Source organism: Brachionichthys hirsutus, chromosome 13 (assembly GCF_040956055.1).
Source record: "Brachionichthys hirsutus isolate HB-005 chromosome 13, CSIRO-AGI_Bhir_v1, whole genome shotgun sequence".
Lineage (NCBI taxonomy): Eukaryota > Metazoa > Chordata > Actinopteri > Lophiiformes > Brachionichthyidae > Brachionichthys > Brachionichthys hirsutus.
In genome coordinates this window covers 8,431,327-8,494,123 of record NC_090909.1, presented here as the reverse complement: position 1 = coordinate 8,494,123, position 62,797 = coordinate 8,431,327, and the positions used below count along the sequence as shown (strand labels likewise).

Sequence of the window (62,797 nt, the reverse complement as noted above, 5' to 3'; positions counted from 1 at the left end):
ATGCGATGGCGCATGTCTGTGGAATTGGGATTTTGCAGGCTGTTTCTCAAGCCTGCGTTAAAGAGGTGACCCTGATGTTATAGGTCTAGATACCTGTAGGGCCGGCGCAGCAAGCGTCATAACGCATATTGAGTCGAGTCAGCGCTGTGGAGACACACAGAGGAAGGTGCTGCTGCAGTCAGTGGCAGTCCAAGACTCCGGGAGCCCCACACAAAAATGTCATGTAAGTCATCGGAGTTAGAGATAAACCTTCAGAGTCACCTGTAAATCATTGTTGAGGGGGGGGGGACAACAGCTTCTGGGTGCGAACTATCAACTATAGTAAGTTTGGTGAGGCTGGTTAATTTTTTAATTTTTAATTTTTTGTTTTTTTGTTTGTTAGATCCATCAAGTAAAAAGGCAAAATGGTGGTTAAAAAGGGTTAGGGTAAAGTTGACATTGTTTCCTCCACTGCGTCATGTCAGTGGACTGCTGGTGTTCTTGAATCCTTTTGAGGAACTTTGTATCGCCATCGGCTAACATTCTGCAGACCACAGCAACATCAGCTGCCCCAGTTTAAAGATGCAACCCTTGTTTAACGCCACAGTGTGATTTTATGATTGTGTGTTTGCTTGTTTTGACACTGGCTGGCGCTGGATTTACACTGCAGTAAAGTGTGGTGATTACTCATTTTACACTCAACCCATTTGATTACTCGGCAATGGGATTAAATCTTCATATTTAATTTGTAATATACATAGCTTTAGTGCTCATAATAGAGCATTTTTTCCCAACATCATCGTGTAGCTGCTTTTACTCGAGTACAGGGATTACTCTTTTCACCACCACTGCAATGAGTATTTTAGCTTTTTCCTGTGATCTAAAATTAAAACAATTAAAATGCACATAAAACCGCTAAATCAAGCTAAAGGAATTAAAGTCCAGAGCAGAACTTTCTCCGTAGCTCTCCTGACTCTAACATGTTGAGATCACAGTCAAGAATTCCCTGAGGGCGACTAAATTGGATCAAACGTAGCTAAACATGCATGCAAGCTATGCCTCCGACCTGCATACAAGCTAACATTACATTTTCCACCAGCCTTCAAACAACCAGCCTGTAATTAGACACTATCATTATATTGTAGCTGAGTTTAGATCGGCAAGTGAGTCGAGAGCAACGCTCAAATGTCTTCAGATGTTTCCCCTTAGATTAAAAAATATGATGGCACTGAGCGTTGGTGATTATTGATTTATTATTTATTATTACATCTTTATGCAAATCTGCATAGAAAACAATGTATAAGGGGAGAAAAATGGCACCTACTGAACAAGGAAACCAATTGAGCTGCTGCCCACTGGGTGCTCTGGACTCACCAAAGAAACGGCGGACGTGTGCAGCTTCCACCAGGTGGTATTCATCAATGTATGTGGAGGAGAGGTAAGATGTGACTCAGCTGAATTGCAGAGCCTGCAAGTTTAATTGTATGCTGTCATTATTCTGCTTGAGTCATGTTTAGTGGTTCTGTTTAACTGAGTTACCAGAACTGCTGTCAGTTTACCACAAAGTATAAATCACAATTTTGCAAAAGCAAAGACAGAGATTAATCTCTGCAAGTGTAAATAGGGGGAGAAGAACACTGAATGCAAAGGTTCCAAAAGGTATTCATTTAAGATTCCACTTCACGAGTGTTGCGCCTCATCTTATTCAATTCCAGCCTGAATCCTTGAGACACGCACACCGCGACAGGATAAAGGGCCAGTCTTTGAATCACTTTTCCATCAAATAAAACCAAACCTCATGAGCTTGTTTCCGCTGACTGGCAGCTTTTATTCCCTCCTGGATGCAAAGGAGAGACTCATGGCGGACAAATCTGGGAAAGCTTCTGCACTCGCCAGCCAAAACCAGAAGCTTCCCATGCTTTCTGCATGAGGCTGCGGCAAAGACCAGAAATTAGGGTTTAGAAAGGCGTTTCGAAATATTGACGCAATTCCATTATCTGTGACAAATCGTCTTTGTTGTCTGGCACCAGAGTTAGCTTCATCCTGGCAACACGTAAACTTTGTGTTACTGTAAATCAGTGCTTTTGGTTAACCAAGGAGGAAAATGAGACTTCAAATAGCTCATAAGCTGCTACTCTCATAAATCCTGGATAAATGCATGACTAAGGGCGATCATAGAGAGCTTCCATTAGAACATACTCTTAAAACTGGATATTCAGAACAGCATTAAGATTTTTATTTTTGATGGATTGCCTATCAGATGGGAGGTCCGGAGAACAAATCCTCCACCAAACAAGACAGACAATATATACAGCTTCTGGCTAAATATTGTTTTAAAATCCTCTGCATGTCACCAGGATTCAGGCTGAAAAATTCTGAATCTGTTATTTTTCAATAAAAAAACATATATATTTTATTATTAGGCCCGAGCGCCTATCCTAGGCGTAAGGGGCTATTGCTTTTGCAACGCAGAAGACGACAAGTTGACGAGCGCAGCGAGTCAACCCCCGACAAAGTTGACGAGCACAGCTCGTCAACCCTTGGCATCCAACGTTGCCATGCTGTTGAGGACGACCATCACACCCACGCACACACACACCGACACTCAACAGCACACACACACACCCCGACACTAAACAACACACACGCACACACACAGAGATCCTCAAACACGAGTTGACGAGTGCAGCAAGTCAACCGTGTTTGTAACTGTCTTGACCAACACACCCACGCCCACACACACAACACTCAACAGCACACACACACACACCCTAACACTAAACAACACACACATACAGACACACACAAACACGAGTTGACGAGCGCAGCGAGTTAACACGTGTTTGTGTGTGTCTGTGTGCCCCCACAGACGCGTAGCCCTCGTCGAGACCATTCCGAAAATGTATTTTGTGTAATAATCGCATACTCAGAAAAAAGGTTATATTGTTTTTGCAAAAATTCCTTATTAGGCCCGAGCGCCTATCCTATCCCAAAAGCAATTGATTTATGCCATCACTTTTTATTTAACTATGGGGGCTGGATTCAGGGATAGATGCACAAATTACAAGTATGCCTTTCACATGCTTTGTAACTGCTATTGTGTGTTTTGGTTGCTAATAAGACAACCAAAGCGAAGATTGGGGGGGGGGGGGGGGGGGAGAAATAAAGACAATTTTGATCACAATTCTGAAGATAAAAACTTGGATCTAAAAATTAAATATTTTAATCTTATTCACAAAATAGCATGCAGTGCCACTCCATAAAAAGTGAAATGAGGTCAATGTGTGTGGTCTCCTCCCAAGCCATTTCCTTCTCCACAGGCTCCCAGACATATCGGAAAGAGAGACTCATTTGTCCAAAAGAGAGCAGCATGTCTGGGCTTCTGTAACATAATGACTATTTTCAGCTTGAAGAATAACCCAAGCCAGCCATAATGATTATTAACCATTAGTAACCCAGCAATGATTTCCAAGCAAAGAGCACTGTTGAGTATGTTTGAAGAATTCTGATAATATTACTGCAGATAAAATACATGATGACATGTAAATACATGACATCGTTTTCTAAGGCAGGACCCGCTGAAATTTAGTTCTTCAACATTGTTGGAACTCTGAGGGTGCGTGCCTCTTTGACAACACGGAGGTATGAGCTCCCTGAGTGCTTTCTAGCTGTATCTGCACTGCGAGATCTAGGAATAATCGTATTTCTTAGATGTCAGTTCAGATTTAATCCTTTCCCAGTGCAAGAGGCGCCTTTGGTGATGTACCGGTAAGTGTTTGTAGATCAGCTGCTAGAATGCAAACTGAAAAAAGGCATTTAGTTCCTCAAGAGCTCAGTATTCCATGCAAATTTTATTATGAAACGTATGTTACATATGTGCTACACATGTTACATTGTGTGTCATAGAAAATACATCAACACAGGTCTTTATTGTAGTTTCCTGCAGCTGCTGCTAGATGTCACTACTTTACAAAGAATGCAGACGGTTTTCCACGGGTTGGCAAACCAGTATCATTCAAGAAACCTTTCCACACAGATCAATAAAACAAATGTTTCCCTTTCCCTGACTGGATCAAATTTGTTTTAAATTATAACTAGAAAAGCACTCTGAGAGCTGAAACCTTATTCAAGTCATTGGGTTTACACCGTCCACATGGTGATCCAGATCATCATCAAAAGGTTCTACATTGTTCTTGGTATCTTTATACACCAACCCTGAAAAGTAAAGGTGAATCAGAGTTGAGTAACAGGTTTTTCAGATTCATAAATGGGGTTTTCAATGTACTTTTTAATTTTAATTTATCTCCTGCCCTCATTCTGGATCAGATCCAGAAGATAGTGCGTATCGGACCCTTTTATGACTGTGATTTTTGGTGAGTGACTTGAATGTATATTTTACAAGATGCGATTTTGTCTAAAAAGCCTCCATTATAAGTAAGTGGAAAAATTCTTATTTTTCTATATCCGGACGGACATTCGGATCGCTCTCATAATTTAATGAGATCTAAATTAGACGTCTTCAAGATCCATCCAGCAGTTTTTCTATAATCCTGCTAGCAAACAAAGAGACAAACAAACACTGTAAAAAAACATAACTTCCTTGGCAGAGGTAATGAAGAAAGACTGGAATGAGCCACAAGACATGAAACAACAAACTACAGACTAAAGAGGATAAATAAACATGCTAAATACAGTGGAAGATGAGACAATGGTAAACAGGTGGCAAAAAGGAAAAGAGTCCATGAGGACAGGGGAGAGAGAAGGATCTGAGCAGTGAAAACAGACTATTCCTGCATGGGGAACTACGGTAAGCAGAAAATAACACAGGAAATGGAAAGCTCAGAATAAAACAGGAAATAGTCAGCCTCAAAGCCCAGGTCCATGACACTTTAAGCGTAGTCAGCATTTTCTCACTGCAGCATTGTGTGTATCCGATTAAAAAAATCTATTGGTGGATTCCTGTGTGTACTAGTAAAAATGAAACAAGTGGGAGGAGACAAACATGGCAATGGTTACCATTAATCTTCACAGGATGGTGACCGTGGAAACACAAATCCTTTTCTGGACAGACTTGTTTCACCTCCATTGTCAGACTGCACGAAGGAGACACTAGAGGGTAGTACAGAGGAGGAAGTGTTGACAGGCTTCACACAATTCAGGAATATCACCCTTTTTTAGATTTCCCATAGAATCCTTAAAGCCATTTTGGCCTATGTTGAGGGAACCGTTCTCCCAGGGAGATCACAAGAACCCGAAGCCAGATTGCTGTTTTACCTAAACTGTGCAAAGACCCATATCTTTGTCGGTCACACAGGACAAAAAAGCCAGGACACTTTTCGCTGAGCAGCACAACCTCGAGCTTTGTGGATAAGGCAAGAAAAGAAAACCGCCTCACCTACGTTGGAAACAAATTGAACAACATCAGCTAAAACGCATTTAAATTGGGGGTTTTACCATTTAGCATGATGCATTCAGAATGAAAAGATGATGTCAAATCTGATGGAGAAACATGAAGACGTCAATAGCGTGATGGTGGATGAGGCATTTAGATTTTTTTGTACGGTGTCCAACTTTTTTTTGAGGGGGGACAATATAATTTAATAATAAATAATAATAATAAATGAGAAATTAATAAATATCAATCACTATGGGTCAACTCTGTGCAGTAAAAATATATCTGTGTGCACAACTGATTTGTGAGAAAATGTGTTGAAAATGAATTTTCAACAGAAAACTTCAAACAGGCAGCTCTTCCTGCCAGAGAGAGGAACTGGACCTCAGCACAACCACACCAGCTGGCAGCGAATTTGAGTATTATTAGTTTTTTTGTGAAAACTGTGTGCAAATTTTGAATCAAAAGCCATGGAATGAAATGTCACTTAATTTATTGCATTTTGTGTTGACTTTTTTTATTTTCACTTTCTAACTCTACAACAACTACGTTTTTAAAAACGTTTTTTTCAACAAAATACTAATAGACCAATTTTTAAAAGGGCAACTCATAGTGCGCCACTGTTCTGTGCAATTAAATCCAGATCCAGATCATAGCCTGGATCCGGACCAACGTGCAGCTGAGCTGTAGGGTTAAGTTGACATTAGGAGGCTCCCACTGTGTTTTTATCTAGATCCAAATAACAACTGTAAATGTATGCATGTTAGAAAACATAGAATCAAGAAGGCTCTTCTCTTCTTATTTTTTCCCCCTATATATTTGCATGTTTGTGTTTATTGTGTAAATAAGTCCCCCCCCCCCACCCCTTACTTCACTGAGGTCCTCACTCGGTAACATGTGTTTGTGATTCACAAGTATTAGCACGGGGCATCAACACAAGCTTGGAGACATACATTGTTCTCTCCTCCCCTGTCTGCTCCAGCCATCCGACACAGTGATACTGCAGCGGCGGTGATTGAGAGCAGGTTGCATGACTCACTCTCTCTAGCCACAAATGGCTCAACATCGCCCACTACGTAATGCAATCTGGCTGGAAAGTAACACTCGCGTTGGCGTGTGTGAGTAATGAGGCATGAATGTACAATATGTTCCTCATCGCTGAACAGCAAATCTTTGTTTCATTTCCTGTCACTTCAGGAAACTGTCTGGAAGGAATTGAACAAGGTGAAACTTTAATCAACCAACAGGATTTATAAAGTTAAACTACAAGATGAAGCTTCTACTGTCTGGCCTGCAGGCCATTCTTGTCTTTTTGTATTTTTTTCAGTCCAGAATTGTGACTTACAGCAAACGAGACTCTGGTTATCCCTGGCTAATGCGCTGGAGTGTTGCAGATATTTCATATGTCAGCGTCTGGCTCTCTGGGGAAGCTCCCTGATTGTAATAAATGAAACCCAACATGTGTCCCACTACGAAAACTCAGCAGCTCAGTGGTGAATAATTACTCCCTCAAAGAGAGTTTAGCATCACACACAGCTTTAACCCTGTTGACCTTTTTCCTAGAAATGGATGGCCTGTATCTGCTGTGTTGTTATTGCTTGTCGCATTGATAACAAAGGAAAGTGAGCACATGATGAAAACGTTGAACTTATAGCTTCTTAATAGCTAGTTTCAGATTCAGCTAAGATATCCTTCTTCTCCTTCTTCCTCCTCCTGCTGAGTAAGGTCTAAGCCGGTCTCAGGTCTGAGGAACACATGATAAAGATGAAGTCGTGGAAGTTTTTGAGGAGGAAAATGTAGAACTCATTCCTGGCAGATCAACATATCTGAACCTTTTTGGATTTAGTGAAATCATGTTTGTATGTAAAGTACCTTTAGACAGTTACGGTAGCGCCACCATCAGGACCATAAGCCCACAGTGTCAGTTTAGCAGCAGCCTGTCTGGAACCAGGCATGTTATGTGATGGATGTGTGGTAATTTAAGTGAATTGACTTTACAAAAGTTTTCATCATTCAAAGGTTACTGTAGGATAAAACCCACCAAGTCCAGAATGGCAAACTCTCAAATGTGAAATCCTGCAACATGTATATGAACATCCAAGGATCTTAGGCCACTTGCAATGCAAATGCTGCAGGAGACATAGCCCCCTCCCTTCTCCTGTGGGCCATCACATGGTCAGCAAGTTATTTTAACAGCCTCCACCAGTGGGAGGCTGCTCAGCCTCGGATGTCATGAAATCTTAAATATTCACTGATCTTTGACCCCATCCCGCCTCCTCACCCCCCTCGTCCTCCTGAGGCCAAACAAGACTATTCTCCTCCTTCCCAACAAACAAGGTCAAAAATAATTCAGGAAGAGTCATGGGAAAAGCTCAAACAAATGGCCGCGCCACAAGGGCCTCTCGGTTTTCTTTGGGTCTGGAGTTGATCTTGTGATCAGATTGTAAAGAAAAAGAGCAGACCTGTTGCAACAAATTGCAAAATCAATAACTAAGGATAAAAAACAGAAAGGGGTCATTTCTCAAAAGCCATACTTTTAGTGCGTGAGAAGAGGGTTGTTTTTTTTTTTTACATTATCACCTGTCAGGATCAAATCAAATCTCTACATTCACTTTTAATAACTGTTAAATAATAGTAACCCCTACTAACATTAATTCCATCAGTAATCCTCCTCCCCATGGACTGACGCAACCTCAGGATGATGTCATCTCCTGGGTTGAAGGTCCAGACGACAGTCAGAGCAGCTGGGAGCTGCTGTCTGTGGACGGTGTTCGCGTCCTATTGGGGTTTAGATCGTGACTCATCACTGGCTATTCCGGAACTCGTGACCTGCCTCCAGTCCGGCCAAGAGGATCGATGCCAGACATGTTGCTAACATCAAGTTCTCTCCCAGGTCCTGCTGGGTTAGTTTAACAAGACGGAAAAGTCCTGTTTTCAACCTCAAGACTTTTCACAGAAATCAGTGTGAGCAAACAGCTCATGTTGAGAATTATCATAAAACCTGGCTGAAAAAAAATCTTTGAAGATTTCTAAAAAAAATGTCCATGTCTTTTTTCTCATATTTTAGAATGAAAGATTAACACTAACATTGATTCATTCAATTAATCCTGATTGTTCTACTCTGTGCACACACACACACACACAAATTGGTCCATGTGGTTCAGAATCCCTCCCTCCTCCAGCTGTTCCTCCTCCTGACATGGAGCCCAGCCTGGCACAGCCTCCACATACACAATCAGAACAGATCAGCAAAAGGGATTCAACTGTAAATATTTATGTAGATTATGGAGCTCATAATAAAGGAACGTTTTTTTCTGGGACTACCCGCAGAACCATCGTTGGGAAAATGAGTTTTCCAAAGGAATAAATTGATGTTTGTTTTTTAAATCAGAAATTTGACTTTAAACATTCTTGTTCAAAGACAGCATTTTAAATACACAGCATTGGACAGAAGTGTACTTTTTGAACATTTATTTTCATATCTGAGTGTACAGTTTATGACCACTACTATCCAATGTAAGTATGTTTTTTTGCCTCTCTAAGAGTGTTTCTCTCCAGGATGGCAATTAAATGGTCGTCTGCAGTTTGGTGAAGCCTAAAATATCTCAATAAATGTTGCCTGCAGCCTATTGCTGTAAAAGAAGCTTTAAGTCAACATGTTTCCAGATGTGCTATCCTCTTGAGACTGTGACGACCTCCTGACCTTTCCACAAACACCACAGTGAGCTTCACATTCCAGTTCTCATCTCAACAACCATTGGATGGATGATCATGAGATTGGACACAGGCATATCCACATTCCGGAGGAATTCTAATAATTCTGTTTAAATGAAAAATGTAAACTCCAGATTATATCAAATTCTAGAATATTAACGTGACAAACTGCTAACATTAACAGGGGTTCTCACATATGGATCTGGTTCTCACATATGCATGTTTTTGGTGGTGGGAGGAAGCTGGAGAACCCAGAGGGAACCCATACAGACACGGGGAGAACATGCAAACTCCTCACAGAAAGGCCCCAATTTGGATTTGAACCTGTGACCATCTTGCTGTGAGGCAACAGCGCTTAACACTGCGCCACCGTGCTGCCCATGGCATTGATATAGACCAATTTATGGACCTTTTTTTTTATCTGACCACAAATTCATCACTTTTTACATTTTTTAACATCTTTATTGCGTGTACATGTGTAAAGATCACTTTAAGCTTTAAAGAAAACAAAATGTATTTTCAGCAAATAGTTTTGTGCAGCAAGCAGTGGGGAAAAAAAGCTTTATGAGTTAGAAAGGCTTAAATGTGCCTGTAAAGCATAGCTGATAACATTCAAATTCGATTTTATCAAGCAGTCATGCAGAAATGGTACAGAATGGTGCATTACCACCTTTATGAACGAACAGTTTGAACATTTTAAGTATTTGATTTGCAAAATGTTGAAAAATAAGGAGTCATAGAGATGCATAACAGCATATTTATTCAGATTTTTTAATTTGCTCATTTCAAAAGCTGACAAGAGTTTTGAGTTGTCAATACTGAGCCTTGCATCAGCTTTGCACCGTGAGGGAATCGTGATATTGCAGAAGATATTGCTGGGTGCCAGCAGCGTTTCATAGTTTGCTGCACCTGGTGCAGGATATTGCAGGTGTGTGGCGGTCAGTCGTCATTATTGCAGTCCGTGCACAGAATCTGGCCACGGTCGGGAAAGAAGCCGGATCCCACCAGTGACACAGAACAGCGTGAGCACTTGAAGCACGGCTGGTGCCACTGCCGGTCCTCGAAAGAAACGTACTTCCCATCTCCAAACCCTGGGAGACACAAATGCAGCATGCCAGCAGCTAATGAAGGAGTGTTTCACATATGGTGGAAAACACGGGGAAAATAACAAGTTTGAAACAAAATTAAAATTGCATAAATGAGTTCAAACGTCTGACGTTCATGATGACCGTGAGAAAACTATTGCTGCTTTAGTTTATAGCTGTGGTCAAACTAGGAGAAACATTCCTCGTCTGTGAACCCTCACTGACAATGGCAATAAACTACTTCTGATTCTGATTCTGAAAAAAGTATCTAGCTTTAGTGTATCTCTGGGATATAAAGCTTATTTACCTGCACAAGTCTCCAAATATATTTTTCAACCAGTTCAGAGGTGAGCTAATCCTGAGTCACCTATAACCAAGTGTTGGTCATTGTATGAATTAAAGCTTTCCGGGTCACTGACCTGTGATGGCCGAGTTGCAGCCGGCACACTTTTTGGCATACATGGTGCTGAAACACTTGACACAGTACGGACTTTCTCCATGCGAGGTGAAGGGCTGGCCGGCCAGAGGAGCTTTGCAGCCGATGCAGAGGAAACATTCTTTGTGCCATACCTCATCCTTGTAGGTCACCCCTCCTTTAGTCAGAGCCTGGATGGATGGGCAAACAAAAACATTTAAAAACTAGAAAACGACAATCAGAGATTGCAGACCCTCGCCTCCAATAGACTATTCGATCTTGTGAGACAGTAAACAGGGCTTCCGGATCAGAGGGGCCAAACCTGCTCTAGCTTGCTGCGCCGGAACGTACTACAAGCCATCTTCTGGACTCTTTTTCCCATCATGCCATTTGTTTCCCCCCCTCTTAAAGTGACACTTTACAGCACAGGCACAATTCCAGATGTAAAAATAATTCTAGAATCTGGATCCAGATCCGGATCAACGCCATTCTCGGGGAGGACCGAGCCACGGACAGAAGTTTTTGTAGTAGTTTTTGAGTTATGCGATCGGACAGACAAACAGACAGACAGACAGACAAACAGACAAACATACAAACGCACCCAATTGCAATACCCTCGCCTCCTCTTCGGCGAGGGTAATCATTGTTTCCTGATTTGCTGATCATGTTTGCCATTTTAAAGGGCTGCAAGTTTGAAATCTGACTAATCTTTCTTTAGCAAGAAATCAGATGTATATTGTCGTGGCTTCAAAAATGAAAGAACTTGCTGAATTTTACTATTTTAATGTTAAATTTAATAGATTTGGGCGTGAGACTGACAGTTGAATAAAGATTGTCTATAGGCAATTGTGAATGTTTTCAGTATTTTGAATCATCATCTAATATATTAATGAATCCACAGATTCATCAGTGAGAAAATATGTTAAACCTAGTTTATCAATGTCACCATTGCCCGTAAAGCCGTATCGGAGGCCTTGTTCACCTTTTTGCAGTGGCTGCACTGAGGAGCAAACCTTCCCTCGTAGCATGGCACGCAGTAATAGTTGCTTTTGTCTGGGATGAAGGCTTCTGCACCGATCTGCTTCCCACAGCCGTGGCACATAAAACAATCCTCGTGCCACGTGGAGCCGTCGTACTCCAACATCTTCGATCCTGAGACACAGTGTGGGTGAAAGCGAGCAGACGAGCATGGAAACAGAGATGATTGTGGCCTGACAATTAGTCTGAGTGACAATCTGACAGTTCACATGAACACAAAGACCAGCTGTGATGCTAAACCTGAACAGCCCTCCTCCTTACATCAGATTATAATCGAAACAACCTGACAAACTATAACAAAGCAAGCACATGCTTCCCTTCATGGGCTAATAAAAGCGAAGGAGCCAGTTATGTTCACGAAATTGGATGTAAGATCCTCGAATCACTCTCCTTACTTTCTGATGTTTGGGACCTGAAATGCAGCCTGGAGGCCTAGCAGTGTTTTGAACTCGCCTCCACTTTAAAGATTATACTCTTTTTCCACAAGGTATCGCAGTTCCCAGATACTTATATGAAATATATGTAAAGGTTTTTGTCAAAACAGCAAACAGATGCTGCAGGATAGTGTCCCTCTTTTCGTTTCTGCATTCGCGCAGCTGCGTGCACGCAATGAATGTGCATGCATGTGCATTCGCCCAGAGCTGAAAGCCCTGCTGGGAGATATTTTTCACCAAAGCAAGGAAACTCTGTCACATCTAATCCATCACACCCCAGAAAACTAAAACTCATTCGCCACTTTACCCTCGCAAAGTCAGCGTGTGAATTCTCCAACCATATCTATCAGAATCAGAATCAGAATCAGAAGTAGTTTATTGACATTGTCAATGAGGGTTCACTGACTAGGAATGTTTCTCGGTGAAGGCGTGCTACATGTAACAGTAATGACTAATTCAGAAAACATACAAGTACAGACACATCACAAAACAGCAAGCCTGCTATAGAGAATATGTATAATATATATAAAGAGGAGAAAGTAATCACCTGGCATGACTATCTTGTCACAAGCTGAACATTTGGAGGAAAACTCGTTGCAGTAGCAGTCGCTGCAGACCAGCGCATCTCCCTGACTAGTGAAGGGTTCGTCTGCCAGAGAGCGGTCACAGCGGAAACAGCGAAAGCAGTGAGCGTGGTAATATCTGTTGTCATAGAAGAGCTCCTGAGGAGAAATGTTAGAGTTATTGTTGTATTTTCATTGTTTCGTTGTAGAGTTTTTTAAGATGGAGGTGACCACGAGTGTTTCTCTAGGTAGAGATCCCTTTGTCTCTAGGGGGCAGGGATCTATGTAAATACCTGGGACAACCTACTTTCACCGTGTGAATAAAAAGGCCGCGAGGTCTCGGGGGAGAGGTCTTTTGGTCGCAGCCGCTGGGCGAGCAGGGTCCCTCCTTACCGGTAAAGTATCGAAGTTTGTCTGCCTGATTCATTTTGTGTGCGTTTAATTATTTCTTACACAGTGTGTCGGGGAATAACCCCTACATAAGGAGACGGGAGCGTTGGAATCGGCGGGCAATGATTTAAAAACACTTTAAATGAAGGTGATGCTAGATTAAAAAAAAAAAAAAACATCACCTTAACACTACAGTTTATTTTGAGTCAAACATACATTGTAGAAAACAGTCTCCCAAAAAGAACAATTTGTACTTCCTTTAGCAAAGTCTTCTTCACTGCTTTGTAAATGTGTTCACATGAAAATGAAAGTATTTCTTAGTAAGCCGTTTTTAAATATTTATATCCCAAATAGGATCCACATGGCTTCAGGTGAATGCTACACACAGAGAGCAATTATCAAATGATGGATTGTTGGCTGTGGACTTACATGATCTGTTGGTAAGAAGAAATATGGATGTGTTATTAGTCCTCACAGGGATGTCCTGTCTTTTCTGTCTCACCCTCTGCTAGGAGGTCAGATGTCATGATCAACCATATGATTCAGTTTCCTGCTCAAGAAATAACTGGCTGTCTTGGGAGTTGAGGTTTCCCACTTCCTCTGACACCCTGCTGTCCTCCGAACAGAGAGCCAACAGAGGCACGAGAAAAGTGTTTTTGCAGTCTTTGTTATTATTTTCGTAACAAAAATCAGAATAACTCTTTCTGATTTAAGTTCCCGTTCATGGGCAGCGGGTGATAACGTAGGTTTGACACTGAAACAGAAGGAGGGAGTAGGATGAAGGATGAATGTTGTCTCATGTGGAGGAGGGATGGGCCAAAGCAACCAGGAGAATAATTTACAGCATGACTCCACACCGAGAGTCCAAGATTCATGGGATACTGATGGCCTCATGGCATCTAAGCGTGTCTCCATCAGCACGATATCACTTTCACAAAGTGCAGCTTTTTGGGGAACTTAAAATATGTGCTGTTGTGTAAGTACTGTAGGGTGACATTTTTCATGAGCAACAGCTGGTTTGTAAAAGCAGATGGAAAACTCGTCATCATGCCTTCATGGCATTCTGCAATGGGGAATTCTGTTGCCTAACAAAATTGTTAAAACTAATTTATGAATAGCATTACTATATTTTTTTATGTATTAAGCAGTGGTTTAGTATTCACATTCATAATGTGCAATGTTTAAAAGTTGTAGCTGGTTGAGTTAATTTATTGAATTTAACCAAAATGTTTGGATTCTGAGTCATATTTCACCCCATTGCTTTTGCCTGCGCCAGGTATTTTTCAAATCATCCTAATAACTGAGAAGAAAATAATAGTTTAAATTATTTTTAAATCTCCACATACATATAAATCATTAATCAGTATAAACCTGTAAAGAAATCATTGCTTTAAAAGAAATGAAAGGGGCTGCAAAGTACAATAAAATTAATGCAAAATAAATGTTGACATCTAAGACGATACAAGCGATTGGGAATTTTAACTCACCTTGGCATTAGGATCAATGATTTCTTTACATTGCTGGCAGGTGTTGGCATGCAGGCGGTTGTAGCAAGGGATGCAGTGAGGGTTGTTCTCCACCTGGATGTATTTGCATCCACAGAGGGACTCGTTGCAGTTTTTGCAGTTGAACTGGTCACTCATGATGTTTTCCTCTGGCTGTCCTCCTGTAAAACAGAGAATTTCTTAGCTACAGTTTAGCTTGCACTATCACCGGGAGGAGGAGGAGGAGGAGGAGGAGGAGGAGAGAGAGAGAGAGATTAGTAAAACAGCAAGAGAAAGCAGGATGGAGGGAGGCAGTTTTTAAACATGTTGAGGAATGAAGACCAGAGACAAAATTGTCAACGATGTGTTAAACAACATTAAAAACCATTAATGGTGCAGGATTATAAAATATATCAGATTCAAATTAAAAACAGTTTTAAAGATGTGACTTTTAAATTTTTCACAGAACACAGATTTCTGCAATCGAGGATCTGTTTTGACGCAAACATTCAGATGAAGGAGGTTGCCTTGGAAAAGGGCCAAGCCTCACAGGATCAGTGCATCAGAGAAGGCTGATCATTAAATAAATAAATGATGATGACGGCGCTAATTACAAGAGTGATTATGTGACAAACATAACCTTGGTAGCATTCACATAATTTGTGCATTTATGGCGTATGATGGAGGGTTGTGGTGTGGAGGGCCTGTGAGATAGAACAGGGTCGGGATAAGAAGGGTTTAAGTCAAATCTTTTGTGAGACAGAGCCAGATGAGTTGGGGTGAGAAGATAGCTAACAGAGGTAAAGCTGTGTTTATTCATCTCAGGAATAAGAAAGGTAGAAGACCAAGCACTGTACCCTGGGGAATGCCTTGGGAAAGAGGAGTGGTGGAGATGAACTGTGGTCTGAATGTGATTTTAGTCAGGAGATGGCAGTAAGAAGAATAAAGAGAGAGAGGAGAACCAGAATCTGAGAGGAGTTTGTTGATTTTTAAAAAGCGGTGAAACAGCCTTAGCGTAATTTACATTCGTATTTAGATTTATCTTCAGCATGCAAGAAATAGATAGTTTAACTCCATACAGCATACTGTAGTATATAGTATAATATTCTAAATGTTTCATATCCAGAGTCAAGCGTTCTGGTTAACTTATAGTATATAGTTCCAATCATGATATAACTGCTTCTCCTCTTTCATCATAACTCAAAAAATGCTAGTGAGAGCTTATAATGTTTGCTGCTCCCTCCCCCCTCATTCCAGCATGAAACCCCCTGTGGCAGTTCAGCCCAGAGAAGGAACAATAAAACAATATTAATTGTTTGGATCTGAACTGAAACAGCGATCTCTATTTCTGTGGCTCTCTTGAGGGGTTTTTCATCCGTGCTTGGCTTGAGTTTCCAGGGCAATACTACTCATTTGTCTAACTGTTTTTTTTTTAGTCCTTGAGTTCCTCCAAAATGCATAACTTTCCCGGTGCTTAAACTTAACTTAATATGCCACTAAGATTTTTTTTTATTGCTGCAAATGTTGTGTTCCCAAAATAATTATTGTGTTCTGGCATATTCTATGACCGCTGTGAACATTTGAGATGGATGATTACATCTGGCTTCATCTTTGCTTTTTAGCGTAAATCACTTTAAACAGAGTATTTGGCAGATTTGGCTACTTACTTTTCACTGAAAGTGTAGCTAAACATTTCTAAGAACATCTGGATCATCCTCAAAAAGGTGAATACTCTAAACTGAAAATTCATGCCATGGCTTTTTTTTTTTTTATCTCATCTCAGCATCATTCCCTCAAAAGAAGACACAATTTTATCAACTGGGCCATAGCAATTTATAAAAATCTTTCTTAAATCTCAGTTTCTTCCTTTTGAGGGAGCTCTTTATGTCAAAAATGAAAGGGACATTTTGTTTGTGGTATTATAGCAGCAAAAGAACAAACTTTAACCCTTTAAAATCCTGGACCATGAAGTAATTTCTGGAAAATAAGGTCGGAACCTTCTGACAAATTTGTAAAAAAAATAAAAAATAATAATTTTATGTAAGTGTTCCACTTTATATAACTTTTGCAAAATCAGGAATTTGTTTTTTTCAATGAAAATGCAGGTGCATGTGTTGACTTTTATCTATCAGCTTTTTCGGGGGTTTGGGGGATCAAACTTCAGAAATAGAACTCTAAAAATCCTGAAAGTGTATCAAATATGATACTTTTGACGATAAATGGTTAAAACCTCAACAGCCTTGTTCCAGGAATTATGAGCATGTTGTCAGTGCTTCCATTTGGGACAATCGGCACACACCACAGGACCGGATGCCGACATTATACTGTGAGCTCTACCGTTAGCTCGCCTCTGCTCTTTATGTTAGTTCTATTTGTAGAGTGATGCACAGTTTCGACATAAACCTGTGAACAAATACGTCTGTGGATTTTCTTCAATCATTAATTTTTTTGGAGGACACATTGCTGTTGTGTGCTTTTTTTTAATCTCTCTCTCTCTCTTTGAGCAAGTGCAGAAATCACAACAACTCATATCTCCAAAACATTCTAAATTGATAAATGGTACCGCGAAGTCCTGGGAAAACTGTGAAATAGATTTGGGCAAGAAAAGTACTTAAAAACCACAAGGCAAGCAAATAAATACAAATAAAAATACTCAGTTGGTCTGGTTTGGTCAAATGTAATCTCAAAAATCGAATCTACAACTGAGGAAATGTGTAGTTGTGAAAGTTCCGTGATGGATCAAGGAATGAGAAAAAGCTCCGATAGGCCCTCCTCTTCTCTGCGGTGGAAGACGTCACCAGCTTGATGAGACAACCCTGCCCTTGATGCAAGGCGCCCATACGGTCACCTGTCTTCTTGGTTTGTGATGGAGCTGGAATTAAACAAAAGCTTTCTGCTCCACAAAGCTGAGGCATACAGATATTGGGCTTCATGGTCTGGAGCCCTCCAAGCGCTTGCATCTGGTCTGCGAAGGAGTCATCTTGAAAGTCTAGTTTACATTCCCCATGTCTGTCTAAGATCAAACATTTTGCTTCTAACAACCAATGATGCAGCAATTTCAGATAAACATACAAAAGATAAACACAGTCTGTTCTCAGTCCTAAAAGCAGATACCAGCAGCAGAAACTCCCCGTCCTTCACGGCATGTTTGGAGACATTTTCTCTTTTCTATGCCATTTTCTGAGGGTGTCCCTCATGCTGTACATCCCTCCCTACAGATAGCAGAGCTGCTTCCTCTTCAAGGGCACCGAGAGGGGTCAGCGAAAACAAGGAGGAAAACAAAACGGAGATTAAACATGACATCCTATGTCTGTTTTCTCTCCGATTCGGAATCGGGGCAAATCAGCAGCGCTTCCCTCCAAAGAGTTTCAGGTTTCTATTCTCGTTCATCCATGTCTCCGGTGAATGCACGGATGTAAGAGCGGTTTTCCTTCCAGACGTAGTCTGTAGGTTGGAAGCTTAATGTTTGTCTTCCTGCAGTCGCAACATCTGTAAACACATTCTGTGGTCAACCAGCTGTTGTCTGTCTATTAGTCCAGCATTGTTCCCGTAGGTCAGGACAAGGCCGTCACAAGTATGACTACAACTTCAGAAAAACTACGAGCCACTAGCTTTATCTTAGCATAAATAAAAGCTTCTAGCATGGTTAAAGTGCAGAAGGGTGCTGACTTTATATTTTATATCTGCACAGTATTGTGACTCTCCGAAACGTAACAATATAAATTATGTTGTTACCTACGGATAACAAATATTCTATCATTTTAAAATACTAATTTATGCAATTAAAGAAAATAGATAAAAACTTAACCCCAGAGTGCAGTCAGAGAATCAAACTCTGACTATTAAAGCCATGGCATGCCGTGCTGTGCCTGTGATTGGCCTGGATGCTGATGACAATTCTCATTGAAAGTGCATCGACCACATGAGAAATGTCATTGTCATAAAAAGCGAAACAGAGGCAAAGCAGGGCAGACCGAAAACATTTAAGTGTGATCGATTCAATAATAATACCAGCAAAGGAAATTTAAGGAAAGTCAAAGAAATTCAATTCTGTCCCCGCCCATTTGACTGGATTACCCATGATGCATTTTAATGCCTCTAAAACCTCTGTTTGACTCACAGATAATCAACAACTCCTTCAGGAGGCGTTCACTGTCAGATGAAGGTGACCACACCTCGGAATACTTGTCACCCATGTTATCCTCCTTACCACAAGACAAGTCACCCATCCTAAGTCTCTCGCTCTCTCTCTCTCTCTCTCTCTCTCGCTCAGTAGCCCTTGATGAGTAGACGCATCCTTCTTCACCGCTACACCGTCTGTCACACAAGGAGATTTAGTCCCTTGGCTCTGAGAGCTTTGTAGCGGCAGCCAAATGGCAACAGTCTCGGGGATCAGCCACCGGCCTCCCGTCTCATGTCCCTTCATGGTTCGTTGCCGTTGCTTTACTCCTCAACAACCTGACAGTTTCTTACCACGGAGCCAGGAAACTACGCAAGCCGTGAGAGTCGCCGCTGGGTTTTCGTGTTTATTTTCCCAGTGCAGGAATTTAGACTGGTGTCTGAGGTTTACAAACCAGATTATTCCATGATGAAACGGCTGTCACATTTAATAACATCTAGTGGGACAAATATGTATGTAAGTGTTAAATCTGTGCTGGGCCTCAAAGCCTTAATTCAAGCTTTGGAAAACAACCTCGGCGCCTTTTTTTTTTGTGGTGACATTATTTAATTCGCTCTCAGATCAGTTGTGCATCCTCCTGAGATTTATTTTTATATTCTGTCAAATGCTTTAATTTACAATTAGTCATTTCTTGCTTTATACTATGAAAAATATTGAATGTTTGACCAGATAAATCCAGTTGAAAGCTGCCATCGTAGTCACATTATTTAACATTTAAAGTGTCATGCATTTGAGGTAGTTCATCATGAAGAGAGGGGAGAGGGAATTAAGTATAAATACTTTGTTACTGTACTTTTTCAGGTATCTATACTTTCATGGAGTATTGCTTTCAATGACAACGTTTTACTTTTACTCCCAACATTTTACATACGTAAATATTTGCACTTTCAACTCCTTATATTTCCAAGCAGGCTTCTTACTCTGCTCGATCATTTCTGTTTTGCATCATCACATGTTTGTCTGACATCCAAATTGATTTCAATCTCAACTGAAAATGACAAGATGACTTTCAGGCGCGTCCATCAGTTCATAGCACCGATGAAACAAGATGTTCGGTGCAATAAAACATGCAACAAGACACATGTGCAGGAAACCTGAAAGAAAAGGCCTGATGTCAATGAGGATTTCTTTAATTCATTAAACACCGAATAAAAGTTCTAAGCCTTTAAATGGTATGTAGTTTAGTCCACAAGGACTTGGCTTGGTGACTGGAGGGTGGCCGGTTCAAGTCCAGAGTGGATCAAAGTATAGAATGTGAACTGGTAGCTGGAGAGGTGTCAGTTTGCCTCCTGAGCACTGCTGAGGTACCCTTGAGCAAGGCACCTAACCCCACACGCTGCTCCTAGGGTGTGACTGGCCATCACTCCACCATCTATCCATTCGTTACATGTCTACAGGCAATTAATTGTGTGTGTTCTCTGGCCTGTATGTGTGTTTAATATACCAAGTGAAAGAGTAATTTCCTTGCCTTACTTTCATTTGGGTAAAGACAGTGTTAGTTAGGAAATGATAAACGGACCTGTATAGAAGGTGTGCTTTCGCCACCCTTATTCAAAAGTGAAATCGGACAGGAAGCGGAATTAATTATCCACTGTGCCACCGTGCTGCCCTTTTTTTTTTGTTAGAAATACTCAATTAGTTGCGACTGATTTGTGGTTACAAATACATGCAAACTTAATTCTGACCCATCCTCCTAACGTGATAAGGAAATGGTGTTAATCAGCCTAAGAGGAAGAATGCTGAAAGACTTGTCCCTCGCATACCTCGCAGCCACGCCAACACGTCTCTGCGAGTCGAGTCGAGTCACTTACTTACATCAAATGAAAGCTTTTCTATTGGTGCCTTATCTTACAATAAATGCTTTCTCTATTAACTCCTCCTCAAAGCCAAACACTGCGCATTCACATAAAGCAGGAAAGCTTGTCACAACTTTAGTTTATAATTGCCACCACACTTTACTGTTTATGCACCCTGAAATGGGTTCGGGTGGTTTCATGGCCTCAGACGTTCAGAACAGTCCAGATACTGTCTGACTCTTAGGCTGCATAACCTGAATTTAGGGAGGTGATTAAAACTTTGGCAATGGTGCAATACTCTTTTGAACTTGCTAACAACAGAGGAACCATGCCCTGATGGAAAAGTGTCACCTTGGTGGTTGCAGCTGCAAAGAGTTTCTAAAAGGACCAATGAGACCGATCACCCGAGGCTGTCAGACGACCAGGCTCCCTTTCATCGCTTCTGCAACGCCCCTGAATGAGGTGTGGCTTCCTGCAGATCACAAGGACCGGTTCAGCTGCACACACACACATAAATCCAAATGAAAACTTTCTGCTGTCGCTGATTAAAGAGATCGGATGGATTGTTGTTCTAAACAATGTTAATATATCCTTATGTGGCGTTTTGTCATTTTGGGTGCTTGATCATGCAAAATAGCTACGGAAATGATTTTGCTCTAAATTTATTTCAATGAGTTTTTTTGTATGTATCTTGAAATGTATTCTATTTTTTTTATTCACACTGAATTCAACGAAACAACAACAACTAGCATCAGCATCAGATACCATTTAGACTGCAGCATTATGGAATGAAGCCCCTTTTAAACAGAGCACTTCTGCTTTTGTTTTATGCGTCTCCAGCTGGTTGTTGTTTATCCAGTGGAACAATGTGGGCTGCAGCTATATTTTTAGGTCTGAGGCCGGCAACTAAACCAACAGTCAGACAACAAGTATACAAGTCGTCTTGTGACGACTTGATGCAATAGGTCCCATCATGAGATTAGATATTACTTTCACTATTGTTCTCCTATTTTTGTTGCTATATTTACTTATTGTTATAAGTGTAACTAGGAAGCAACAATGATGGATTATATTGCGCAAATTTCATTGCTGCATTTTTGATTATTGCTCTGACTATTGATTTCAACTCTATATAGTGAATTGTTGTATATTCAATGTGTGAGGTGCTGATTTAATTTAGTTTATTTTTTATTCAAGATTGCAGTCATTACTGCAGATATACAGTATAGTGAAACTATAAAGGCTGGTAAAATACACAAGCTGCTGAACAGTAACCTGTATTACTTCTGTTAGCATTGCTAATTAGCACTAATGGAAGTGTCATCCTTGCTGTAATGTCCAGAATAGTTAGTTCAATGTAATGCATCCAGCAGTTGTGGAGAATTTTCTATGTTTGTTACTTCAACGTTTGAGTGATAATAACATATTACCATCCAGGGCGAGGCACTAAAAGATACATTTAACATGGATTCACATTTTTTTTAATGTATAAAAAGAAATGAAACCAAGATTGTAATTGTGCGGTCATGAAGTCCCTCTAGTAAAGTTACTTTTGGCAGAGTTGTTGTTGTATTTGGAGGTGAACATGAACTGATTCAAATAAACAGTCAGCATGTTCTTCAAGACCAAAACAGATACACAAATAAACATTTTTTTCCCCCATCAGTCGCCAGCTTCCATCAGAGCAGTCAGGGCCTGATGTTTAACACTAGGTTTGTGATTTCTAAGCAACGGCTGTGCTTGTTGTTTCTGTTTACACATTTTCCCTTGGATTTAACCGATTCGGAATCAATAGAAAAGCCAAAGTTTTAGTTTAAATTGCTTAGTGACTATTTCTTGAAAGATTGAACAATTAAAAAAAAGGGTAACAATAAAAGCTAATGCACAAAATCTGACTTTTACACCTGCTTAAAGTGCAGATTTATTGCCATTTTAAATCATTTACAGCCGTAAACTAGTCCAAACAATTAGGGATTGTTTTCTCTGGGTCCTAAAGGAGTAGTTCAATATTTAAAATGTGCTTACTCGGTTTCTTACTTGGAGTTAAATGACAAAATTGTCATTAGTTTTATGTCTGTAAGGTGAAAACAAACCAAGAAAATGCTATAATTAGAAACTGGTTAGCTTAGCATAGCATAAAGGCAATACAAGACAAGAGACAGTGTCCAAACATGCCAAAATCCACAGATCACCGAATATCAATTATCATCTTAGATATTTGTTGAATTTGAGCCATTTATTTATTAAAACTATCGTCTGCGCCCAAAAATGTGAAACTCTTCTAAAACTTTTCCCACAATGTCCAACAGATCTACAGAAAATGAAATGTCTGGAATTACAACTTCAGCCATCTGTCCATCTGAGCCTTCATTCAGCTGTTCTATTTAGCCCTGGTTCCTCTCCAGTAATTGTGTACCAACCCAATGCAACAACTTTGGAGGAATGTGACTGTGGGCAAAACATGGCAAAATCATGTGGCGGTTATTCTGAGCAGAACAAAAAAAAGAAAAAGGCAAACAAAAAAGCATTTTCCTCCACCCTCTGTTTTCTAAAAACAGACAAAAGTCAGAAATTCCTCTCTGTATGAAACAAACAAAACAAAAAAAATGACCAGCCGACACACATGAGCCAGAGCTGCATTGTCTTAATGGATGTATTCATTTCACCAAAGTGAAGTGGGTTATAATGGTGGTATAGACATGTGTGGTGATGGAAACTATCAGCGGTCATGGAGTCATGACATCACTTAAATTTGACAACACTGAATAGCTTGTTGCCGTGTGGAAAAAGAGAAATACATGCACAACATATTTAACTTGCATTTCCAACACATTAAGTTCTTTTTTTTTCAGTAGATGAAACACTTTGAAAAGGAATAATTTCCTCAAAGGTCTCCTTGTTCTTCTCCTCATAAATGCTTTAGGAGCCTCATTCACAGTATATGTTTCTCTCTTTGGACCCTCTTCAGGCCCCCAGCCCCCAACAACATCCACTATTTCCTCACTCTAAAGAAAGAACATCCTCTCGGCCCCATCCTGAGTGTGGGGCTCAAATATTTGGTGTGAAAGCATTCACTTCTGTCATGATTAACATGCAGTCTGTAAAGTTGTTTTATTTGTTCCCAATAAGACACTATTTATCAATTACGGAGTAATTATGTCTCTATTTTTGATTTTGGACGCTTATGTCCATTTAGGTTGTGAAAAATACCTCAGGTACATGTTTTAGGTTAGTTTAGTACTAGGAATGGTGACTAATTATTGACACACTGATGCGGTACTTTTACTGATAAAGAAATTGTTTCATCAACTAATAAGGAACTTTTTAGCAATAATCAACACAATAAAGGAAATAATGTATTAAAGCAATTTTTAAAACATCCTTGTGTCAAATGGAGAGGGAGAAATGATCAAAATGTGATATGACGCGCCAATAATGCGTCATGGTGCAGCAGGTGAGGACAGGTGAATGTCTGTGAACACCTCCCTGCGTCTATGAACTGCTGCCGACAACAAATACGAGCTCACCACAACTCACTTTGAACTCACCTTTTCACCTTTTAAGCGACACCTAAGCCGAAAGTCAATTTGTAAATCACATGAAGGGAAACGAACCTGTATTTGCGCATCACCTGCGCGTCTGGAGATGCTCTCCGGAGACTTGTCTGTGCAGGATCTCTGCTGTCTGCGCTCCTCTGTTCTGCGCTATAATGCGACAGATCATTAAATATTCCCCGTGGACTCCTGCGAGCTGACAAGTGACGGGTTTCCACTGACTGAAGCGTCTGAGTCTGGAGCGTAAAACCAAACCATCGCTGCGATTGCCGCCCCTTTCTGCCTCTGCCGGTTTTTTCCACGCCCTCTGTCTTTCACCTTGTGGGAAATTCGAGCTGAAAGAAGGTGGACTCACTGTGCGTTTATGGGTTTATAATTTATTCCCTATTTTAAAACATAGACTGAAAGTTGCAGTTGCTGATGTAAGTAAACCACTGAAATATCTCTCTGGAGAATTTACATTATTATCTTGTGAAAGAATCAGTGTCAAAGAATGTTTATTTTAAACGGTGGCATCTGGTTGCAGTATTGTGTTAAAAATCAGTTGGAGACTATACTGTGCAGTATAACAGTATATTTTGATTACATTTGTTTTAAATTGTTCCCCACGTGTGATAAACAGCTTCAAGGACTTATGAGGTATCTTAAAATATTTGTAGACTAACTATAGTATTATTATTATATGTTAATAATAATATTTATTCACATATTTTACAAGCCCAAATACACATGCACATCATTAACACTTAATAAATGATCAAATCGTAAAGTGTGTAATAACATATTTTAAGCATTCACACAATCTTTCAGTGCATTATAAAGCATTTATAAAATGCTCAACCTAATGACATAATCATGAACTATATATTATTATAAACAAACCTTATTGCATATTAAAATGTTTAGACACATGGGCAACTATTATGGTGCATTATGAAACATTTATAAATGGTGTTATTTGATTATACATCCTATAATACTAACTTCACAGATGGTTATAAAGCCTGAAAATCTCATCCAGACAACAACATCTTGGAACATTCATTCCTGACTTTTTACAATACTGCCCCCCAAGGGTGGAACTGTTTGACTCCTGCCCTCAAAACATGCACCTCTTTGGCCTCCTTCAAAACGGCCCTAAAAATTCACCTTTCAGGAGGGCAGAAACGGAGATAGTCATCACGACTCTCTCCGGATCAATCCCCCCCCCCCCCCCCCCTTTTTTTCTTTTGTCCACCTACGTTGTACATATTATGTGTATTTTTAATTTATTGTTATTTTGCATCAATTGAGTAATTTATTTTTATTTTATTGGTATTGTTAAATGTCGATGATTTATGTACGAAGGACTTTCAATGGAAACAAGACCGCAAGGGCTTTTTTGAAATGCTCCTCTTAGACAGGATGTTTGACGGTACTTGTACTGTAATACATATTACTGTTTGACTGTACTTGTACTGCTCTAACATTCTATCTACCGGTAATAAATATATTAATCATATTTGTATTCAAATTGTAACTTGAATTCAAAGTCTATTTTCTAGATTTCTCCCAGAGGACCTTGTGGCTTTATATATAATTTATTAGTATATAAATATAATATTAGCATTTTTAGTCCACCACGTATCACTCATTTTTGCTGGGGATGCTGTGCAGTATAGCTCTGGACCCTACACCCTCTCTGTGTTGCCTCATTTCTTCTGAACTTTTCTCTGCATTCAGCTTTCTGTGGTCAGGAACAAACTGCAGCCTTCTGAAGAGCAAGATATAATAATTTTCTCTCCCATGCACCTTAATTTTCCTCAGTGGCGAGCAGGAGGTCCGGGGACGATTAGAGGATGCAGCTGCGGCGCCATCTTGCCGCTCCCCATTACATCAGGATGCAAACTATATGCGTAAATGATGCGCTGAAGGCTTTAAATGCATGTGTGGCATTTTTAAAGAGAAACATATCGAACATTCAAATCCTTTTTTGTTTTTTGTGTTATTGCACTGTTTTAATCATTTATAACCTATAATATTGATAAATATAATTAAGGCAGATGTTATAATTGTAGGAGCCATAGGGTTAAAATGATTTGGAGGAATTGTTGACAGGCTGCACAGTCTCAGGCATCAACAGTAAAGAATTTTTAGACACAATGAACTTACTAGAATGATCATTCAGGCATGAAAGAGCGTGAAATTTTCTACATCTGCAATAAATTGCCATTTTTTTACATGTAATATGCTACCATCTGCTGTTTCAGACCATGAATAGCCATATTTGAGCAGAGAAAAAATATTAAACTCTCAAAAGTTTATCAGTTAACAGACAATTGATTTTTTTGGTACTCATAACATGCTTCTATTTTAAGTTATAATTATACCAAAGAATAATTGGCACGACAGGCACTTAAATAAACCTGTACTTCATCGTTATGGGCCAGATTCTGAAAACTATGGGGAATATTTACAATCATTAAAAAATAGCCCCTCGAGTTAAAATAAATATGTGACATTTCCAACTACCTTAATAAAGTAACTGATACTTTTCTGATATGTTGTGATTATAAGAACACACAGAAAACATTGGTGGATTTTTACAAAAACAGACTTTATCTTATTATTGTTACAAACAAAATTTCAAAAAAAATCCTGTAAAACTTTAAGTTAAGCACAACTCAACAAAAATATGAAATAGACTTTATGAAAGAAATATATCCAGTAATAAAAACAATATGTCTCTTAAACTTAACATCCCACTGAAAAGCCAAATAAACTGAAACTCAGTAAAGTAAATTTGGTCAAACTGTCGTTGAAGCAGTAAAACTTCGACAGTCAGTGGGAGCGGCAGGTTGTCCAAGTGAGAGGCATCACCAGTTATTCCCTGACTCCATTAAGACCAACATGCTGTTGCCCCCGCTGTTGATCAGCCAAGGCTCTAATGGTGTAACTGGCACAGTTCTGGTTTGTGGAGATCCTGAGCAGAGCACCGGTCGCTGGTCGCATGAGTCATTACCAACAGAAAACACGCCGTCGAGCAAACATTCCTCTTTTTAAACCCACTTTACAGCACTCAATATTTCTAGAATAAAAGGAGCAGGTACGTGAAAGCAGTTTGTATTGTTGCAGAATATAAGGTGTAGTGACTGGAAATCGAGTCGATGGAGGTTTTGCAGAATCACAAGCACTGAAACCGGGTTACGGGTCTATTGCACGAGCATTTCCTGTTGCAGAGAGCGAAACTAACTGGCCAAGAATTAAACCTAGATTACAGGATCCCGAGACCTTCCAGTACCAATAGAGGTGCAGAAATCGGAACAATAGCAACCTTTTTGGCATTATGTAACCCGTAACACTGGACAGACACATTTCTGAACTGAAAAGCACTCGGAGAGCGCAGACCTCCGCCGAGCAGCTCATTCCCCTCCTAATTGCATTTACACCGTCCACATGGTGATCTGGATCATCATCGTTCTTGATATCTTTATACACCAAACATGAAAAGTAAAAGTGAATCAGAGTTGGATGTGTATTTTTTTAACACATTTTTGAATCCATAAATGAGGGTTTCAATGTTATATTAAATATTTTTTTACTGACAACAGTCTGCATCCGATCCAGATAAAATTCGGTGGTGAGATAGAGACCCCCACCTTACGTGATTGTGTCAAATTCCAGAAACATTGGTTGATAATCAATCGAGATATTGAGGAACACATTTTGAAGCTCCATTGTCTGCAATGTTAATGAAAGTTTCAAAGTGATCCAGAATCCAGGATCCCTTCTGGATCATCACCAAAATGTAATCATCCATTTCTGGTAACATTCCCTGAAAATTTCATCAAGATCTGTGCAGAAGGTTTTGAGTTATCTTGCTAACAGTGGAACAGACAAACGCCGGTGATTACATAATACAATACGCAATACAACAGGCGCATCACATTGGATCCAGGAGTCACATGTAGTTTCCGAATATATCTCCAATTGGAGCAGCCCTGTTGCTGCACTTGACGCAGATCAGTGAACGACCCTCGTCTCTTCCTCACCTCCATTCAGAGCAGAATACTTTAGACCCGTCTGCTCATTGCTGGACGAGCCGACGCCTCGCGGTGAGGAGCCGACTTCAAGCACTTCGTGGATTGCTTTTCGAAAACAATGAAAATTGTACTCTATCAAACCTACGAAGAGAAAAAGCATTCAGTTTGAGCAATGCAGTATGTTAAAAGTATTTAAAAAATGTAATCAAAACCACGGCTCTGCTAAAAATGTTTTTTTTTTTTTTTTTACCTCATTCTACTACAGTAAACATTAAAGAGCTTCATGAATATGAGGTTCTCCCGTTCAACCCCCCCCCCCCCCCTCCCCCACCTCCACGCACACACACACACACAGAGCTGACTTTCTGTTTCTGACAATGACTTCAAACACTTTTGAGCAGGCAGCTTTTTGCACTTCAACTTGGCATATTCGGGACATCCTGTGTCATCAAGCCGCTTCCTGACAACACCAACTTTGAGTGTTTATAAGAATCTGCGTACCTTTCCTCTCGAAGTTCTCCTCTCTGAGGATGCAGACGAGAGCGAGGAACTTCGTGACCTCCTTCAAATAAAGCACGGTAGTGTTGTTGAGCTTGATGATAGCCAAGGACTCCTTGTCATAGGCACAGCCGCTGCCGTCCTGCATGAGACTGTCAAGAAGGAGCCAAGGCATCCTTAAGTTTGAGTAGAAGATGATACAATTCATTTGGAAACGCCGAACAGGAATTCTTCTCACCCGTAGATGCAGGAGATATCGATGACAATATCGATCATGTCGCAGCAGAGTTCGTAGGACTGCATGTCCACAGGAGAGCTGTCTGTGGCGATGTAGATCTTGCTGACCACGTCAAAAAGGAAGGCTTTCTCCAGCCCAGAATGCTGCGAAACAGGAACGATGTCAACTGGAGGACAAATTCTCCAGCTGCAAATCCAGCTGTGCAGTCATGATGTACGTACGGAGATGAAAATGTTCAGAAGGTTCTCCAGCGTCGGTAACTGAGGAATGAGCTTCTGGACGACTTTACTGAAGGCCTCAAATATGGAGTGGTCATAGATGCTGGTCAAGTAGAAGCTGGAGAGGGAAAGCAGGGAATTTAAATGTGGGCTCTTTCCTCGACAGTCACTTTCAATGCCTTAAACAACTGTGGGAAATACTTGACTTCTGCAGTTTGCAACATCTCTCTCTCTCTCTCTCTTTCGTTATTCAATTTTAGCTGAGAAAACAATACAATTGTAAAAATGGCCGTGATTTGCAGGAAAGACCTGCAGCTAAATGTCAGTGGAGCATCTAACCTGTTCAGTCATGGGCTCCACTAACCTGAGATGAAGTCTCTCCAAGCTGGTATCTGCCAAATCATCGTTGGCCCTCTGATGGATGTCTCTTTGCGTTTCTATTTTGTGATCGTCTGACAAGCCGTCCACTTTATGGATGAACACTTCAAAGTTTATATCTGGGTTCACTTTGTAGGCTCGAGACACTGTAAGATGTAAGCGCCCAAGAGCCTCGACGTAGTCATCCTATTAACCAAAGGAAATGTTGGCATGACGATTCATCTCATGCAGGAAAGCCCTTCAGAGCTACAAAGTAAGCTCCAGCTTAAACTAATGTAATCTTACCTGAGCATCAATGACAAATATTAAAGCCCCGGCTCCCTTGAAGATCATCTCACTGTCAAACGTCGGGTCGAAGAAGTCCACCTGGCCAGGAAAGTCCCAGATCTGGAAGCTGACAAAGGAAATGCTGGAGATGTCATCCTTGTAGATTTTATTGGTGCTTTCCAGGAACAGCGTCTCATTGGGCGACATCTTGTGGAATACCACCTGGCCAGAAATGCAAAGTGATTATCGTCTCTATTCAGTGTCTTTACTTTCAAACGTCCTGTGAAACTGACAATCTCTAAAATATTGCACTTCAGATTTACCGTTATTTTTTATGTTCTCTTTGTTTAATACTGGCATTCTGTGTCTGTGGTACAGATACTCCTGCATACTCTTTATATACTATATATACTTTCCTGTCTGCCCATCCTGCAAGTTCCTCACATGATTATTATTCTTTTTTTGCAATGAATTACATCTTGTGTGTATTTTTTCTTCATCTGACTTAAATAATACAAAGATAAGACTATCATTTGTGAAGAAGAGTTCACAACATACAATTTACCATAAGAGTTAATATTACAGAAACCAACAATCTTTCCAATTTCATGATAATAACAACATGCATATTTGACACTCTGGAGACATGATAATGACATACTGGTAAATAATAATAATAATAATAATAATAACATCTAACATTCAGAGTGAGTGAGATAGCAACTAAGAGTCAACACTTCAATTTGTAACCACAGTTAGTCATAATAACTAATCAGATTAACTTGACCGATTTATCAGGGAATGGAGTTCATTCGTCCGTTTCGTCCTGCGGCGGCTAATCATGTTAGCTTTTAACTGGACTACAATTCCATGCTAATTTGGGGTTCGCAGTCTGAGTCGCTGTTTAACTTGATCAGAAACACAAAGATAGTACTCTGTACTTTGTGCTCATTTATGTATTGTGGATAAGGAAGTGTTGCTGTCCGCGGTCGTTTACCTTCTGAATAGAGGACTTTCCGCTCCGCCTCAGTCCCATCAGCAGGATTCTGGGTTGGTTCTCGGAGGAGGAACTCTCCTCCATGTCTGGCTCCTCCGCCCCGTAGCTAAAACTTTTCGGAAACGACCCCGCAGCATCGTAACTCCCCGTCATCGTTGGTTCTTCGTACTGAATAGACATCCTGGATTTAAGATTACGCTCTTTTTTTTAAAAGCCGGTCGGGAGTTGGAACCTGTAGTTCGATTAAGCGGCTAAATATTCTCAACACGAATGTTATCACTGCGAGCTAGCATGGCAAGCTAATTAGCGAGCAACTACAGCGCGGCGTTTATGTTGAGAAGAAAACCCCGAGTAGAGACCGTAGCGGATCCATATGGGGTTCACATGCGACACAAGTCACTGAGACGCTTAATAAATATAATATCCACACGATTCCGGTTAAATGGTAGCAGAGAAACAGGATTATTTTAAAATTATGCAAGTAACTAGTTAGATATTTCCGCCCCTTTGCGCGTAGGACCCCGCCCCTCGTTTATTATTGGCTGTTGGCTCTAAAGATAATCACGTGACGAGCAGTCGGACAGACAAGCAGGAAGAACTATGAACGGTAAGTCTTGATTTGAAACATTATTTTTTGGACCTATTTCATTATAAAAATGTCTCTTCTCGGGATGTTATGTTGAATGTTCATGTCATTGATTCTGGTACTGCACATTTCAAAAGCGTGTTTAGTCAGCGTCTAGATTAGTTAGCTTGTTTAGGCTATGAAACATAATAGATTACAGGAGATCTATTTTCAGGTCGTTGTTTTGGCAGCAGAACCTTGTGACTATTGGTCTAACCAGTTCTATTGCATTCTACACACCAAATAAACTGCCAACTAATGCATGCACCCATTGCACAGAATTCTGAGGGTAATGATGAGATTAACTGGAGCAGTTGTTTTATCTCCCCCCAGATCCAGAACATTAATCATGAGGCATTAAAGTAGGAATCATGTAAACCATCTTGATGAAATCGTACAACATGAATAAAGGATTTATTTGTTCCAGGGTTCGTAGTTCTGTGTCTTCTCCTTGCTGGTCCAGTGCTGCTGCTGGTGGCTGCCAGCCCAGTTTATAAACACGGCAATGGGACAGCACCAGTACCGGTGGTGTTGTGGCACGGAATGGGTGAGTGGCTGTGTTTAACAGTCTTAGATTGAAAGGATTTTGAAAACAAAATAAAAATGTAAACAGACTTATACTCAAGAGACGGGTACTGTATCTGGTATTAAGCTGTACCCCACCGGTACACATTAATGAAATCTGCTGAGGCAGTGTGCAACCTTAATCAGATGGTGTAGCTGATACTGTATTTCCCTATATTTGTCTTATACATATTGCCTGACTCTGATCTCCCTACAATGTCTGTTACGCAAGATCATTTGTTCTCCCGTTTTACCAAACTGTTCTCAAACAGAAATAGTGCTTTCTTTTTTCCAGCTAATATTTTTCTTTAAAATCTGACCATAAATTATTTCTAAAAGAAGTTGAGACCTGTAATTCTGAGGAAGCATTTCACAAATCGTGGGAACTATTTTCAGCAGCACATGAATTCACATTTTGGCGTTTGTAATCTAGGTTTTATCAGACTTTAGCGAGACAAAGAAATACCTGTTATTGGTCAGTGTTGGTATTAACTCTACGCGTGCACCCATGCTTTCCAAAATATGTGAAATGATATCAAAGTAAATCTTTATGTGTGTACAAGGTGACAGCTGCTGTAACCCTATCAGCATGGGACAAATAAAGAAGATGATTGAAGAGGAGATCCCTGGCATCTACGTCCTCTCGCTGATGATTGGAAAGAATATCATTGAGGTAATAAAATACAATTAAATGTATTTTCTTGCCAATGCCATGAGTGTAAATTTTCATCGCAACCGGAATGACCCCCCCCCCCCTCCCCCAGCATTCCTGCTTTGATCCATGGCTTCATCACAGAGCTTCCCCTCTCCATTAATGGTCGTATCCTTCTTTTTCAAAATGACTGTCACGCTTCGACCTTTTCTTGTTTGTCCTCCTTGCAGGACATGGAAAATGGGTTTTTCATGGATGTGAATCACCAGGTGTCGACGGCCTGCAGTCAGCTGGCTCAGAACCCGAAGCTGAAGGGAGGATATAATGCTATGGGCTTCTCCCAGGGGGCTCAGTTTCTGTATGTAACCACTTGCTTTGCCCTCTGAAGTGTCGTTATCTAAATGTCATTGTTTTTATCTGATTCTACTTTAGAGTTAATTATGCAACAATTCTGCCATTCCGTGTTTAAAATGTTGAATAAAGACTCACTTTTGACTCTTATGGGTTCCTCTCCCAACAGGAGAGCTGTGGCTCAGCGCTGCCCCTCTCCACCAATGAAAAACCTGCTTTCCATTGGTGGTCAGCACCAAGGTGACACCCCCCACCCCCCCCCCCCACCTGCTTCCTGTTCCATAGCTGAATTATACTTTACCTGTGTTTGTTCAGATGCTCGTTTCTTAGTGAATATTCCAGATGTTTTTGAGCTCTCGAAGGCAGCGCACATGTAGATCACCATTACTGCAAAATGTCTTACCCCCCCCCCCCCCTCCTCATCCTCAGGAGTGTACGGACTGCCCAGGTGTCCCGGAGAGAGTGTCCAAATCTGCAACGCAATACGCCATGCTCTGAACCAAGGCGTTTACTCTGACTTTGTTCAAGAACAGTGAGTTAGCTTAAACTCCCTGACTGACCCGTCTACTCACCGATTCTGACGTCGGGGGTGTGTTGCAGGCTACACCGAACATTGGTCGGCTTTTAACGAAAACGTCCATGTTGTTTGTGTGCATCAGCCTGGTGCAGGCCCAGTACTGGCACGACCCTTTAAATGATGACCTGTACAAGAACAAAAGCCTCTTCCTGGCCGACATCAACCAGGAGAGGGTCAGTACGGCGTTGCTTTTAAAGTAGACCAGACCTGGAGTTATTTATGAAAAACCAGATGGTTCTTATTAATCCAGGTGTGAATACGGTGTATAAACTTCATAATGGTATGTCCCCAGCGCTTTCAACTGCTGTGATGGGATGATGGAGTAGATTATGGTCAGACCTTGAGATGTTGTAAAAGCTCTGGAGCAGGGGTGCGAGACATCACCGTTTAGTTTAGGGGGTGCGAAACCTTGGATTATCCAATTTAGCAAAATCTAGCTCAGTCCGTGGGGAGTGTGGATTGTGAACCTGATTAATGAAATGGATGTACTAGCGAGTTGTTGCTTCTTGTCTGACCCATGTCCCAATACTCCTCAATGTTTTGGTAAAACTTGTAGAAAAGTCAAAACTTAGTGGGGAAAAAAATCTACAGTTTCAGTCAGTGACGTCTGTTTCCACTTTTCAGGCTGTAAATGAGACGTATAAGAAGAATCTTCAGCTATTGGAGAATTTCATCATGGTCAAGTTCCTGCAGGACACTGTGGTGGATCCCGTCGATTCAGAGGTGACGTTCAACGGTCACACTTCAAACTGCTGCAGGCAGAAATTGGTTTTAAAGAGAGGCGACAACTCAAACCTGTGTGGTTCTTCCTGCAGTGGTTTGGGTTCTTGAAGACTGGCCAGGCTAAAGAAACGGAGACTCTGCAGGAGAGCGTTCTCTACAAAGAGGTAACGGTTCAGGTGTTGAGCGTCTCTCCAGGATGTCATCTTGTTTCTGTGCACGAGTTCGATGCGGGGGGGGCGGGGGGGTACTCCCTGTGGAGTACGAGTCGTGTGACTGGGTGAATGCGAGGCCTAATTGTAAAGCGCTTCGTGGTGTAGAAAGTGCAGCGTGCAGTTCATTTACCAAATTCATGTCATATTTGAGCAAATTGAAATTGCAGGTGAAGAAGTTGCTCCTGTTGAACAATATAAAACTGAGTGTGCTTTGGAGTGATAAGTCAGTTAAAGGAATATTCCACATATTTGTCACACGTTTTCTCTTGCTGCCTCGCTTCTCGGTCATCTTTGTAATTTAACTTACCTGGTTAAATATTTTACAGAAACTGCAGCATGCGGAAACTATGTCCACGGTTCTCTATTGTGGCGACAATAATTTGAGGAAATATGTAATTTCATTTAAAACAAAGTACCAATACCACAGTATACGGTACTTTGAAGATGGTCCCCATATAAAAATACCCAGGTTTACTTAAGAAGAAATGCAAATCAGGAAATGCAGATGCATCAAAGATGGAGTTTCCAGTTTTTAGACTGTCTGAACTGTATTCCTGCAGGATCGTCTTGGCCTGGCTGCCATGGACAAGGCTGGAAAGCTGGTTTTTCTGGCGTCAGATGGAGATCACCTCCAGTTCACCAGAGAGTGGTTCATCGCAAAACTGCTGCCGTACTTGCACTGAACCCTTCCAGTTCGCCGTCTCAGCAACTTAGTATAAAGCAATGTTCCTTCTCTGGGGCTCTAATGAACAATAAGCAGTTCATCTCTACGTGCTATAAGTAATCAATGTAAGGTTTTGGCAGAAATATAATTCAGTTGTCTTGACTGCTGTTTTACAAACACTGGATGTTTAGTGTTCCCTTCCCAAACTACCACTGCACTGTCAGCTTGTCCCGTGAGGGGTCACCACAAGAAAGTAACTTTCTCCTCTTTACCCTGTCCTTTGCATCGTCCTCCCTCTCTACGTCCATGTCCCTTCTCCTGGGTTGTCCTCTGGCCCTGTTCCCCAGCAGTTCTATCCTCCTGAAAGTCTTTTTTTTCCCCAAAAAAGAACTATCTGTACATATTTCAACAAAATAAAGAAAACATGCTTTATTTCAACTTGTTTATTGATTTTGCCAGCATTAGAGCATAATTCTGATTTTGGAAACAAGAAAAGAAAAAAAAGAAAAGACAATTGAGCGAAGAGTTTACAGCTTCTCGATCTTAAGGTAACAGCTGCTGACGGGGCTTAAAGCGAGCAGAGAGATGATTGTTGGGCTCAGACTAATCGTCCATATATCTATAGATTACAACATATTTCCAATCTTGAGACTGAGGTGAGCGGCCCAGAGCAGTGACTGACCTTCCGGCTCTCCCACTTCGTACCAACATCGCTGATATTTTCTTTACACGTCTCAATAAATGGAATGTTTTTAATATTCACAATCGCCTATATGCGGCTCATGGAGAGTGCATGGAATGATAATTTATCCGCTTATTAATCACTGCAGCAAAACAAATGTTTGACAATTCTCCTTTACTCCCATTTATGTCCCGACTTCCCTTTATCCACTAATAATTAGAATCATTAGTCAACATCAGCGGATGTGATCTGGGCACCATTATTCTTTGTGAAATAGTTGACAAGTGCTTCACCATTTAATTGCATATCATGGAAGATAAATGTATGAAGTAAAAGGTTAAACACCAGCCCCTCCTAACCACGAAGACAAAAAGCAAACAAAAATACAGCAGCCTGGAGCATTGTGATTGGCTGCAGTGGAATCAATATTCCATGTTGGCTTATCTACATCTTAAATTTAGTGTAGCGTTATCCAGACAGATTAAATGGTCGCAAGCATCCCAGCTATTGGCAAAACCGAAGACGCGTCAGAAAAACAAAATTTGAATGACAAGCTGCTCCCTGCCGATTGGCTGGAGGATTTGCACCTGATAATAAAAAAAAATTGATATGGGCAGTCCTCTCATTGGCTAACAGAAGGGATTACTTAAGCTCTAATTGGCTAGTAAAGGAGGAAGGAGTCAGATAAAGCATGACGTCCAAATCTCAATCTACAGTGTGAGAGTTAGCTGGTGGGGTGGTGGATCAGTCAGGAAGGCGTTTTCAAAGATCGGATGGGATGTGCCGAGGAGGGGTGCCCGCGTCATCTGCTGCCCCCGTCTATCCAGCCATCTCTATTACCGTGGTAACAAGCTTAGAGCCATCCCATGTGGTCTTGAACTGCTCAGGAATAGGATGTTCCTTCTAAAACAGGAAGAGGAAAAAGTTCATGTCAATTTCACAAATGAAACAGCGGCCTGGCAGCATTCTATAGTTTAATTCCTGTAAAAAATAAATAAGATAAAAACCTCGTGAACCACCAAAACAGCATGATGGTGTGCATCAGTGCGAGCTGACATCCCATCATGACTGGGATCACAATTTATTAAATAATGGGTCAAAATAAGGTTTGATTTAAAAATATAATAATTCCTAAAGCATCTAGAAACGGTCATTTAACAAAATCAATTCCATGCACAAATATTTTGAAACTCTTTTTTGCCATCAGATTGCGATTCAGTCCATTTATGTTTGGAAATTCTAGAAAAGACCAATTTTATGATTAGTCGCAATCCAACAGGAAGCCGGTCTGCACCGATCAAGAGGCATGGTGCTTTGGATAATCTGTTGTACTTCGACCACTTGGTGTCGGTTTTAGTCTTTTCATGCAATTTGTTTTTATATATATATAAAAAATAATTACAAATAGATTACGACCAGTCCGTTTCATTTTGCTCTTCCAACAGGACACTCACAAAATCTTCGCCTTGGAGTACCAGGACGTTCATCGCTGAGCTCTTGGCAGTGACGAGCTCGCAGTCCAGTGAGTCTTTGCTCAGGTAGACCTGGCATCCATCCGTCTTGTTGATGGAGATCGTGGGGACCTTACCAGTGACCTATATAAAAAGGCAGAAAATTAAACGATTACAGGTGGTGGCAGCTGAGAAACATGAGGTGGCGTATTCCTCGATTCCCTTACAGCAAACACGCTGAATGTTGTTACACACCTGGATTTTGACATCCGTACTGTTGATGACGTCCACCAGACTGACGACATCATCAAACACCAGACCCACTTTCTTACACGAGTCTGATGGCGAGAAGGAAAACAAGCACCATTCAGGTAATTGAGAATAGATACGCACGCCATGCAACAACTCGGGGTCCGTCTTTGGTGAATTCATACGACGATCTCTGCACACGTCACACTGGCCTGTTTTGCATGTTGAAGTTAAACCGCCCAGAAGTTAAACACCAACTTTGAGCCGAAGATTAAGAATTTGTTCTTAAATATTCAAGAGCTGAAATTGCATTCTTCTTTCCTCATTGTGTTTATTTTATTAGCGATCAGAAACACACAAAGTAGCTTTCTGTGGAATGCACCTGTACCTCTGTTCTCATGCAGCACAAGTTTCTCACATCACACCCGATGCTTTCCCTCCCTTGCCCCTCGAGGAACAAGAACTTTGCCTGAATGAGTTTAACACATCTGAACACTTAACTCTTACCAAGAGTAATGGAGTTGATTTTGCCATTGACCTTAAGCACGCTATTGCAGCACTTGAAAACATAAGCCACTTGTTTCAGTTCTGGGTTGTCGATGACCAGGTTTGGCATATTATTCTGGTTCTCCTGCAAGAAGAAAACAATGCAGACATGTTGGAGAGACTACCCATTTTAGACAACATCTTCATTACGGGCCTGGTGCACCTTTATTATGCACAAGGCGTGGAGGCATAGAGTTTGTTCCTAATAAAAAGTTAGCCACCATTGTAATCTGGCAACCTCACACAACTCGATCCTAAAGCTAAAACCACTTACCACCCTCCACTTCTTGCCTTCCAGTTCAAACACGGGGGGCTTGCTGCAGGCTGAGGCGGTGGGTGCAGCTGGCCGAGGGGCAGAAACGAAAGGTTTTGGTCCAGAAATCACAGGAGCATTCTGAGTCCTCAGTTTAGGATTCTTGTGGGTCTTCTGGTCATCAGAGACATGCTTGAGAGCTGGAAAAGCCAAAAGAAGAAAGCATATTGCAGGAGTGTCAGAGAAAATGTTGATTAATATTTAGGTTATTTTATATTGTTTGCCATGGTGAGGGATAGATTAACAGATGACGTCAGACAGGAAGCTCCTCGGAATATGACGTTTGCAGATGACATTGTGATCTGCAGCGAGAGCAGAATTTAGAGAAGTGGAGGTCTGCGCTAGAAAAGAGGAATGACGGTGAGCAGGAGTAAAACAGAGTACATGTGCGTAAAAGAGAAGGTTCTAGGGGGGGGGGGGGCAGTGAAGTTACAAAGAATAGACGTAAAGAAGGTAGAGGACCTCAGGTACCTCGGGTCAACAGCGCAGTGATGGAGAGAATGTGGAAAGGAGGTGAAGAATCGTGTGCAGGCAGGGTGGAACGGGTGGAGGAACGTATCAGGTGTTCTGTGATAGGAGAGTGTCAGCGAGGATGAAGGGAAAGACCTCCGAGACAGCGGTGAGGCCAGCCATGATGGACGGCTTAGAGAGCGGCTATAGGCTCCTTTAGATTGAAGTACAATACAGATCAACCTCTCGTCTGACGCCAGGCACTCGTACTACCAACCACTTGTGATGTTCGATCCCTGGTTGATGGAAGCAAACAAAGCACTGTGGTCCTCAGCAGCAGAACTGCCACTGCTGTCACACGGTCCGCTCATGTCCAAGGGGGGAGGAGGTGGTCCAGGGGGAGGTGGGGGAGGACATCCTCCAACGGGGGCGCTGGGGGCAGGTGCCGAGGCTACGGACCCCTGAGGTAGACAGAAAAGTAGAAATGCTGCAAGGACAAATGTCTCGTGTGCGTTTGTGTGTCGATTCTAATCCAATAAGAGGACAGTCATGAGCCGCTGTCGGAGTTGTAAGTTGACTCTAAAGGTAGTTCGTCTGACTCACGGTCTTGTTCCAGCTCAGTCCAGTGGTGTGGTGCTTTTTGATGTACAACTGCAGATCATCCCAGATGGCGATATAGGCCTTTACCCATTCCACGTGCGTCTTGTCCCTGTGACAGACAGGGTTGCCTGCTGAATATATTTTCAGAATAAACCCCCCCCCCTCCCCAAACTTCCACAGCCTGTGTCTCAGTGATCCGTCAAATACGGAAGAAGGACCAGACGTCCATTAGTAACTGAACAGAACACAGATCCATATCTCATTTAGTATTTGCCTGATTCTTATTCTTGTCCTTTTATAAAGCTAAAAGCTCACTGACAAAATGGTGGGGGCCGGGGGGGGGGTCTCAGTAAACTTGAATTTAAAAAGCTTTGAGGAAGGAAAGACTGAAGTCAGATGGGTTGCAAACAAAGTTCAACTGAATTAACATTTCAAACAAACAATATAAGAAACAAAGTGACGCTTTACATACTTGTCCTTGTATTCCTTGAGCACACGGTTGGTGTAGAACTTGGCGGAATCCTGCATATCTTTAACATACGGGCCAGGCTTCGGAGCCTCAAATAAACACACAAAAGAAGAAAATGAACACAATTGTATCTCTAAAAGTTGCATTAAAAAGGTCACTGCAAAAGACTCAAATACAGCATTTAAGATAAAGTTGGTCAATTTAAAAAGGTTTTTTAAAAATAGACAAACTTTACAACTGCATATTCAAGTCAAATAAGCTGGTTTCAGAATTATTCAATCTATTTTTCTTAGCTTTATCTTTGCACACGATAATCATGATCCAGTTTGGAGGTACTGGTTTAGGTTTTTTTCCAAAGCCAAGCTTCTGCTGGCTTTCATATTCAGCCACGCAAACAAGACTATGAGAATGAATACATTTTTAAAAATGTAGAACAATTCCTTTAATCGGCTTCATACGGGAGAAAAAGGTGTGGTTAAAGTCCTCAAGCCAAATCACAAGCTATATAAACAAAGTATTTAAAATATGAGTCGAAGAAATGAATGCGTCTTCTGCGTTTGAAACCTTGTTTCGTTATCAATACGAATTACAAAGAAAGAGTGGATGACGTAAACTGTCACAGTGAAACACGCGTCAGCCAAGAAACTGCCCAGGCTGACGATGAATCCATGAAGGCAACAATAGCCGTTATACACTCCCAAATATTTTCCCTCCCCGTCTCACCACAGCGACCCATCCGAGGGCGGGGACGCTCTCGTTCACGGCAGAGAGGTGGTTGAACAACGGCGAGGTGCGGTTCTTCTCATGGAACTGCTGCACCTGTGTGAAGCCATTGGACATCGGCTGCAGGATTCTCTTCCAAACGGCCTGAAAAGGGAAGATAGACTTCTTTTTTGTCTTTCTTCAGACTAAAGAAAGATTAACTTCCTAACATCAATTCCTTACATATTCAGCAACTTAGAATATTTGACTAAAGACATTCATTGAATTCAACGAAAATCCAACCAGTTGTTAAATACTACGACAAAGACCACAAAATTATAAATTAGTGCATTTACTTTGCTCGACAAATTCTTCACGCCACGAGAAAGTTAGACGTTAAAAAACATATATATATATTTGCGAAGGGGGAACAGTCAGGGAACAGGCAGTCAAAACAGTTTGAAGCTCGGAAGGGAAGCAGCTCCCGGACATTTGATTAACAAGTCTGTCTCACTTGAATGAAAGGGCTGCAGGATGTAAAGCAGGAGAGGAACATTATAAATAATGCAAAGTGAAGGCTCGATGCCGCTCGGTTAACCTGAAGGAACAGTCAGGAAGTGCGTTGGACTCACTTCACTGGGCTTCTGGCAGGTCGACGCAGTTACGAGGATCTTCCTCTGACAGTCGAACACCTGCTTCATCATTTCCGCCTGCGCCGGAGCAAAGAGGAGCTCAGCACTTTACAAATGTGTGAAGAACAAACATCAACCTGGTGTCTTTCATGCTTCGGTCATTTCTGCCGTAATTCGATGAAGCATCTGCAATGGTTGGGAATTGGCGATACCCTCAAGCAAGAGCAACATTTGGTTAGGCTTTGCAATTATCACAACTTTAAAAAGAAAAGAAACACCGTACTTGTCTGGACTACGATGCCCGACAACAATCCTTACTTTGTAGTAAAAGTTTAACACCAAGAGCAGCGACTCTTTCAGGAAGAAATAACATTAAGTACAAATACGACATGGTGGATCTATTGAACTGGCATATTTGAGGATAAAAACTGTAGCGTACATGTTTCTGGACATCCCCTCCGATCTTCCGGCTCAGCGTGAGGTATTGTGCCACGGGGCCCTTGGCAATCTCATCGAAGGCCTCCACATGAGCTGATACAGCTTACAAATAACCAGGCGTTACAGTGGATCATAAAATATAGTGCAAGCGTAATCATTCTATAATATGGATAATATTGATCATTACCACCACCTGCTGAGTCTCCAGCGGCGCCTGCGGGGCATGGCATGGTCTCCAGGCGACCGACCGCCACCTCCAGCCTCTGCACCAGACTCTCCAACTGTGCCATGCCTGAGGCAGGAAAAAGGGTGCAAACAACACAGTCAGGCACGAGCTGCAGGGGGCCACAGATGATGCTCATGCAGAATCATGGCAGGCACAGGTTGCCATTTTACAAATGGTTGAATTTTTTATTTCATAATGAAAGATGCAGCGACTGCAAGTACTCTCCTGGCTGATTTAGTCCCAAAATGCTGAGTAGTGTAGCCGTTCGCATCTGTCGTTCAGATAAGACTTTACTGCCGCATGCCTTGCTTTAGTTTAGGCTCAGAGTCACAAATAGACTGCTGCCCACGGAGTTGTCTTAACATGTCAGAGAAAAGAATTTAAGTCTCATATTTCAGAAGCAGGAAGCAAATAATTTATCTTTTGGCTGTGAAAAAAATATTGAAATGAACGGAGAATGAAACCCTTATTTATTATTTAATTGAGCATCCTCACATCAAACATTTTTAAGAGACATTTCAAAGCTTGTATACCAATGCAAACTTCCTACCGACCTCATCATCAGCACTTTAAGCTGATGGTGGATTCTGATCAGGTGATTGTTGTGGTTTTTTTGTTAAGAGTTCAAAATAGTCAGAAAATGCAGATTAAAACATTCACGTAATGAAAAGAAAGAACACACAAAGTTGTTACCGGTCTGATTTTTGCTGAGACAAGTCTGGAGAACGCTGTGTTAAATGAAAATACACAGCACATAGAAACGTGAATGCCTTGAAATGCCCGTGCATTTTGAGCACACATTATGTGCCTTCCAGAACGTCTGGAATGTGGGAAAAGAAACCCCTTTTGTCCCTGCAGCGAAAGCCACTGACTTCCACCTCTGGAAGCAGAAGAGTGGGTTGGTAAGCAGGTCTGGGCTTGTTGAGAAGAAGGTGTGTACTGTACATACTTCGATACTACACTCAGCACAGACTTGATGCAGACGCTTGTGAATGTCACACAAACTGACTCCCCTGAGTTTACTTACTCACTTTGCCATTTAACTACAAACTCGGCTAAATTCAACCCAAGTCGAACATCGTCTCACGCTTAATGCCAGAGGCTAACATTACACAAGATGGCAATAATCCGATGCCGCTCTCACCTGTGTGATGGACACAGCACTTCCAGTCTGAAGGCACTTACACCTGGCAGTCAGTAAACGGAGGCACACAGACCACTCCCTCTAATGAACCAGCCACTACCATCTCCCCTTCACAACAGAGGCAGTGGCCTAATCCAATGACAGACGGGCCTTAACATTTTTGGCTGTGATGCTTAAGTCGTCAGCTTGTACTTTTCCATCTAGAGGTCCCAATAGCTTCAGGTGTATTAGAATAGGTATTAGGTCTAGGTAGGTATCAATATTTTTTGTTACCGAAATGTTAGATTGCAAATTTGTAAAATTTACTAATCTGAATTTAACTGTCAAAATTTCCAGAGATGCAATGCTTCCAACAAAACAGTTACTTATTGCAGGTTGAAAACATACCTAGGGAGGCAGCTTGCCCAAGTATGACTCACTGGTGCCAACGTTAAAGTAAGCAAGATCAGGGTGACACAGTTCTAAGGCTGTTAAAAGATAGTCATATCAAGCCTTCTATCTACATTCTACAACATTTTATTACCAGAAAACTTTGAGAGGCCGACGGTGGTACAAGTGCCATTTCTACAGCAAATCTGGAAATAGACATTTTACAATGTATCAGTCAATAAATGTATTCAAGATACTGATTAAAAAAATACATCAGCTTGGACTCAACTGTTCTACCTTTAAACTAAAATGCCTAAGTGTTCAGAGTCAAAGCAGCAAGCAGATAGCAGCGTTCAACATATTTCCTGGTCGTTTCCAGAGACATGACACAACATCAACACAGGAAGGGAGTGGCCCCAACGGGCAAATGTGAGAGTAACACGAGAAAAGAAATACCCAAATCAGGCACATTTCAAATCGACTTAAGATGATGCATCACCCGAACCAACTCAATTCAATAGATAAAGACTTAAATTGTCTTTTAAGGCACAGCAACCAGACAGGGTTAATGTTTAAAGATAGGTGAAGTAAGAATTCTGTTTACCAGAGACACTGCAGACATCTTTATCCCATCCTCTCATCGGTTAACGCGACTCCCCTGAGCCTACTGGCTTTCCTGCTTAGATGTTGTCCTGACATGTTCTAGCCAAGTGCAGACCATACAAGTCACACCAGAAACATTCCAGAGACATGTGGGCAGATGAAGCAGAGCCCTGAGCCGGGAAAGTCTGCCTTTCATAACACTTTCCTTAAGTTCTATAAAAAGGTCCGATGAATAAGAGGCTGAAGAACATCAGTAGTGGAGGAGCAGCCAGTCTAGTTCTTGTCATCAAACGCCATAATACAACTAAAAACAGTGAACTGAGCCATATTACTGTATCCAAATCCAGAGCCAACAGTATTTAACTATTAGTTAACGAAAAATTCGTACTAGCCACTCGCGAAATGCAGTAAAATCCAAAATGACACCATTGAAACATGGCCTTATTTATACTGAACTCCACCAACTGCATTAATACTCATTTCTGTGGAAATACAGCTGAATTGTTTTGCATAAAGAACGTCAGCATGGAGGGGCAGTAAGGCATGTTCGGCCTGCGTGAAGGTGTCTCTGTCTGGGGGGGGCAGTCATTCAGGCGCAGGGCTAAACGCGCCCTCTCTTTGTGTTTAAAATGGCTACAGTAAATTATATACATGTATTATTCTGAAGCAGAAGTAACAACCAGTGAGCAACAATTGTCCGGGAGTCCCACACCGGTGAGCTGAAAGCTCCAAGACGTCAGGTTCAAGCCGCCGCACGCTAATGAGATCACGGCCGCCTCGCCCAGACGACCCAAGATGCTAGCCGCGCTGCAGCTAGCCATGCTAGCTATCAGAACCAGAGCGCGTCAATGCCAATTCAGTGTCTTCAGCCGCTTTAGCCTTTAGCCTCCACCCCGAGCCAGGGAACATTTACATATACGTCAAATCCCAACCGAAGCGGTTTCGACAGCATAAATAAAGTAAACACGTTTCCCGATAAACGATTGTTTGTTTATTGCTACATCAATTAGGGGATATATGCGCATTAAAAAAACGTGCTAAAACACCATGGGCGACAATGAGAGCTCGTTAGTCTACCCTAGATGTATTAAAAAAAACTGCATTATGCTAAATATTATTTCAATAATTAAATAATAATGTTCCTTATTTCGCTGTCCCCTGTAGGTCTGTCTTTCGAACCATTTCCGGGTTTTTTTGTCCTCTCACACGCCCCTCTTTGACTGTTACGGCTTTTCTCGACTGCTGAAAAAAGGAAATCCACACTCGAATGAGACGTTTCCCCTTCCTAAACAAAAGCCCGAAAGGAAGGAACGAACTAAAACCGTCCAAGGTTGAGCTTCTGAAGCAGATTTTGCAACAGCTAGCAGTTTAGCAACATCGTGTAGCGTCACACCGACTCCAATATTCGGCATTATTTTAAACAGGCTGACCGGCTGTTGTCTCTTTCGCCGGCGCTATAACTAAACTTTAAATGTAGCGCAGCCTAAATTATTACTGCTCCGACATGCCTCTTACCTGCTGAACTGACAAGCAGTGATTCTGCGTTTTACTTCGCTGTTGGAGCTGACAGGCTTCCAGAACGGACTGCGCCTCGCCTTTCTTCCTGTATGTCGGTGAATTTACCCAGCAGCCACCGCGCCGCGCTTCCGCCCTCGTTCATGCAACTTAGTCCTTTCCCATATAAGGAGCGTGTGAGGAAAGGGAACTTCTTTTCTTCCTCATCTGCTGTATAAAATGAAGACTGTGCGGCAGAGAAGAGTCAACATGGCATTAGTTTGTTTGTTATGCTTGTATGGAGTTTAAAAAGTAAAATAAATCCTGTGCTATGAGGACACAGATAAATACACTCACTAAATACAGGTTACAAGCAGAAGTGTGTCGATTGTCAAAAACTCCAGGACTTTTTCCATGACGCCACCAACACCAGGAACATGTGGAAAAATATAAGGGCTGTCACAAGCTATAAGACTGCATCTCTGTGTGGTGTGGAGGCTGCAGGGCCGCTGGTCGGGAGAATGAATTCTTGGAACTTCTCGTCCCTCCATTCAAGACATTGCATCAAAGCGCTGCATGTCCCGTGACTCCTCACACCCCCACCATGGTCTGTTTTGACTTCTGACCTCAGGAAAGAGGTTCTGCAACATTCAGAGAAGGACCACCAGGTTCTGGAACAGCTTCTTCCCTCAGCCTATCAGACTGCTAAACTCATAATATGGTTACCTTTTAGTGCAAACCTTCTCAGCATTGAAAATGGGTATTCAGTTCTAAATGAGAGCCTTCACTCACATTACATCCTTTCTTACTGTTGTTTACTGACCTCATCGTAAATGTGTGCGCATCACTAATGTGAAATAACGTACAATTATATTCCTTAGATAGCATTGCATGTTATTCCTTACTTTACGAATCTGGTATTCAGTATTTCAAATCCTAAAGGACATGCATGCACTGTGAAACTTCCAAATGGAGAATAAGGACAAATGAGAAACGTGAAGAAACGAGGATGAAACAAAATACATTTTTCCCACAAATGATAGTTTTTACTTAGAACAAAGCAAAATTAAAACAACTCTCGAATGACTCTGAATAAAGTGAAACATTTCATTTTAAATTACAGATTATCCAGTTGCATCAGGTCTGGACACACACAAGGAAACACGGGAGTGATCCCTCACTGAAACCTCAACTCAAACAATGAAACTCCATGAAACACTTGCTTCCAATTTTCTCTTTGCGCCTTCACAGTGGACTCAGTCAGAGTCGAGGTCAATCTATAGATCTCCAAAGTGACGAACAAACGTTGGTCATGTAACAGAAATAATCTTGACTGTTGTGTTGAGTTGGGACAGAATTCTCTTTGACAGTTCTCACTGCGGGTTTCTGGAGGAAAATGAATCGGGTGCATCAACATCAAATCCTGGTTATTACTTCATCACCCATCTTCTATGATGTGCAAAAACAACAGCAACAAATAAACAGGAATAATATGCCAAAATATGAATGGTTTTAAAAAAACAACAATATTTTACAGAATTGGCACTTGGGTGCTCTATTTTAATTTGCCTCATACCAGGCAAAAGATTAAAAGATATATTCAGTGAATCGGAATATCAAACACAAATTCTAGCAGGATCTTTAACCAAAAAACGAAGTGGTGCAGCATGAGATGAGAGAACAGTGCAAAAGACATTAAATAAAAAATGATTTCTTATTTTACACAGGTTACACACAGAATTTTCCTCAAGGAGTACCCTGTTAACATTCACCAAACAAAAATGTGACTTGCAGACTAGATTCACATGTAATCACTCACATCTCAGTACAGACTGCTATAGGAACTGCTATAAAGAAAAAAAAACTAAGCCTCAGTTCTTTTTCTCCTCTTCTGTGTTCTCGCAGCCTTCCTGTATGTAAAAATTATTTACAAAAAAAATTCAGGATGTTTAAGGTCATTTTGGAAACACAGATCAACATTTTTTTGTCTTAAATGTGAAACGTACACATTTTCCTTTGTTTCTTTTTTGTGTTTACCCATGCCAAAATGGAAAGTAGGGACAAATATACTCATCCTAATTTCATCCAAGCAAGTTGCAAGTGATAAATGATTTTGCACTAAATCATTAAAATTACTCATTAGGATATTTAAAAAAAAATCCCACTATACTGTCCCATTAAGTGTTGAGCTGATTCTGGATTGGAGCTGCATTCACATTTGCTAAGATACTATATCCTTTGCTTACTTTTAAAAGTCAAGGAAATCTAGTATGACATTCATTGGATGCAGTCTCGTCCTGTATTTACAACTGAACCCTCCAATCACAGATTTCTAGTCCAAAAAAAAAAAAATGAAACAAAGTGCATCAACATTAAATCACAGCCTGCAGTTTGTTAAAAACAATCAAAAAAGCAACAATGAAGTGATCGTCACAGTTCAAGCATCTGTTGCGTTATGAACTTCTCATTGTCGTATTGTTTGACACCAAACTCTTTAAGGTTGTGTATTTTCGTGTGTTTCGGCAACTTGATTCACAGAAAATCCTTCAGAGTAAAAGCGACAGCTGACATGTGTCAACAGACATATTACAATCTGCTCAGATGAAAGGTCTGTGAATAATCCACACACACACACACACCTGACATACAAACATTGCAGGCAATCATTCCAGTATCACACTGCACCAGAAGGGCAATCTGTCACTCTTCATGCACATGTTGTGGGGTTTTTTTTTAAAGACACTGACAGAACTCATCACAGCAGATGTTAGCCCATGACTTTGAACATGGCAGTGTTTGGTAGCATCAGTTTGACCAGGAACAGTGTAAGTATGTTGTTGCTTTTTGTGAGTTTGCATGCGTTTGTTTCTACAAGAGGCAAAGTGTGAACACGTCAAGTCGCTGGTTTTTACTATCAGTGAAGCAAAAGAACACTCAGGCTACTTCCACTCTCACAGTCCCAAGCCAATGTGTGCCATCAATCAGAGAGGTAACAATACATTCTTCATGTCCCCCACGCTAAATAAAAGCATCTATGTTACATTTCCATATCTTCCAAAGCACAGTGTCATTCGTGTCATTCCAGTAAAATGGCAGGTTACTGTTCCTCCATGCCGGCTCAGTGAGAGCTGAGACATTTCAGTACGGTAGCGGCTTCTTTCCTGCGACAGTGGGACAACATGTTTCCAGCATGTTTCTTCTCTCTCCCCTCATAAATACAGCCAGTCTGTCAGCATGGATGAGAGGTGTGAGGTTTTAATGTTGAAAGAATAACAACAAGAGAAGAGTGGGAAGAGTGGGGAACACAGCTGCAGGAGGTGTGTGTGTGTGTGTGTGTGTGTGTGTGTGTGCGTGTGTGCGTGTGAGGGCAGCGTGGAGCTCCCTCTTCCTCCCTCGCTATAGCAGCTCTTCCCTTTGCTTTTTGCCTCTGGCTGGGCCCTGACCATTCCTCAGAGAGCCATTCGGTCGTAAGAGATGCCCGCGCTCCTGCTCCGTCCACGGGACCCCACCGTGCCCATCATCACTGTCCAAGTCAGAGTCTGAATGCATGAGGGCGGAGGAGGTGGGAGCAGGCATGGGTTTCAGACGGGCTGAGCGGCAGGTGGAGACAAAGGGAGAGAAGCAGTGGGGTGTCAAAATGATGCTGCATCAAAGCTGGACTTAACAGGATACGCAAGCGTGCATTCATCAAGTGTCAGTGAATAAAGACAGCATGAGTATGTGTGTAAATTACTGTTTTAAATGAAGATAAAACACACACTTGTTACAAATAACATCAAAATATTACAAGCAGCATTTCAGGGTAATGCTTGATCTACATTTGTGAACACGCCGGCCATTAGCAGCATTTAAAGCAGCACTCATTGCTTCGGCTGGTAGAAAGTTGCCGTGTGAGCAGTAAACATACTTCTCATTTCTGTGACTTCAGTTTAAAGTTGTTGAGATTTTCCCACTGATTCTGTGCTTCTCGTTTTTGTGTGTGTGTGTGGCTTACCGGCTCTCGGAGGCTGTAGCTCCAAACTGTCTTGCTCATCAGCTTCTAGGATTTTATATCGGCTTTTGCTTCTGCGCACTTTGCTCTTACGTCTTTTCAGGAAAGTAAAGAATTATTTGAGGCAGAAGACTTTAAGGGAAATTACACACATTAAGTGTTCAAAGATATTTGACAATTCTGCAGAAAATGCGCTCACCTGTTGCAGCAACACACCATCAACCAGACAACTGTTGCTATGGCAACTACAATTGTAAAAGATGCTATCGTAACATAGAGTACACTCCACTCTAAAAACACAGAAGTTTGTGATTAGGACATAATGGAGGACAAGGAAAGAGATTGCCGCATTGCATCGGACACTCACCGCAGTTGCTCTCTGCGTCCCCAAACTGAGCACTGATGAAGTTCTCCATCCAGAAAGGGTGGCAGACACAGCGGCGTGTGAAGGTGTCACACTCGCCGTGGCTCGAGCAGTTCAGCTGACAGACTGAGGAATGAGACGAGAGCTTTATGCGGCAGCAAGCGGACTCAAAGTTCAGGAGTAACGACATTCCATATGCATGGTATGAAAGAAACCCCCCAAAAGGTGCACTGATTAGTCTAACAGCAAAAAGGATTCACAAAGATGCAAAAGTGTAAATCGTATATTCTGGCACTTACTGACTGTATCCACCCTTCGGGCCTTGTAGATGAGGAAGTCATTCTTCTGCTTGCGCAGTTTGTTTCTTAGGCCAAGTGCAATGTTGCGGCCAGACAGGGGAGGGCGCCCTGGGCCACCTGACACCAGGAAGATCAGACGGGTGCTAAGAAAGGAGGAAGAAGAGGTCGAATCATTATACACTATCAGCGAAAAGGTTTGGACACACCTTGTCATTTAATGGTTTTCCTTGTTTGCGTGACGATTTACATTGTAGATCAAACTATAAATGAATACATGAAAAAGACATGTGCACTCAAATGTTTTACATTTTAGATTCTTTAAAGCAGCCACGCTTTGCTTTGATTCATGCTTTGCATCCTCTCGATGAGTTTCATGAGGTCATCGATTACCGTAAATGGTTTTTCTGGAGTTCCCAGAGGTGCTGACGGACCTTCGGTTCTTAAAGTCATGATGGTCTGTCCTTTCTCTTTATTTAGCTGATTGGTTCTTGCCATAATATGGATTCTAACTGTTGTCAAATAGGACTGTCAACTGTGTCAACTACCTGACTTCTGCACATTACAATTGATGATCGCAACTTCATAAAGAAATTTCAGGTGACGACCTCATGAAGCTCATTGAGAGAAGGCCAAGGGTTTGCAAAGCTATCATCAAAGCAGAGGGTGGCTACTTTGAGGAATCTAAAATATAAAACATATTTAGAGTTGTTTCACAATATTTCTTTTCTTTTTTACATAATCTTTACATAATCTTTAGTTTATCTAATATGCAGAAAGTAAAAAGAAAGAAAAAAGAAAAACAATTAAATGAGAAAGTGTGTTCAAAATCTGAAGGAAAAAAATCATGCATAGAAAAGTTTAAAACTAAAACGTGGGTTTAAAACTGAATCCAAAAAGTAGCCGACTGACTCACCTATGCTCATTAAAGGCAGTGATCTCTCTAACAATGATGTCGCTGTCGAGCACGCCCAATAAAACTCCGACCTGACGCAGCAGCATGTCACGCTGATGGTGGGAGACCTGCGACACAGCAACCTCCAACACCAACTCCACCAGGTCGCGCTCCCATATGTCTGATCAACAGAAAGAGACATAACAGGTGATAAATCAAAGTTTAAAACCCCAGAAGAGACATGGCAAGGGCTGAAAGGACTGTCCTGGCGAGGAACACGACTGGAGAAAGAGACATGAACACAAGAAAAACAAGCTGATCCATCCGACACGGAAATCTAGGCAAGAGGCCAGAGCGGTGAGATTAGTTTCCGGCTGCATTTTGTCTGTTAACCCCTCTGGTGCTGGTTGTTGAGTTTCGTGCTGTGTGGAAACTATTTGTTTGGGGGGGGAAAAATTCCAACATAGCATATCCAAAACAAAAGATAAAGTGCTGTGATTTTGCTTCTCGGGGTAACAGCAACTTGCAGGAAACAGACTGCATGTGTGTGTGTGTGCGTGTGTGTGTGTGTGTGTGTGTGTGATCAGTTCACCTGGTTTGACCTCCACTGAGCCGCTGTCGATGCTGGTCTGTCCCTTACTGTCAGTTACAGTCAGGGTGAAGCTGTATTTTCCCTCAACCAGGTTTCCCAGAAACAGCACCGCCTGGTGGTCAGAGTTGTTCAATACATCCTAATAAAGAAAAGAACAAGTGCTGAGGGTGAACACGTTCATATTAGTAAATGTGTGGATGTCTGACGTCGGTGAAAAAGTGGAATCTTATTCAGTTTTCGTTAAACCACGGCCAGTCTCACCCCAGCAGCAGGGCTGTTATCATCTCTGGTCCACAGGTAGCTCAGGCCACCTTTGTCATCGCTGGAATGCGATCCATCAAGAGAGGCCGCCCTGACGGGCAGAGTGATGGGAGGACTCGACACAACATGAGCCACCGGTGACTGGTCGAGCTCTGGTGAAAAAACAGAGTCAAGTTCTCATGCTCAAACCAAAAAGTGGCTTGGAAAACACTCCCGTCACAAATTGTTGTGCGCTCTTCCGCTGAGGTGAATCTGGGTGCGGCAACAACGGATTATTCCTTTATTGTTAATGTATGATTAGAAAGGAGGAGACAGAGGCATTACAACTACTGGATGAAGATTTGGCAAGTTACTGGACAAGAGACAGTTTGTCCCATGACTATAAAAATAAGGCACGTCAATAAAGTAATCAACATCTGTACAGCTTCATTTCTTCTGAATTGGATGCTGTTTTTGGCAGCATCCAGTTTCCCTCATTTGCCTTTGTACACAAAAACTTTTGACATGAACTGGAAGTCGCATTTCAGTTGCAGCAACTGTCAAGGTTCCATTATGTAAACAAAAATGTCCTCTCATTAATTTAGCTGTCAAGTCTTATCTTTAACGCTGATGCTTGACATGAACCTTCGACATTTCCACATGCAAACACCCAGATTGACATGAGGGCCTTCCTGTCTGGGCTGTTTCCTGCTCTGCTCTCAAACCTGACTGTCAAAAAAAAGAAAGAAACTATTGCAAAAACAAAAGTGAAATTGCCTTAAAGATCCCATATTATGCTCTTTTTCCACAAGTTAACCACCATTATATTGTAGAAACATAGGAACAGTGAATTGTTCATAATATGGGACATTTAAGAGTGTTATTTAACACTTTTGCTAAAATAGCCATAACCAAAATATCTGAACATACAGATAACCACTTCCAAACAGATTCACTATCATCTTTTTTTTTTTTTTAAACACACACGCGCAGGAAGAAGAGCATCTACCGGTACATTTAGTGAATGCTTCATAAAATCACTGATAATCCTCGCTTGGCTGACTCTTCCTGCCAGCCAGGAGGAAACGATGAGTCATCTCACACAGCCCCCTCACCTTCTCGGACTATGACGTTCACGGTGTCGTTACTCTGCAGATTCCTTTCATCAGTGACTGTCAGGGTGAACTCGTATGTGCCAACATCAAGGCCTGTCACCGTGGCAACAGCACTGTCCGCATTCTCAAGCTTCACACCATCGGGACCCCTGGTGGAAGAGCAGATAAGATAGACAGAACTTCTAGAGCATTTACTGTAAAAATGTAAGCATGGATGACAACAACAACAGAGTTTGTTTTAAAAAATCTGTTTCACTTAAGTTGTACTGATTAAAAAGTTTATCTTGTGTTTGCAATAAAGCTTTTGAATGTCTGACTGACTTCGTTTGCTGCCAGTGGTAGGAGGCTATCTTCTGGTCGTCGCTGCTTCTGTTGCCATCCAACGTGGTTCGATCGACAGGCAGGGTGAGCTCCTTCTCAGGCCCCGCATTTGCTACTGGTGGCTTATTGTTTTCTGGAGGAGGAAACCAAAGTGAATGCATCCCCACTGCGCAATAAAAGACACGGTGCTGAGTGGGAGGTCGAAGCGGCGAGCCGTCTGCTGCGCCCAAATCTATTTCACAAGTCAGGCAAGGTAGTGAAGCACATCATCCCTCTATCAATATGTGTGACCAATATACTGTAATATCAAAAATCACTATACCAGAGTAGTCATATACAATATAGTGTTTCTCCAACTTCATTTGAAATAAGATCTGTATGTGGAAAAGCAATATTTTGGCAGTTGGCAGAAAAGAAAGGAAAGATTCTGCTTTAAAATAAAACTATTTTATAGACTAATCTATTTAATGAATGCAACAAATTAAAAAAAACAAGTAACCGCTAGAATAAGCCTGACAACATTAAATTAATAGCTGGATTAAAATGAAATTATAAAATGAATTCAAAGTATGTAATCAAATTATAAAGTTTGATGTCACCACTTTTTCCTGTTTTTATTTATCAAACAAACATTAAGCTTGAATTCATACAACAGGTCCTCAGACATACTCAAATATCCTCTTGCCAGTGTGTGTTTCAGTCTGAAGTCTAGACTCGTCCAACATTCATTCACCAAGTCCAAACACTGTTAATCAAATACTCAGCAAATGCAACATCCTATCTTCAGTTTGACGTCTGACATCAGCTTCAGTTTATGAAGGCCCCGTGTTACAGGCTATCAACCGTGTGAGAAAGAGGACAAATAAGAGCATGTGACAAGGTCGTGCACACATGTGGACATAGGTGAATAAACAGATTAAAAAAAACACGTTAGTCTGTCCCAAAAAAAAAAAAGCAAGAGTGAATTAAGGAACACGAAAAGACTCACTCTAAACCTTTCAGTGATCATACGATCAATACATTCTCCGTTTGCTTACCTGGCTGCACGATGACCGTGACCTTGGCAGTGTCCTGCTGTCCAGCCGAGTCGGTCACCGTCAGCTGGAAGGTGTAGTCTCCCTCCTCCATAGCCGACAGCTGCAAGGTCGGCGTCCGTCCTCCCTAAAAAACAGGTGCCACCGTTAGCTCAGAGAAAATGAAACGCATTAATAGTGAATTAAATGTTTCTAGGCTATCCCACCTGCATGTCCACCACTTTGTCTTTGCTCTCAGGGATGAGGGACCACTCATAGGACAGGAAGTCGTGGTCGTCTGTGCTTTGATCGCCGTGCAGTGTGATGGAATTTTGGGGCAGTTGGATGACCTGGATGAAGTTTAAAGGAAAGACTAGCTACTGATTACCAGTTAAATGAAACAGTGTGCTGACAGTTCACACGTTTGAGCAACAAACACTTTGTTCTTAATGCATGGAACCAGAAATAGGACAGGAAATACCCCCAGACCTGGTTCGGGCCGGCGTAGGCCACAGGCCAGTAGTCCTTGGCTTTGTTGACTGAGAGAGTGGCCTGGGTCGAATTTGTGGCTCCATCGGAGTCCGTCACTGTCAAACTGAGAAAGAACTAAAGGTTAAAATGGCAAATGCCAAGGCTTCAGAGGGATGGTTGTAACATATTTATAGTTCATTTAATTCACAGTTAAAGGTAAAACAATGCTATAAAAAAAAGTCCGCCTGTACCTGAATGTGTAGTTCCCAGGCACCAGGTTGGTGAGTGTGAGTACTTTGGTGTCTGCAGAGACCTTCTCTTCCCTCAGGGGACCTTTGACCTCTTCCCAGTACCATGCAACCACCTTGTCATCGTCAGTGCTCTCTGCATGGATGGAAAAAGGTTGTGAGTGAAAAGGAGCCGCAAGGATAACAGAGAACAGTTAGAATCACATTTAGAATCATGTTATGTTAGAAACCTATTCTTTGGGGGGGGGGGGATATCATCTTTAACTGGTATTGAATTTGTCGGTCATGTGAGACACTCACGGCTGCCATCGATGACGGTAGAGCTGATGGGCAAGGAGATCTCCTGGAACTTTGGGGAAACCACGGCAACAGGAGGCTTGTTTACCCGAGGCTCTGTCGGAGAGAAAAAGGAAGGCCACTTAGCGAGCTGCCGACTTAATCAGTCAGCGACTTCAGTGACAAACATCACAAACAAAGCTGCAGGGAAGCAGCCTGACCTTTCAGCAATATGAGCCAAGTCTATTCAGTCAACATGAAAGGCATGCAGCATTCTGTATTGTTTAGTTAGGAGCACAAGACCTTTAGTATATGTTCAGGGAAGCCTGGCGGCCTACTGTACAAGAGCCACAACATGTCTCCGCTTAACATTAAATACTGTTGGCATAAACTCAAAGGCTCCACACAGATAACTATATACACAACTATATGCTGTCATTAAAAGTCTTGTAATAAAACTGAAGAATTTGCATGGTTATCATGCAGTTTTTTTAGTTGTTATAAAAAATAATTCTTAAATAATCAGTTGTCAAATAAAAGTTCTGCCTATTTTGTATTTGTAGATGGGATTCAATGTAATGACAGTGTTGCAAAATACAGGACAATTAAATTTTAAAAAAAAAGAAAGATTTGAAAAACTGTGATGAACTGGCGGCTCAATCGGGGTGGACTCCACATCTCGCCCGTAGTGAGCTGGGATAGTCTCCAGCCGTGACCCGTGAAACGGATGAGACGAGGAGATTACGTCTCGTCTTCAAGAAGATGGATTAAATGAATGACAAAGATTTGAAAACGTAAAGGTGTACAACATGAACTAAAAGACCATTAACTAGATATTTACCAAACACACACACTCACAAAGGGAGAGCCTCAGAAACATTAATTAATAGTCTAATGACTACAACATAAATGAGTTGAATGTTGGACCTCACCTGGTTTAACTGTGACATTAACGTAACCTTCTCCGTGGGCCCCGTCTCCATCCACGGTCACCTCGAACTCATACAGGCCCACAGTCAGCTGAGAGAGAGAGAGAGAGAGAACAGAAAGATGAAGCCATCTCTTTTTTTGGGACAGAGTCTTTCTACACATGAAGCCGTGATCCGTACCTTGCTCAGTTTAAGTGTTGTGCTGTGTTTCCCTTCCATCTCCCCGCTGTAATCTTTGGGATGAGTTATCAGACGCCAGTCGAATGCATAGTCTGTCCCTGTAAAGACAATCACGTGAGATAAATATACAAATGAAGTCTGTAAACTGCTCATGTGCGCCATTAAAATCTTTTGTATAAGAATAATTTCCATCTGAGATACTTGAGTTTTGTTCGCACGTCAAGAATAGCTTCCGACATGTATTGTTCCTGGTTGAACTATTTAACCTTTGTCTCGCCTTATTTACAACTTCCATGCAAGTGTGACACACAGCATGCAGGTGGTGGCGGAGGAATGCAGGCGGCAAGCAGGTTGTAAATCATGACAGGTTCACTGAACACGGAAATTCATCGATACCAACTACCGGTACAAAATAAAAAAAAACATTTGAAAAACAGCCATCGCTTTATGAAATTATGCTACTGCGTTATAACATTTCTGTAGATGTCATAGAAGTCAGTGCGGGACAAGCTTCCTAGTGATGGGTGACGTGGTTCTACCTTCCGGCGGCGTTGGGACCACGAAGGCGTTGAGTTCGACCTCGTTGCGGGGCAGCGTAACCTCCACACTCTGTCCTGCAGACACCACCAGCTCTCTCACTGCGGAGGAGAGACGGACGATCCAGAGGTGACCATGTGCAGCATGTGTATTCTTCAGAAATTGTGTTGATCATTATAGTAATAATAATAATAACGTTTCAATTGTAGACACACCTACTGTAGGCTTCTACCGCCACATTCTCTCATTGTTGTTTTTTTTATTGCCAACTTGTGAAGGGATAATTCTGTTTATGACATGACAATGCTGCCTTTGCAACAATGGGAGGTATTGGGCAACCGTTCCTGCCGGTCATTATTATTTCACCAGGTATACAATTCGTTTGTACGGAAGCGTATTGCTGCCACACACACACAAAAAAAACGTGATAAATGTCACGCTTTTACATGATAAATTTCACATTTTAACGTGATACTGATTTCTCTCTTTTTTTCTTTTTTGGGTGTGGCACTGGCAGCAATACGCCTCCGTAAGTTTGGCTTTCAAGGTGAACTGTAAACTGTACAACTTAGCATTAGCTGTGTGAGATGACTCAGCCGACATTCTCACAACGCGTATTCAGTTAAAGCAGCTCGGCTTTGCTTTGATGGCGGGACTAAAAAGATTCTTCATGTACTTAGAAGGAAATTCAGTTGCATTTTCACGATTTCTAACCAACCCCGGTTGGATGGCAATATTATCCTTTAGGGAGGAGAAACTGATCACACGAGTTGTTCTTGTTCTCAGCACATTCCTTGCCCCTTTTGCACTGCGCAGAGCCTGCTTATTCTTTTCTTACACTCATTTGGTTTCACATCCAAAGTGGAAGTAACTGAGGAGCCATCATTTTTTGCAGAATGCATCTCCATTTTCCTTTGAAAATGTCTTCTTTTTTTTTTCCACTTAGATTTTATTTCAATTTTCAAAAATGTCTTTCAAGCAAGTTTTATCGCGAAGGCGCATGAGAGTCACGTCACATTTCCCTCAAAGGTTGCTGCATTATAATTATTAGCTAATAAATCCAGTCAGGCATGTAACACCGTCACATTTGCAGCGACTTCCTCACCGGCCTGTGGTGGAGCTGTGATGACAGCAGTCGCAGTCCCTGTGTCGACATCGCTGCTGTTGGAAGACAAATCGGTGTCTGCAGCTTTGTCCAACGTTGTGTTCTGCTGTGCTGGACGGACGTCTGCACTCCCATTGGCTAACTGGCTGATGTTCTTCTGGGCTGTTTGAAAGAGGGCAACGCTGCTGGGTACTGTTGGGGGTGGGTGAGCTGCTTCCTGTTTAGAATTTTCCTATAGGAACAGTCAAGAATTATAGGTCAGGTAGATAATTAAACAAACAAATAGTTCATTAAGCCTGACTTTAGGGAAACTTTGAGCAAGGGAAGGACTTAAGAGCAAAGACAGAGGAAGTACAATGACATGTCTTTAAATGTTGGGAGCCACAAAGGAATAAAGCAAAGCTCAATGTGAACTTTCAACAATGGACTGTGTGAAGTCACCATGCTGGTAGGCTGTCCAGCGAGCGGACCGTGGCTTTCTTCATGGTCGACGTGAGAAGCTCTTCTATGCCTCATGATGGCAGGACCCTTTGCGTGAAGTTAGAAACAACAGCAAAGTTCAGAAAACATTTTCATAGACTAGAGAAAAGGAAACATCCAATCATGTGATAGAAGGAAAAAAGATGACCAGATATGGTTCCTTATGCTTTTCATTTTTTTTCTCGGATGTAAGACATCTTAGAGGTGACAGCAGATGTTTTTATTTTTTTTATTCAGCAGATCAAGGTAATGAATGTGCGTCCTTCATTTAAACAGCAAACATGCTTTCTTTGCTCCAAAGAATGGCAATGCCACCGTTTTACTTTTTAAAATAAAGGTTAGACGATGCTTCTCTATACCTTTGAGAGCAGCTGAAGGAGTCCGAGGGACTCCCGGTGTGGCGGGGGCAGGAAGGAAATGGGGCAACCCCTGTCCTGCCTGCAGGCGAGAAGCACACATAGGCCGCCGAGGCTCCAAACGGCACTGCAGCTCGGCTTCAGGCAGCAGGACTCCCAACATGTCGCCACACCTCTCTCCTCTGCAATGGGGTACCAACCCAGGGTGACGACGCTGCTCCAGTGGATACCCAGCACCCCACCAGTCACCTGACAGAGACTCGCCAACACCCCTGGAAAGGGACAGAAGCCAGCATATAGCAAAGATGCACTCATTTGCTTCTGTTGCAACATGGTAAAAAGAAACTATGAAGTTGGTCCACGATATAGAGGCGAGTTTAGTGGATCTTCCTAAAGCTCCATTACAGATCTTGCCGGAGACTCATGACACTGTTAAAGGCCACAGGGCAACGCAAGCGAAGCAGCGAGTTCCTGCATCAACCAGGGAGACTTCACAGATCAAGGCTTGAATGGACTTTTCTCAGAAAAGCCAACATTCAGGCACGGTTTGAGCAATCAGCCAAGTCAGCAGGCAACAGAGGAGGGGAAGCGTCTCCAAGACACCGATTAAAACCCCAAGCGCAGTGTGCATAATTCTCCTTCCTCTCTGACCCACACCATTTCCGACTTGTATCAGCATCTTGTATCTGGCCGGTTTGGGAGTTATATTTTTGATAGAGTTTAAATGAACAGAGCCAAATTAAGCGAGTATGAATAATAAAAAAAGACGTTAGACCCTTTCATCGGCAGCCCATCTGAGATTTCAGCCCTTGATAATTTTGTGGTTACGGTGGCTCCCGACATCCGAGGACGGCAAACACTGTCGCTCTTTGTCTCAGGAAGCACAGCGGAACAACCGATTTTAATGCTGCAAAATAAAGATGTGTTCTTTGCAACATCCGCCAGCTGCTGGAACCCGATTTCACGTGATTCAAGAACTTTTTCCATCACAAGACGAGAAAGAAATTAAAGGATTTTGGTTGCCTGGTTGAGACACGTGTTAAAACCTGGAGATCTTGCCAGCCGTCTCTTTTTAAGATCCTCCCTGCAGTATTTCAAAGCCGCCTTGATTTGTTGAATTTCTATTTGACGCCGGACTCATTTCAGCACTAACCTCAGTGATGAATAAAATGCTCCTGTGACTAACCGCTGCGATTGTCACAGATAGCCAGAAGACAAGGGGGTTCCCAGATCCCCCTCAGGATACCCATCCTGCCAGGCAACCTCGAACCGCAGTCTCAACCATTTATAAAATGTACGGCAGATAAAAGAAACGAAGCAAGTCACACACGCAAGCCGTTCATATTCTGCTTGAGGCTGTATAAACATGGGATTTAAATATATGTCAATTTGAGGAATTACGCATTTTAATATGAATTATGTTTGGTAAACAGTAAACAGAAAAAGGACAGAAGTTTTCTACACTGCAGTGTTTTTTTTGTTTGTTAAAGATTCAGCTGAGGGCTAGCACAGTCTTCTGAGCGCTTCTCCTGCTTGTGGCAAGGCCATCAACAGTAATGGAAGCTTCAAAAGGAAAAAACAAACAAAAGAAGAAGCAGAAAAACACACGCAAAAAAAAAAGCTATAAAAGTTGCTGCCATGGGAACGCGGGTGCTTTGGATGACTTTATCAGTCGGGTGTCACTCGTCTGGAAAAGCTGATCTTGCCTCATGCAAGAACGCACAGGGTTTCTGCCGTTTGTTTGAGAAAGGAACCCTTTGGCGGCGATTTAGTCATCCCACTCCTATTCAGCTCAGCTCAGCACACACACACACACACACGTCTCCTCACAGAAGCCCTATTGTCCTGCGTCTCACTGTAACCTACTGAGCAGAGCAACATCAGCACACAAACCCACACAGCATGCATGTCTCCGCCTCAGATTAATCAGACAGTCAACACAAAGGGAAAGCATGCGAGTCTCAGTAGGACGAAGACCCACCCTGAGCAATCACAGGCGGGTTCACCCAGTTGCAAATGACTGCTGGTCGTTTCGCTGCCACAGATGGCAATTTCCTTATCAGTTCTCAACAAACAAGTGCGGCTTCGCCATCGAAGTTTATTTTACCTGCGGGAGGAACCAGCAGCCAGAGACCGATCTGGGCGAAGAGGAGGAGTCGAGGTAAGCTCCAGGTCAGCAGCTTGTGGAGTGCATAGAACATTTTCCACGAGGACGCCAAATCTAGGGAGGAAACAGAACTACACAATATCTGCATTGATACTGCTCTAAATGTATTCAACAGAGTAATAATAAGAAAAAACACTACACACACACACACACACATCCAGCTCAAAAAGAAAAAGGAAGAAGCAGTGGAAGACAGCGAAGAACATCAAGCACTACAACCAGAGCAACGACGATGTCCTGATTTACCTAATGAAATATATATAATTACTTTTTAGGACATTTCCAAACACTTACTGAAAGCATAAGTAAAAAAATAAAATACAACAAGTATCAAGTATATCTTTTTATTATACAATAATAAGTTGGCTTATAACCCCACTAATAAAAATAACTGTCAACTGAACCTACAGATGGGTTTACTGAAATAACGACACACCCACAGCAAACGTGTCCCAGTTTACCTTCCTCCCAACCAGGAGGCGGAAGAAATGGATGGGTGGAGGGAAGGAAGGAAGGAGATGGGCTGAGGAGCTAGGTTGGCAGCAAGGTGCTGTCAGGTGACGGGTGAAGGCGGGGCAACACCTGGACGCCGAGGACGAGATCAAACATGGCCGCCGGCTTCAGGGCTTGAACACGCTCCGATGCTAGGATAGAGATGCGACACAAAGAGAAAGGCTTCGTTTGTTTAATAATTATAATAATTTGAAATCTTTTCAATCAGCATGAACAAACATTAGAACCCAGTGGGCTGAATCAACATTATTGAGCACTAAACGTTTGGTGGAATCGTTATTGAATTAGAAATTTCCTCTCGTCTAAATTCATAATTTCACGCAAAACACATTTAAAAAGGGAAGAATAAAAAATGAGTCACCGGTGTCTGTTATACACATTGGAAGAGTTTTATCTCAGTGGGACAAGTTACTATGAAACGCTTCTTATTCCTATTTTATTAGAATTATTTCACTATCATATGTAATTTACATATTTTAATCATTCAAGTGTTCCTCTCTTTACCAACAGTCTTCTAACTCTTTACAGAAGCACTCAGTGGAATTTAAATGAGCTGCAGCTCATCAACTTGACAGAAATATTGAATGCAAATAGGATTATACCGGATAGAGCGATAACGAGTGCAAAGAAGATGAATGGGTGACTTAATTTTGCAATGATATGTGACGAAAATGATTTTAATATTGTAATATGACTTTTTTTTTTTTATTTAAGGAAGGGAAAAAAAAGAATTTAGTTGAGTCCTCTGTTAGAAATCACTCCTGCCTTCTGTTCTAATAGCAAAGAGAGAATAATCGGGTCTCGGGTTCCGTTTCAATATGGAGCAACTCGGTTGATATCCTGCTGACAGAAACATGATCTTGCGAGCTTCCTCCTTTGGCCCATTTTGTTAGGCAGGTGACTGAGAAACGGAAATTGAATTTTTTTTTTTTTTAAACTACAAATACGTGTCTAGTCACTTCATCTTAGCCAAGGAACACATTGGTACTTAAAAATAAAGTAATTAACTAATCAACCCATCCATAAATGGAGTCTAGCCTTTTAGGTTTGCCGCGTGTCATCAAGGCTGTGTAGTGAAAATAAAAGAGGAATCGTTAATACACCACATTTTGGAAGGCTGCTGAATCTTCAAATAAACATTTTGACTTCTCTCTAAAACAATACAATCCCTCCTGAGTGATTTTTGAAGACGCTCCGATTTCATCACAATTACATCCCTTTCCACTCACACAGAAATGAGTCACAAAAAAAGGATCAAGATGTAGATTGCAGTGTTGGAATCATGACGACTGATGATCATTTAGTTTTCCCAACTTAGACCCATTGCTCT

At 41.6% G+C, this 62,797-nt stretch overlaps 5 protein-coding genes across 6 annotated transcripts; 1 reads left to right on the top strand and 4 right to left on the bottom strand.

Annotated features, from left to right (window-relative positions):
• Positions 1 to 9,557: 9,557 nt before the first annotated feature.
• Positions 9,558 to 24,228, bottom strand: LOC137902825 (four and a half LIM domains protein 3-like). The gene is made up of 6 exons (XM_068746912.1): positions 24,085 to 24,228; positions 14,498 to 14,676; positions 12,605 to 12,779; positions 11,568 to 11,737; positions 10,590 to 10,776; positions 9,558 to 10,176 (listed from the first exon to the last, which is right to left on the bottom strand). Exons 2-6 carry the CDS (start codon positions 14,651 to 14,653, stop codon positions 10,025 to 10,027), a joined length of 840 nt encoding a protein of 279 aa, XP_068603013.1. The 5' UTR covers positions 14,654 to 14,676; positions 24,085 to 24,228; the 3' UTR covers positions 9,558 to 10,024.
• A 3,798-nt stretch (positions 24,229 to 28,026) lies between these two features.
• Positions 28,027 to 30,822, bottom strand: LOC137903447 (ras-related GTP-binding protein C-like). The gene is made up of 7 exons (XM_068747597.1): positions 30,643 to 30,822; positions 29,664 to 29,867; positions 29,365 to 29,564; positions 29,004 to 29,118; positions 28,783 to 28,925; positions 28,548 to 28,696; positions 28,027 to 28,187 (listed from the first exon to the last, which is right to left on the bottom strand). Exons 1-7 carry the CDS (start codon positions 30,820 to 30,822, stop codon positions 28,027 to 28,029), a joined length of 1,152 nt encoding a protein of 383 aa, XP_068603698.1.
• A 332-nt stretch (positions 30,823 to 31,154) lies between these two features.
• On the top strand, positions 31,155 to 37,217 carry ppt1 (palmitoyl-protein thioesterase 1 (ceroid-lipofuscinosis, neuronal 1, infantile)). Of its 2 annotated transcripts, none has more exons than XM_068746824.1 (10): positions 31,155 to 31,249; positions 31,695 to 31,814; positions 32,395 to 32,504; positions 32,714 to 32,841; positions 33,004 to 33,074; positions 33,264 to 33,366; positions 33,494 to 33,584; positions 34,036 to 34,134; positions 34,227 to 34,298; positions 37,138 to 37,217. In XM_068746824.1, exons 1-10 carry the CDS (start codon positions 31,243 to 31,245, stop codon positions 37,183 to 37,185), a joined length of 849 nt encoding a protein of 282 aa, XP_068602925.1. In that variant the 5' UTR covers positions 31,155 to 31,242; the 3' UTR covers positions 37,186 to 37,217. The 2 variants fall into 2 exon arrangements, with proteins under 2 accessions (XP_068602925.1, XP_068602924.1); XM_068746823.1 differs by lacking the exon at positions 37,138 to 37,217 and adding an exon at positions 34,907 to 35,437.
• Positions 35,442 to 45,503, bottom strand: LOC137902752 (adenylyl cyclase-associated protein 1-like). Its single transcript, XM_068746822.1, has 13 exons — positions 45,400 to 45,503; positions 41,730 to 41,834; positions 41,544 to 41,644; positions 41,105 to 41,182; positions 40,494 to 40,637; positions 39,774 to 39,859; positions 39,305 to 39,410; positions 38,979 to 39,162; positions 38,213 to 38,391; positions 37,900 to 38,023; positions 37,399 to 37,481; positions 37,147 to 37,287; positions 35,442 to 36,595 (listed from the first exon to the last, which is right to left on the bottom strand). The coding sequence occupies exons 2-13, from the start codon at positions 41,830 to 41,832 to the stop codon at positions 36,512 to 36,514; spliced, it is 1,413 nt and encodes a 470-aa protein (XP_068602923.1). The 5' UTR covers positions 41,833 to 41,834; positions 45,400 to 45,503; the 3' UTR covers positions 35,442 to 36,511.
• Positions 45,504 to 48,774: 3,271 nt separating this feature from the next.
• kiaa0319l (KIAA0319-like ortholog) lies at positions 48,775 to 60,988 on the bottom strand. The gene is made up of 22 exons (XM_068747155.1): positions 60,895 to 60,988; positions 58,791 to 59,059; positions 58,393 to 58,479; positions 57,952 to 58,183; positions 56,849 to 56,947; positions 56,310 to 56,407; positions 56,133 to 56,220; positions 55,225 to 55,317; positions 54,928 to 55,060; positions 54,695 to 54,800; positions 54,433 to 54,555; positions 54,230 to 54,353; positions 53,193 to 53,325; positions 52,872 to 53,020; positions 51,778 to 51,929; positions 51,517 to 51,655; positions 50,946 to 51,105; positions 50,033 to 50,175; positions 49,737 to 49,859; positions 49,569 to 49,659; positions 49,373 to 49,464; positions 48,775 to 48,968 (listed from the first exon to the last, which is right to left on the bottom strand). Exons 1-22 carry the CDS (start codon positions 60,986 to 60,988, stop codon positions 48,775 to 48,777), a joined length of 2,922 nt encoding a protein of 973 aa, XP_068603256.1.
• Between the last annotated feature and the right edge of the window lie 1,809 nt (positions 60,989 to 62,797).

Bases quoted from the DNA above. Each gene is read 5' to 3' on its own strand.
- LOC137903447 (XM_068747597.1), bottom strand. From the start codon at position 30,822: ATGTCTATTCAGTACGAAGAACCAACGATGACGGGGAGTTACGATGCT. The intron at 28,926-29,003 runs GTACGTACATCA...CCTGTTTCGCAG, and splicing joins TTCTGAACATTTTCATCTCC to CATTCTGGGCTGGAGAAAGC. The intron at 28,697-28,782 runs GTGAGAAGAATT...CCTTCTTGACAG, and splicing joins GATATCTCCTGCATCTACGG to TCTCATGCAGGACGGCAGCG.
- ppt1 (XM_068746823.1), top strand. The intron at 33,075-33,263 runs GTGACACCCCCC...CCTCATCCTCAG, and splicing joins CATTGGTGGTCAGCACCAAG to GAGTGTACGGACTGCCCAGG. The intron at 34,299-34,906 runs GTAACGGTTCAG...GTATTCCTGCAG, and splicing joins AGAGCGTTCTCTACAAAGAG to GATCGTCTTGGCCTGGCTGC.
- kiaa0319l (XM_068747155.1), bottom strand. From the start codon at position 60,988: ATGTTCTATGCACTCCACAAGCTGCTGACCTGGAGCTTACCTCGACTC. The intron at 51,656-51,777 runs GTGAGACTGGCC...TTTCTTTATTAG, and splicing joins ATAACAGCCCTGCTGCTGGG to GATGTATTGAACAACTCTGA. The intron at 51,106-51,516 runs GTGAACTGATCA...TCTGTTGATCAG, and splicing joins CTCAGTGGAGGTCAAACCAG to ACATATGGGAGCGCGACCTG.
- LOC137902752 (XM_068746822.1), bottom strand. From the start codon at position 41,832: ATGGCACAGTTGGAGAGTCTGGTGCAGAGGCTGGAGGTGGCGGTCGGT. The intron at 39,163-39,304 runs GTGAGTCAGACG...TGTCTACCTCAG, and splicing joins GACTGAGCTGGAACAAGACC to GGGTCCGTAGCCTCGGCACC. The intron at 37,482-37,899 runs GTAAGAGTTAAG...TCTCGCCATCAG, and splicing joins AATCAACTCCATTACTCTTG to ACTCGTGTAAGAAAGTGGGT.
- LOC137902825 (XM_068746912.1), bottom strand. From the start codon at position 14,653: ATGAGTGACCAGTTCAACTGCAAAAACTGCAACGAGTCCCTCTGTGGA. The intron at 11,738-12,604 runs GTGATTACTTTC...ACTGTGTCTCAG, and splicing joins TGACAAGATAGTCATGCCAG to GATCGAAGATGTTGGAGTAC. The intron at 10,177-10,589 runs GTCAGTGACCCG...TGTGTCTCCCAG, and splicing joins CTGCAACTCGGCCATCACAG to GGTTTGGAGATGGGAAGTAC.